The sequence below is a fragment of the Nicotiana tomentosiformis genome, chromosome 11 (genome assembly GCF_000390325.3).
Source record: "Nicotiana tomentosiformis chromosome 11, ASM39032v3, whole genome shotgun sequence".
Classification (NCBI taxonomy): domain Eukaryota; kingdom Viridiplantae; phylum Streptophyta; class Magnoliopsida; order Solanales; family Solanaceae; genus Nicotiana; species Nicotiana tomentosiformis.
This window is the reverse complement of record NC_090822.1, coordinates 31,886,743-31,958,831: the sequence shown is the minus strand read 5'-3', so window position 1 is coordinate 31,958,831 and position 72,089 is coordinate 31,886,743. Positions and strand designations below refer to the sequence as shown.

The 72,089-nt window shown below is 36.0% G+C and overlaps 2 protein-coding genes across 2 annotated transcripts; both read left to right on the top strand.

Moving 5' to 3' along the window:
* The first annotated feature begins 30,307 nt into the window (after nt 1-30,307).
* LOC104120067 (protein SMALL AUXIN UP-REGULATED RNA 51-like) lies at nt 30,308-30,805 on the top strand. Its single transcript, XM_009631749.1, has one exon. The coding sequence runs from the start codon at nt 30,308-30,310 to the stop codon at nt 30,803-30,805; it is 498 nt and encodes a 165-aa protein (XP_009630044.1).
* Nucleotides 30,806-36,461: 5,656 nt separating this feature from the next.
* LOC138901219 (uncharacterized) lies at nt 36,462-38,480 on the top strand. The gene is made up of 3 exons (XM_070188965.1): nt 36,462-36,493; nt 37,099-37,174; nt 37,875-38,480. Exons 1-3 carry the CDS (start codon nt 36,462-36,464, stop codon nt 38,478-38,480), a joined length of 714 nt encoding a protein of 237 aa, XP_070045066.1.
* The last annotated feature ends 33,609 nt before the right edge of the window (nt 38,481-72,089 follow it).

Here is a 72,089-nt window from a genome sequence, read left to right as displayed (position 1 = left end):
TTTCCAATTCAAACGCCAACACATGTGAAGCTCAGTAGAAGGCTTCTACCAAGGTCCTAGAGAGTACTACCATTTTTTTCCTTGTCCTTTCTTTTAAAAGTCATAGCCAAATTCAAACACCAACACATGTGACATGTGAACTTACTGTTTTCTTACTGCTATTTCCTATTGTTATTATTACTCAGACATGTGAACTTACTGTTTTCTTACTACTTTTTGCTATTGTTATTTCTTGCTTATATTTATGTCCACTCCAAAAATAAAATAAAATTGGTCCTTCTACTTTACTTTTGTTGCATGTTCATGGACCGTACATTCTGTAAATCCCTTCTCGAAGCTGCTAATTAATTAAAATGCATTCACACTTAGGGGAAGATCAATTAATTGGATATGTAATATTTATTATATCATTTGTCGTCTTACCAAATTAATTAATGCTTAGCAAGTATTGTACAACATGCATTTAATGAGTGTACTGCGTTATAAACTAATGTAGTACTCTAGTTTGCATTAATTTTCGATGAATCAACTTGATTTTTTCCTTTTTTAAAAAGCCTTTATCGGATTTGGTTATGGTCAAAGTATTGGGAGTTGCTAATCAACATTGACTACATGCAGTAATTCGTTGGAGTGTATTAGGCAAAAATTAATAATTAATCAGAAATATAATATTTGTATAGTATTTTCCTCGCATCTGAGCAATATATGTTTGACATGTGCAGTACCACACGGATTATTGAATGTACTGTTTTTACGATTATTCAACTTCAATGATTACTCTGACAAGTATTAGTTTTCAAGAAAACAACTTGATTTTTTTTAATTAGTTAAATCCTGTAATTTTCGGTGTGCCCCAAGCAATATATGTTTGATAGTTCTGTATCATACGAATCGACGAGTATACTTTGCTATAGAACTATAATATAAATATATTCTGACAATTTTGTTAATACAGCTATAATATTAATATATTCTGACAATTATTTATTTTCAACCACTCAACTAGCTATTCTTGCTTTTTTTTCTTTTAAATATTTATACCATGTGACGAGATTTTCTATAAACAATAAGAACACTTAGGGGGTGCGGAGAAAGGAGAATGAATATTGGCTTTGACGTTTCATATTTATTTTATTTATATTTCTCAGGAGAACGAACACAAACTTGAAATTAAAAGGCTAACGGAAAGTACCGAAAATATTTCAAATTTTTATGTACTCTTTTCCTTTTTCTGATGTTATAGATTCATAACCAACCTTACCAATGATTGGAACTTGAAGTAAAATCTTCAGCTTCGAATTACTATACATTGACATTCATTACTATATTTTTAACTTCTTTAGTGAATTAATTTATGATATTTTTGAAGTGAATTATTTATTAATGACATAAGTTCGATATTAGCCTTGTAACAACATTATAAATAAGAATGACTGCCGAGCACATCGATTGGTAACAATCTCATTTTGGTGCTTCAATCAATCCAGCTAAGTATATAACAAATGTCTTCACAGACATTATTATCATTAAATTATAATTAATTAATATTAGTATACGTACTCACGTGTTGTGCGGATCGTTTCAAATGGAATAAGAGTGGTGAGAAATTATAGAAACGGATGTATATTGCAGACTAAATTTAGCGGCCGCATTAAAAAAAAACACAAATAGAAGAACTTCCATCTTATGCACTCACGTAAAGGTCTTCCCATAAAAGGTCTCAATCCAATAGTTGTGTCACAAGAATTGGTATTACTGTTGCTTTCCTTGTTTCATTTGACTGCCGCCTCATATTCTGAAGCACATAACAGAAGAAGCAAATATCAATGAGAGATGTATAACACTTTCACAACCAAGAAAGGTTTGTATTGAAATTTTGTTGGAAATCTAATTATGGACAATCTGCATAATAAGCATGTTATAAAGTTAACTGCCTAATTTTGACATATATTTCTTGTAATATTGAGATTGCAGAATCTGACAGTTGCTGATGGCAATTGGTTTTACCATATTGTATGTATCTGCAACAGGAACTCATTTGCTTTAATATCTAGACTTTAAAAATTACAACAACAGTGACCAAAAATATTATCTATCATCTTGTTTCATAGACTGTACGTCTCCATAATGCAATATCCTTAGGGTTGATAATTTTCATGGCAAACACGTGCAGGAAGGGAGTTATATTAGTAGCTTCCCAATTTAAAATAAATTAGGTTTTAAACTATGGATACTTAATTATTAGTAACTTCCTAATTTAAGGGACTTATATTAGTAACTTCCCTATTTAAGGGAGTATATTACCTAATGTTTTCACGAGTCAAACTTCATTAAAAATATGAAACTTAATGATTTTTAAATTTAAATTTAAAAAGAGTAACTAATTATTAACTAACGTAATTAATTTTTTCCAAATATATAAATAATAATTAGTTACAAATTGAATATAATAAGCAATGATTATTTACATAAATTACATGGCAAGTATAAGCTATTTCAGGGGCCTTTGTCGTATTAAACGTGTGTTTCAAATAATCACATATAAAATCAGTTATCTTTTATAAATAAAAGAATATGAAATTTTGAATTCACTAATTTTGTAGGAGATTTTTTTAAAAAAAAACAATTTTTTAGTTTCTATTTTATTGGAGCATTGTCCTGAATAGCCAAGTAGCCTATTGTGAAGCTGCCACTTGACTTAATGTGGAGACATCTTTCTCTCCTTTATTAATATATATATATAAGATATATTCTTATTTTAATTTATCACTTAACTATGGTAATTAGTATGATTTTGTGTAAGCGCTCGTTATGAATAACTTTTTACCGTAAGCTAATCAACTCATCTTAGCTTGCATCTCATTCATTAGGTGTAACAAACACATTATATATAGCTTATGCTACTCACATTAGTAGCACCCATTAGTGGCACACACAATGTTTTTATAATCGATGTCAACATTTAAAGAAGTGAATAAAAACAAAAATAAAGCAATGATGTCATATTTAAAAATAATAATTCAATTTTTATTATTCTTACTAGATAGATAGATAGATCAACCAGCAACAGGGCAGTGAGCAACTAACATCTAGCACTCGGATGAGCTCCATATCACTTCGTGCATGGGAGTCTAATGGTTGTTTTTGATATGAAAGAAAATATTTTTTAAAAAATATTTTTTAATTTTTCCATAAATTGTTAGCTTAAATGTTTTAAAAAATATTTTTTTCTTAAACTCATTTTTCTCCAACTAGAGAAAAATATTTATCTTTATACATAAAAAAATGTGAGCAACTTACAATGTAGTTAAGCCAAGTAGCATACTTGAAAATTTTAGGACAAGTATAGTAAGGATCTATATCTTAATTTATATATATGTATCTAATATCTAATATCTAATATATAGCTTATCGAATATATCTTTTATATATATATATATATATATATATATATATATATATATATATATATATATATATATATATATAAAGATAAACTAACTTGCAATACGGTTAAGCGGTTAAGCCAAGTGTCATGCTATTAAAACACTACTTGAAAATTTTAGGATTGTATACGGGTAAAACCGAGCTCATCGCATGACTCGACTTCCCGATGAGCCGAGCGGAGTGGGAAGATGACCGTAACATATCGGAGTCAGAACGAAGAGCCCCTCGTATTAGGGATCAGGCAAACAACTGCCCTCGGGGATATTGGAGCCATATCCTCGAGGTCTGATTTAAGGGTTGAGATTTCGGAGAGCATCACCGAGCAACTGCACACGACTAACAAAGGGTCGTGATATCCGTACCCAACCGGATATCGCAGCGCGAATCTCGGCTCGTATCAGTGATCGGCGTAACGGAAGATTTTTACCTTTTCTAGAACGGCAAAGGGCCAAATATACCTCTCTACTTTCGAAAATGGTCTAAGAATACCCCTCATTATACTATTGAGTTATCGATACCCCTACAGTCATACTTTGGGTTCAAATATACCCCTCATTTAAATGGAGAGACACATGTCATCGTCATGTTGGTCAATTCTAAATATCTTCTAATTAAATAAAAAGACCCATTAATCATACCCGAAAAGTAATTTTTTTATAAAAACTGGAAAAAACTGAAATTATTTTTACTAAAAACTGAAAAAACGAAAATATTTTTTTTTCTTCAGTTTTTACAAAAAAACTGCTTTAGAAAAAATTGAAACATATTTTCTAAAACAAAGTTTTTGAAAAAACTGGAAAAAAAAAAGCTAAAAATTAATTTTCTAAAGCAATATTTTTTGTAAAAACTGAATTGTTTTTTACTAAAAACTGAAAAAAAACAAAAATATTTTTTATTTTATTTTTTACAAAAAAAACTGCTTTAAAAAAAGTTAAAAAATATTTTCTAAAACAAATTTTTGTAAGAACTGAAAGAAAAACTAAAAAGCAAATTTCAAAAACAATGTTTTTATAAAAATTGAAAAAACAAATATTTTCTTTTTTTTTCAGTTTTTAGTTAAAAATATTTCAGTTTTTAATTGTTTTAGAAAATTGCTTTTCAGTTTTTTTTCAGTTTTTACAAAAATATTGTTTTACAAAATATTTTTCAGTGTTTTTAAAGCAGTTTTTTTGTAAAAACTGGAAAAAAAATATTTTCGTTTTTTCAGTTTTTAGTAAAAATATTTTTTTAGTTTTTTTCAGGTTTTACAAGAAAAAAATTATTTTTCGGGTATGGATAATGGGTCTTTTTAATTAATTAGGAGATATTTAGAATTGACCAACATGACGATGTTACGTGTCCCTCTATTTAAATGAGGGGTATATTTGAACCCAAAGTACGACTGCAGGAGTATAGATAACTCAATAGTATAACAAGGGGTATTCTTAGACCATTTTCAAAAATAGAGGGGTATATTTAATTGTACTTAGGGTAAAACTCCCCTACTATATAAATGGGAAAGATTATTATTCATAGATATATTGTAACACGCATATCAAGGTGATATACTCTTATTTTCTCTGTTATTCAAAGTTCTTATTTTTGTTCATCAGTTCTTCATTGTTGTGAGCCCGGGATCGAATGCAGGCATTACATTAAGCCGTTACTGAGTTCGGGATCACTCTCCTTAATTGGTTTGACAATCTATTACACCCTTTATCTGTTTAATCTAACGTTATTCATCATTTGTATTGAATTGATCCGCATATCCTTAAAACCACATATAAATTCAATTGTTATCCGTTTTTTTAGGGTAAATAAGGATAAAGATGATAAGTATTAGGATAAATTTTTTAAATTATATATAAAATGTAAAACTGATAAATAAAGTTTAAACTTTTGATTTTAAATCAAGACCGTTTTAACTGAGATCTGGTGAATACAGCATCTCATATTTATCCTTAGCAATTTCAAAGTTGATATATCATTATTTAAATATATAAATAAAGTTAAATGTAAAGCTAGCCTACGTTTTCTAATATAAAGTGATTATAACTTCTTACCTTTATCATTAGCAATTTTAAATTTGATATATTTAATATTTTAGTTTATAAGTAATATTTTGAGTAAAAAATTAGTATTCAGTGTATATTTAAGTATCTTTAATCTAAATTCAGTGTCGTAAAAAAGGTTTTATATTATCAAATAAATGCTTTGATTAAAATTAATATAATAGTGATATTAATTAAATATTATTTTAATGTCTAATAAGTGAAATTAATGAATTTTGTTATAAATAAAAAAAGTGATGATTAATTACTGAAATCAAAATGAAAGCAAAAGTATTTCTTTTTTTTTTTTTGTTTCATTATGAAAAATAAGCAAAGTCAATGGACATAGAGGAAGTTGAAATAAAATACAAATTGGATCAATTGAGAGAATTTCAAAATCTATATTTATATTATATTTAAAGGAAGGTAGTCGAGTTTGATATTTAGTCAAGTGGCGTATTGAGAAAATACCACTTGGCGAAAATTTATCTATTGGATTCAGATAGTAAGATTTACTCCAGTCATTACTTTAACTTTGTTTAGATTTTAAAAATAAATATTAGTATGGAAAAGTTGATTCATATTTAAAGTAAATAAAAAAATAAGATGCAAAACTAGTCACATAGTAAATAGAATAATTCTATTACCAAAAAAAAGGGATCTTAGTATTGCCTCATATCTAATATTTCTATATATGTTCTTCTTTCAGTAGTTAGTATTAAATTTATAAAATTTAATAGGAAATTGTGTTATTACTCTTCTAATTTTACTATGTAAACATTATTATGAAGGGAACATTTTAAACTATTGTAAATAAATTGTACTTAAGTTAAACTCTATAAATATATATATATATATATATATATATATATATATATATATATATATATATATATATATATATATATATATATATATATATATATATATATATATATATATATAGGAGTTTTGCTTGGTCCGGAAGAGGAGGAATAACACGACATAGATGCTGAAAAGAAGGAAACAAAAAAAAATAACAAGTAAAAGGAAAAGAAAATTCTAGAAATTAGGAAATTTGATCCCAATAATGGAGGCTTTGACTTTTTTTCGTATAGTAATTTAAATGGATTGTTCATTAATATCATCAGGACTTTGCAATGTGTCATATTTTATAACGTCACTTGGCGTAACAATATTGCTCAAAGGTTAATCTTAATCAAATTATCGAAAATGACTTTAAGAAAAAGATAAAATATCAGATAAATGACAAATAGATTACTATGCATTTGGATATGTAACTGAACACACATAAATCATAACCAATCTCTAATTTGTAGTTCCTAGCGCAAATCATGCATCAAATTACCTAATTAGCAATGTTGACACTCAAATTATTTTAACAAATAAATGATTAAAGTTCTATTCATATATAGAAATATGAAAATTGAGAGTAACTCAAAATAATAAGTCATAGTTAGCATTCATAACATCATAGACTGAATATCATTTGAATAGCCAAAATTTACATAATCACTTACTATAGATATTCATATTTTAATTCTATGTCTCTCAAAATTATCAATCCTTTTATTATTTTACTATTTGAAAGTAAATTTATATTTACTCATGAGAAGGATGATTGAAATAACAGTATTTATGGAGTTTGTCGATTATTAACTTATAGAGAGATAAATTGTGTAGTTAGATAATATTTTTAAAAATATTAAGAGTGGGTTGCTCTAGTGGTAAGCACCATCCACTTCCAACCAAAAGGTTGTGAGTTCGAGTCACCCCAAGAGTAATGTGGGGAGTTCTTGGAGGGAGGGAGCCGAGGGTCTATCGGAAACAGCCTCTCAATCCCAGGGTAGGGGTAAGGTTTGCGTACATACTACCCTCCCCAGACCCCACTAGTGGGATTATACTGGGTTGTTGTTGTTGTATCATGATCTTTTAATGGTTTGAAAGATAAAACGTTATATATAGTTGATTTTTATCATATAGTAACTTTAGCACTATTGCATTATGTATTAAAAAAATACTAGAAATTTTATTTTTGTGAGTTTTAATTTTGTTTAGTTTTCTTAAATTTGTAATATATTATATATACTTTTTGTGGTTATTATGCTATATTGCTAATTGATTTTGATGGATTTCGTATATGTGAAATTGTTGACCAATGAAATTTATTTTGATATTCCATCCTTATAGTGACTATTGAGAATGAAAACAAACAATTACATAAATAGACTAAAGAACAACAGTTACGTTTACTTCTCCATTTTTATCTAATGAAATTTATTTTGATAACTTATTTAAAATGATTGACTAATGAAATTGTTTCTGATTTTTTACATAAATAGATTAAGAAAACTACAGACAACTTTATTTCTCTGTTTTTTCATTAAAATATTTTCTTTTGAAAAAGAGTACGTTCCAATTTTGTAAGGATTTGAATTCTTGAAATATAGAATTACGCTTCCCTTTTCTTTTTCTTTTCATCAATTTTCTTTTCTTTTTTCTCATACTGACGTTTTAAGCTCAAGCAAAGACTATCTCTTAGACTGACTTAGGAATAATGGAATGGTTAAAATGTCACAATTTGAATTGCGATGCCATAAGTCTTGGCCGGTCGTCGTTGCTAACTTGCTATCCAGCGAGGTCTACTCTATCATGTTGACTATATGGAAAAAAGATAGTAATTTATGTGATTCGTCAACCAAATTACGATATGATAATACTCTCACAGTTAGTGGGCGTTTATGAACATAAGAATTGTAAAATTCCCAAAAAAAAAAAAGTGAAAAAAATTTTCAAGTGAAAATGTATTTGAAAATTAGAGTTGTGTTTGGATATGAATATAACTTTGGGTTGTTTTTGAAATTTTGTGAATCATCTGAGTGAAAATTTTGAAAAACAACTTTCTAAAGTTTTTCAAAATTTTGAAAAATTTCAAAATTCATTTTCAAGTAAAAATTGAAATTTTTATGGCCAAACACTAATTTCAAAAAAGTGAAAAAAATTCAAAAAAAATAAAAAACTTCATATGTCCAAACGGGCTCTTAGATTGCGGTAATAGTAGATAATGCATAGTAGGAATTTCATTTGGAGTGACATAATTGTTTCTCATTCTAGATGGTTTTGCTCAAACTATGATAAATGGAATTTTCTCCATTTCATTGTTAGTTATTTCTCATAAAATATTTACGTTATTCTCTTGATGCGCATATAATATAAAATGAAACTAATTATCTTAAGTTGTATCTTGCTTCGTTGGGCACTCTAAATCTAATTTCTAATAATATATTTGTGTTATTCTTTTACTAGTATTAGATTTAGTGTATGTGCATTGCACGTGTAATTTAAATTTTTTGTCAAGCATTACATAATTAGTATCTAAAAATTATAAAATTTTTATTGCATACATATCAAGAATTCTTTTGAGTTATACAATAGAAATTAAATTATCTAAAAAGCTTACGTTTTCACATTCTCTGGGAGTTGAGCGAAATAGTGTTTATTTGACTAATTTCTGATTATTATATTTTGTATTTATGACATGATGAACAATAAGTGATATATCTCTCTTATATGATTTAATAATCTATTGGTTTTTTGGTTTCAACAAATGCTTCAATTCCAAATAAGATAATTTAAATGTTGGATTTTTGTAACCAAACCAAAAGCAAAGAAATTTTAGAAAAACTTTACCACTTCATCAATAAAGTTAAAGGTCATATATGAGACTCTCGTTTTTCCATTTAGTTTATTTTCGAAAGAATTTTCTTTTGACTTAATAAATGCCTACCGAATTAACAAAAATTGCACTTACAAAGTTTTACTCTTTCAAACAAATTCTCTCAATAATTAAGTAGTAACTTTTTTATAATACTATATCATGCATAAAATATATATCACGACCCAATTTCACCTATAGGTCGTGATGGCGCCCAACACTACAGCTAGGCAAGCCAACTAATAAGTCAAACGTACATTGATTAAACTTTTATTCCAAGAAAATAATAAAATACCAACTTCTACCAATGTGTGTGTGCCAAGACCTGGTGTCACAAGTGAATGAGCATCTAGTAGATTATACAAAACTCCAAATACTGTCTGAAATGAAATAGACAGAATGTAAATATAAGAAGAGACACTGGTAGCTGCAGAACGGCTCAGAAAGGCAGCTCACCACTATGCCTCGGAATGACGTGGGTATGCGATGATAGGTCCTTCACTAGTACCTGTCTCAAATCATGCACAAAAAGTGCAGCAAGTGTAGTATGAGTACGTAAACAGCGTGTACCCAGTAAGTATCAAGCCTAATCTCGAAGTGGTAGAGATGAGATGGCCGACTTTGACACTCACTATGGGTCAATAATAATAACTGAAATAAAATTAGGATATTTAAATCAGCATGATTTACAGAATTTATAATAATTTATTTAATCAGCGAAAATAATCAAATTCCTTCAAATGTAATAATTCTCAATATATTAATTAAATTCCTTCAATTCAAATAATTTCCAATTTATCAATTAAACCTCATTTACAGGAGTAACAATTAATTTCTTAACAAGCAAGAATAATAATTAATTAAATTCTAAGGATTTTTCAATTTATTAACTAGCTTCACAAGTTGAAATAAATTATTAAAGTATCGTGTAATTATTATTATTAAGCACGATTTCTGCCGAGGACGTACGACCCGATCCAGAGTGTCGTGTACACTGCCGAGGGACGTGCGACGCGATCCATAGATGCATCTATCCTGCCGAGGCGTTCGGCCCCCTCCACAAGAAAGGAGGACATTTTCTTATATGCCTCCGGAAGGAGAGTATATTTATTATAAGATGAATTTGGGAGGAGAATAATTTTTTTTAACAATTAATTGATTTAAACAAAAATTAAGCATATGAAAATTTCATATTTTTCTACTTTTCATAACAATTCACAATATATACACATCAATTATTTTAATTAATAAATAATACAATTTACACAAGTAATTCATGCTTTGAGTCTTAAACTACCCGGACTTTAGCATTAATAGTAGCTACACACGGATTCTCGTCACCTCGTGCATACGTAGCCCCCGAAATTAGCAACAATTATTCAATTTAATTCCTATGGGATAATTTTCCCCTCACAAGATTAGACAAGAGACTTATCTCGTCTTGCTCCAATTTAATCCCCAATTTTGCCTTTTCTACGATTATCCAACTCTGTCTGGCTCGAATCTAGCCAAAATAATTCGATACAATCACTAAAAATTATAGGAAATAAATTCTATAAGGAAATACTACATTTTTAATAAAAATCCCGAAATTAATTAAAACTTCGCCCGCGGGGCCCACATCTCGGAATCCGACAAAAGTTATGAAATCTCACAACCCATTCAATTACGAGTCCAACCATACCAGTTTCACTCAAATCCGACTCCGAATCGTTACCGAAATCTCAAAATTTTGTTTCTATGAGAACTCTAAACTTTTCCAAATTTCAATCTCAAAACACTAATTAAATTGTGAAAACAATGATATATTTATGTTCATAGACCAAATCCAAGTTAGAATCACTTACCCCAATGTCTTTTTCTTGAAAATCTGACAAAAGTCGCCTCTGCTCAAGCTCAAGTTCGTCAAAAATAGCAAATGGGACGAATGTCCTCTTTTTGTAAAACTGCCCAGTAGCCTTCGGAACTGGACCTCGATAGCGGCTTCGATCACAAGCTCGAGCCTGGACCTCGGTCATGGCCTCGATCAGGGCATCGAGGTTGGGGCTTCGATCATAGCCTCAATCATGGCATCGAGCTTGAGCCTTCGATTGTGACCCTCAATCTTGGGTCTCGATCCTGGCCCTCGAGCCTTGCCTTCGATCATGGCCCTCGAGCTGGACCTTCGATCATGGCCCTCGAGCTGGACCTTCGAGCATGGCTTCGATACACAAGCTCGAGCCTGTGCCTCGTCAACCCTGGGCTCGATACCTCGGCTCGATATCTGGCTCGATATCTGGGCTCGATCACAACCCAGAATGTCCAACAGAAGAGGAAAAATTACAACAGCTTTTTAACTCCAATTTTTGATCTGTTAACCATCCGAAACTCACCCGAGGCCCTCGGGACCTCAACCAAATATACCAACAAGTCCTAAAACATCATATGGACTTAGTCGAACCTCTAAATCACATCAAACAACGCTAAAATCATGAATCATACCCCAATTCAAGCTTAATGAAACTAAGAGTTTTCAACTTCTACATTCAATGTCGGAACCTATCAAATCAACTACGATTGACCTCAAATTTTACACACAAGTCAAAAATTATATAACGGAGCTATGAAAATTATCGGAACTAGATTCCAACTCCGGTATCAAAAAGTCAACTCATCGGTCAAACTTCCAAACTTAAATTCTTGTTTTTAGCCATTTCAAGCCTAATTTAACTACGGACTTCTAAATAAAATTCCGAACATGCTCCTAAGTCCAAAATCACCATACGGAGCTGTTGGAATCATCAAAATTCTATTCCGGGGTCATTTTCTCAAAATGTTGACCGAAGTCAAACTTAGCACTTTAAGGCCAACTTAAGGAACCAAGTGTTCCGGTTTCACCTCAAACACTTCCAACTCCCTAACCAACCATCCCTGCAAGTCATAAATCATTACAAGCACCTACTGGAAGTTTTATTTTTAGGGAACGGGGTTTAAAAAGTTAAAATGACCGATTGGGTCACTACATTCTCCACCTCTTAAACAAACGTTCGTCCTCGAACGGATTTAGAATTGTACCTGAAGTGCTGAATAAGTCTGAATATCTGCTCCGCATGTTTTCCTCGGCCTCCCAAGTCGCTTCCTCGACTGGTTGGCCCCTCCACTGGACTTTCACTGCAGAAATCCTCTTGGATCTCAACTGGCAAACCTTATCAACAATGCCAATTGGCTCCTCTTCATAACCCAAGCTATTATCTAGCTGAACTGTGGTGAAGTCTAACATATGTGATAGGTCGGCATGATACTTCCGGAGCATAGATACGTGAAAAATCGGATGAACTCCCGATAGGCTGGGAGGTAATGCGAGCTCATAAGCAACCTCCCCAACTCGTTTCAACACCTCAAATGGGCCTATAAACCTTGGGCTCAACTTGCCCTTCTTCCCAAATCTCATAATTCCCTTCATCGGCAAAACCTTCAAGAGAACTTTTTCACCTACCATAAATGATATATCACGCGCTTTCTGATCTGCTTAATTCTTTTGTCTGGAATGTGCTGTACGAAGTCGCTCCTGAATCAACTTTACCTTTTCCAAGGCTTCCCTTACCAAATCAGTACCATATAACTTAGCCTCACCTAGCTCAAACCATCCGATAGGTGAACGACATCGCCGACCATATAAAGCCTCAAATGGAGCCATCTCGATGCTGGATTGGTAACTGTTATTATAAGCAAACTCGGCCAAAGGCAGGAAACGATCCCACCTGACCTCCAAAGTCGATCACACATGCCTTGAGCATATCCTTCAAAATCTAAATTGTCCTCTATGACTGTCCATCGGTCTGCGGATGAAAGGCTGTGCTGAGCTATACACGGGTCCCCAACTCACTCTGTACTGCTCTCCAAAAATATAAAGTAAACTGAGGGCCTCTATCTGATATGATGGAAATTGGCACACCGTGCAACCGAACTATCTCCTGAATATAAATCTGGGCCAACCTCTGTGAAGTATACGTAGTCACAACAGGAATAAAATGTTCCGACTTGGTCAACCTGTCAACAATCACCCAAACTGCATCAAACTTCCTCAAGGTCCGCGGCAACCCAACTACAAAATCCATAGTAATTCGTTCCCATTTCCACTCTGGTATGGTCATCTGCTGGAGTAGGCTACCTGGCCTCTGGTGCTCATATTTAACTTGCTGGCAATTTAAACACCGAGCTACATACTCAACTATGTCCTTTTTCATTCGTCGCCACTAATAATGTTGCCTCAAGTCACGATACATCTTTATAGCACCTGGATGAATAGAATATCGAGAACTGTGTGCCTCTTCCAGGATCTTTTTCCTCAGTCTATCCACTTTAGGAACACATAGATGATCCTGGAGTCGCAGAACACCATCCACTCTAATAGTAACTTCCTTGGCATCACCTCGTAGTACTGTTTCACGAAGAACCACCAGGTGTGGGTCATCATACTGGCGAGCCTTGATCTGCTCAAATAGTGAAGACTGGGCCACAACACATGCAAGAACTCGGCTGGGCTCTGAAATATCTAGCCTCACAAGTCTGTTAGCCAAGGACTGAATATCCGAGGCTAATAGCCTTTCCTCTGCTGAAATGAAAGCCAAACTACCCATACTCTCCGCCTTTTTGCTCAAGGCATCTGCAACCACATTTGCTTTGCCCGGATGATACAAGATAGTAATATCATAATCTTTTAGTAACTCCAGCCATCTGCGCTGTCTCAAATTTAGGTCCCTCTGCTTGAACAAATGCTGCAAATTGCGATGATCAGTGTAAACTTCACAAGACACCCCATAAAGATAATGACTCCAAATCTTAAGAGCGTGAACAATCGCAGCTAACACCAAATCATGTACCGGATAATTCTTTTCGTGGGGCTTCAGCTGACGTGAAGCATATATAATAACTTGCCCTTCCTGCATCAATACACAACCCAAGCCAACGCGTGAAGCGTCGCAATACACTGTATACATCCCCGAACCGAAAGGCAACACTAACATTGGTGCTGTAGTCAATGATGTCTTGAGCTTCTGAAAGCTCACCTCATAATCATCACACCATCGGAATGGAGCACCCTTCTGGGTTAATTTGGTTAAAGGTGCTGCAATAGATGAAAAACCTTCCACGAACAGACGATAATAACCTGCCAAACCCAAAAAACTCCTGATCTCCGTTGCCGAAGTGGGACGATGCCAATTCTGAACTGCCTCAATCTTTTTGGGATCAACTTTAATACCTTCGCCGGATACAATATGTCCCAAAAATGATACAGACTCAAGCCAGAACTCACATTTAGAGAACTTAGCATATAACTTTTGTTCTCGCAATGTTTGAAGCACTACTCTCATATGCTGCTCGTGCTCCTCCTTACTACGTGAGTAGATCAAAATATCATCAATGAAGACAATGACAAATGAATCAATATATGGCCTGAATACCCTGTTCATCAGATCCATAAATGCTGCCGGGGCATTAGTTAAACCAAACGACATTACCAGAAACTCATAATGACCATATCTAGTACGGAAAGCAGTCTTCGGAACATCCGAATCCCGAATCTTCAACTGATGGTACCCCGACCTCAAGTCGATCTTAGAGAATACCCTAGCACCATGCAACTGGTCAAATAGATCATCAATACGCGGCAATGGGTACTTGTTCTTAATAGTGACTTTGTTCAATTGGCGATAATCAATACACATCTGCATTGTTCCATCCTTTTTTTTCTCAAATAATACTGGTACACCCCAAGGCGATACACTCGGTCTGACAAACCCTTTGGCTAGTAACTCTTCAAGCTGTTCTTTCAATTTTTTCAATTCTTTCAGAGTCATGCGATACGGTGGGATAGATATAGGCTGGGTATCCGAAGCCAAGTCAATACAGAAATCAATATCACGATCAGGTGGCATACCTGGAAGATCTGATGGAAATACATCGGGGAACTCCAGAACTACAGGCACTGAATCAATAGCTGGAATCTCTGCAGTAGTATCCCGAACATAGGCTAGATAAGCCAAACAACCTTTCTCAACCATATGTTGAGCCTTTATAAAAGAAATAACTCGATTAAATGAACAAACAGGCGAACCCTTCCACTCCAGCTTAGGCAATGCTGGAATAGCCAAGGTAACAGTCTTGGCATGACAATCTAGAATAGTATGATATGGAGATAACTAGTCCATACCCAGAATAATTTCAAAATCGGTCATCTCAAGCAATAATAGATCTGCTCTAGTTTCATAACCACAAAATATAATAATACAGGACCGGTAGATCCGGTTCACAACAACAGAATCGCCCACATGAGTGGACACATGAACAGGAGTACTCAAGGACTCACGAGAAACACCCAAGAATGGAGTAAATAGAGATGACACATATGAATACGTAGATCCTGGATCAAATAATACTGAGGCATCTTTGCCACAAACAGAAATAATACCTGTAATCACGGTATCTAAGGCCTCTGCATCTGGTCTAGCCGGAAAAGCATAGAACCGAGCTGGAGCACCAACTGTCTGGCCTCCGCCTGGCTGACCTCCACCTCTAGGACAGTCCCTACCCACCTGTCCTCCGCCTCTCGGTGGTCAGACTACTGGTGGAGCAACTGGTCTGGTAAGCATAGGCTGCTGACCCTGCTGTACTGGTCTACCTCGAAGTCTGGGGCAAAACCTCCACATGTGACTGGGATCCCCGCACTCGTAACAACTCTTCGGTGCGATGGGCTGCTAACTAAGTGTCTGGCCCTGGGGACCTGTATACCCACGGAAAGAACCCTGAATAGCTAGTGGGCGATAAAAACTCTTTGGTATAGCACTGAAATAAGGTCGTACTGGAGCACCTCGAGGAGGTGGTGGTGCTGGATATGGGGGTCTGCTGGACTGCCCCCTCACGAACTGACCTCTGTCCCCGGACGGAGCACCTTTGAACTCTCTAGAGTACCTGAACCGCTTATCTCTCATAATCTGCTCTCTGCTCCGCTGACGTATACCCTCAATCCTCTGGGCTATCTCCACAACTTGTTCATAAGAAGTACCCATCTCAACCTCTCGAGTCATAGTGGCCTGAATACCAGTATGTAAACCGGCTACAAACTTCGCACTCTCTCCGCCTCAGTAGGGAGTCTCATTAGTGCATGGCGAGATAATTCAGAAAACCTCGCCTCATAATTAGTCACTGATATCTGACCCTGCTGGAGCTGCTCAAACTGAAACCGCAACTCTTCCCTCTGGGATGGTGGAATATACCTGTCCAAGAAGATACGGGTGAACCTGTCCCAAGTCATCGGAGGAGAATTTGCTGGTCTGCCAAGAGCATAAGACTGCCACCATCTACGGGCTCTACCCTCTAGCTGAAAAGTAGCGAAATCAACCCCATGGGATTCTAATATCCTCATGTTGTACAGTCTATCCTTGCAACGATCAATGAAATCCTTTGGATCCTCATGTCGCTCACCCCCGAAGATAGGAGGATGTAGTCTAGTCCATCTGTCCAATAGTTTCTGAGGATCGGCGGCTACAACTGGCCTGGGCTCAGGTGTAGCTGCTGCCACTGGCTGGACTCCACCCACGGGTAGTGCACCCTGGGTCTGATATATAGCAGATGCCTGTCCATGAGCCTGCGCGGTAGGGGTCTGTGCTTCCCCGCCCGCCTGAGATGTGGCTGGGTCTGCCGGAAATAAACCGGCCTGAGTCATATTGTCCATGAATCGCAGCATACGACCCATGACATCCTGAAATCCCGGTGCAGATGTGAAGTCCACCGGAGCTGGCTCTGCCACAGGCACCTCACCCTGCTCCTCAATAATGGGATTCTCTGCTGGATTCACTTGCGGCGTAACTGGAATAGTCCTGGGACGTCCTCGCATCTACCACGGCCTGGAGCCCTCCCCAGGCCTCTGTCTCGGCCTCTGGCAACTGGGGGAGTAGCTCTTCCCTGGTCTGGAATCTCATTAGAGCATGTTCTCACCATATGTGAGAGGATAAGAGAAGGATATTTAGTACTACATCAATTGCACGATGGAATATGAAGAAAGGTAGTTTCCTAACACCATATAGCCTCTCGAAGATAAGTACAGACGTCTCCGTACCGATCCGCAAGACTCTATTAGGGCTGCTCATAACTTGTGGGACCTACGTGAACCTAGTGCTCTGATACCATGTTATCACGACCCAATTTCACGTATAAGTCGTGATGGCGCCCAACACTACAGCTAGGCAAGCCAACTAATAAGTCAAACGTACATTGGTTAAACTTTTATTCCAAGAAAATAATAAAATACCAACTTCTACCAATGTGTGTGCGCCAAAACCCGGTGTCACAAGTGCATGAGCATCTAGTAGATTATACAAAACTCCAAATACTATCTGAAATGAAATAGACAGAATATAAATATAAGAAGAGACATTGGTAGCTGCAGAACGGCTCAGAAAGGCAGCTCACCATTATGCCTCGGGATGACGTGGGTATGTAATGATAGGTCCTCCACTAGTACCTGTCTCAGATCCTGCACAAAAAGTGCAGCACGTGTAGTATGAGTACGTAAACAGCGTATACCCAGTAAGTATCAAGCCTAATCTCGAAGTGGTAGAGACGAGATGGCCGACTTTGACACTCACTATGGGTCAATAATAATAATTGAAACAAAACTAGGATATTTAAATCAACATGATTTACAGAATTTACAATAATTTGTTTAATCAGCAGAAATAATCAAATTCCTTCAAATGTAATAATTCTCAATATATTAATTAAATTCCTTCAATTCAAATAATTTTCAATTTATCAATTAAACCTCATTTACAGGAGTAACAATTAATTCCTTAACAAGCAAGAATAATAATTTATTAAATTCCAAGGATTTTTCAATTTATTAACTAGCTTCACAAGTTGAAATAAATTATTAAAGTATCGTGTAATTATTATTATTAAACACGATTTCTGCCGAGGACGTACGACCCGATCCAGAGTGTCGTGTACACTGCCGAGGGACGTGCGGCGTGATCCATAGATGCATCTATCCTGCCGAGGCATTCGGCCTGCTCCACAAGAAAGGAGGATATTTTTTTATGTGCCTCCGGAAGGAGAGTATATTTATTATAAGATGAATTTGGGAGGAGAACAATTTCTTTTAATAATTAATTAATTTAAACAAAAATTAAGCATATGAAAATTTCATATTTTTCTACTTTTCATAACAATTCACAATATATACACATCAATTATTTTAATTAATAAATAATATAATTTACACAAATAATCCATGCTTTGAGTCTCAAACTACCCGGACTTTAGCATTAATAGTAGCTACGCACGAACTCTCGTCACCTCGTGCATACGTAGCCCCCGCAATTAGCAATAATTATTTAATTTAATCCCTATGGGGTAATTTTTCCCTCACAAGATTAGACAAGAGACTTACCTCGTCTTGCTCCAATTTAATCCATAATTTTGCCTTTTCTACGATTATCCAACTCTGTCTGGCTCGAATCTAGCAAAAATAATTCGATACAATCACTAAAAATTATAGAAAATAAATTCTATAAGGAAATACTACATTTTTAATAAAAATTCCGAAATTAATTAAAAATTCGCCCGCGGGGCCCACATCTCGGAATCCGACGAAAGTTATGAAATCTCATAACCCATTCAATTACGAGTCCAACCATATCATTTTCACTCAAATCCGACTCCGAATCGATACCGAAATCTCAAAATTTCGTTTCTATGAGAATTCTAAACTTTTCCAAATTTCAATCTCAAAACACTAATTAAATTGTGAAAATAATGATATATTTATATTCATAGACCAAATACAAGTTAGAATCACTTACCCCAATGTCTTTTCCTTGAAAATCTGACAAAAGTCGCCTCTGCTCAAGCTCAAGTTCGTCAAAAATGGCAAATGGGACGAATGTCCTCCTTTTGTAAAACTGCCCAGTAGCCTTCGGAACTGGACCTCGATCGCGGCTTCGATCACAAGCTCGGCCTGGACCTCGGTCATGGCCTCGATCAGGGCATCGAGGTTGGGGCTTCGATCATAGCCTCAATCATGGCATCGAGCTTGAGCCTTTGATTATGACCCTCGATCTTGGGTCTCGATCCTGGCCCTCGAGCCTTGCCTTCGATCATGGCTCTCGAGCTGGACCTTCGATCATGGCCCTCGAGCTGGACCTTCGATCATGGCTTCGATACACAAGCTCGAGCCTGTGCCTCGTCAACCCTGGGCTCGATATCTGGGCTCGATACCTGGGCTTGATATCTGAGCTCGATCACAACCCAGAATGTCCAACAGAAGAGGAAAAATTGCAGCAGCTTTTTAACTCCAATTTTTGATCTGTTAACCATTCGAAACTCACCCGAGACCCTCGGGACCTCAACCAAATATACCAACAAATCCTAAAACATCATACGAACTTAGTCGAACCTCTAAATCACATCAAACAACGCTAAAACCATGAATCATACCCCAATTCAAGCTTAATAAAACTAAGAGTTTTCAACTTCTACATTCAATGTCGAAACCTATCAAATCAACTCCAATTGACCTCAAATTTTACACACAAGTCATAAATTACATAACGGAGTTATAAAAATTTTCGGAATTGGATTCCGACTCCGGTATCAAAAAGTCAACTCATCGGTCAAACTTCCAAACTTAAATTCTTGTTTTAGCCATTTCAAGCCTAATTTAACTACAAACTTCCAAATAAAATTCCGAACACGCTCCTAAGTCCAAAATTACCATACGGAGCTGTTGGAATCATCAAAATTCTATTCCGGGGTCATTTTCTCAAAATGTTGACCGAAGTCAAACTTAGCACTTTAAGGCCAACTTACGGAACCAAGTATTCCGGTTTCACCTCAAACACTTCCAAATCCCGAACCAACCATCCCCGCAAGTCATAAATCATTACAAGCACCTACGAAAAGTTTTATTTTTAGGGAACGGGGTTCTAAAAATTAAAATGACTGGTTGGGTCATTATAATATATGTATAAATTTGCAGGACAATTTCACTGAATCAAATTCCTCTGTCGGCACTACATAAAACAAACTATGTTTATGCTGTGAACTCTCGTTCTCCCATTCTCATAGATATATAAGAAAAAGTACCTAAAAGCAACAAAAGCTTTAAATTTAAAATATTTTTTTCATATATGAATTAATAAATGTATTTTCAACATAAAATTTATAAAATTATTTTCATTCTAGAATGTACCTAAGTAAAAGTAGGCACATGCAACGGGTATCGACTTTAAGATTATAAGTTTTCTTAAAAAAATATTCACCAAGATAACAAGATGGAAAATTAATGTTTCAAATAGAAAATAATCAAGTACTCAATGGCAGAAAATATTCGCTCTTACATCCCTATGCCGTCAAATTCTTAGCAATATAAGTATGAAGAATTGTAAAAGGAATTCCTCAAATAAATCTTACATTCATAATTGTGCATTTATAAAAGATCTCCATCAAACTCATATTTTTATTCAAATAATATCATATTTGTATGTCAAGAGCATATTCAATGAATTATCAGAGAAATAGTTCTCTTTAAAAAATCTTATCTTTTGCATATTGATCTCCAACCGCAACATTATCCATGTACCTTACTAATCTAATTAACTGGGATTTTTATTGGATAAGCCCTTAGTAAAATCCTCCCTATCAACTACCAAGAAGTTTTCCACTGCAAATAAATAAATAAATAAATATATATATAAATAATATATATATATATATATATATATATATATATATATATATATATATATATATATATATATATATATATATATATATATATATATTTGTATTTTATAATATTATATTAATTTTAAGAATACTATATATAGAAAGAAATCTACTAACATGTGTTACTGGTTGCATGAAAAATTGGAGATAAGTTTACGTTAAGAAATGGATTGACCAATAATTTACCTCAAAGACAAAACAAAATCAAATATAACGTAGAATTCCTCTCCAATTATATACTCAAACAACTCATATAACCGTAAAAAATAAATATAAACTTTTCCTCAAATTTTCAATAACAAAATTAGAATTCCTTTCTCAATTCTTCCCCTGAATAATACCCCAAACATGGCAAGCAAGCTAGATAATTTATAATATTAAAATATAAAACTGAGATTAGTGTGCATCACCTACGAATATGTTTTCTGTGCGCGCTATATGATGAGGTAAGTGGTACCCGAAAAATATCTGAATAAAGCATCACCTACAAAATTTTACAAATCCACTAAACTAATTATAATTAAGCAAAATTCTTTAGTGAAAAATCAAAACAATCTCACAATCAAAAAAATATTAAAGAGAATTAGAAAAAAAGATAAAAAGAAGGTGAACAGATTAGAAGCGTATTTCCATTCTTCACCGATGGAGGAAGTTAAATAGTAAAGAATGATTTTACCTTTAAATGTGGTAGTTGAAAATTCAAAAGTCTTGGATATAAGATTTTGAAACGGTGCCTTTTCTTTATTACTATGAAACTGCAATTAAAATCCTTTTTCGAAACGGGGTCTTTCTCTTACCATATAACTGTAATTGAAGCTTGAATTTTGTAATTATTAGTGAAGGGGCCTGACTTTGATTTCTTAACTGAACCGAGACGTGCGTAATTAAGAGTTTAATGAAGGGGTGTGACTTTGAGTTTTTAACAATTAAAATTGGAGAAAACATCAAAAAAAAGTAGAAAAAAGATAAATGTAATTCCTAACATTAGAGACATGCCACATCACCTTTCTCATTCCCACAATTATATAGGATATATAGATAATTGTCCATACAAAAACATGCAAAAGAAAATTGATAGTACCAGATTTGTTTGGGTGATTTTGTTTTTGGATAATTTGAAACCACCAAATTTGTTAGTGTTTTTGGAAATAATATTTTGACTTTAAACTTTTATTATTCGTTTATATTGGCTTTAAAGTTGAACTTCTTTGTTTGAGAATAGAAGTGGAAAATTCATTAATGGTCTCGTACTCCTAAATATTAGTAGTTCATTTATAAAAGTAAATTAAGAGCATTTAATATCGTTACACAAGTAGATACATATTTCAAGTTAGGAAGAATATAATAACCAAAATTTTAGGTAATTTTAAAGTCCTAAAAGTTAGAGAAATAATTAAATTAAATTATAATTTTATCCAGCATAAAATTTATTTGTAAGGGAAAAAAGACAAACATCATTTCTCTAAGCGTTTTTATGCTTAAGATATAGTATAGATTAGAACTTGGTTGTTACATTAATTATGTAATAATTACTTTTCCTAAATGACTAGCTAAACATTAATATTTTATTAATTATAGTAGAGTCAACTATCCCATGATTTCAATCCGGTTAAAAAAAATTCTCCTGAGCAATTCACGTATTACTTAAAGCAGTAATGTGAAATCTTAAAAGAATGCGATCTACTATACATTAGAATCAACCAAACAATCCCTAACTAGAGTACGATAATCATTAACACCAATATATGCATAGTAGTAATCTCATTTGGAGTGTAATAATTGTTTCTCAATCTAGATGGTTTTGCTCAAACTATGATAAATGGATTTTTCTCCATTTCGTTATTAGTTATTTCTCATAATATATTTGCGATATTCTTTTGCTAGTATTAGAAACCCCACGATATGCATATAATATAAGTTGAACCTAATTAAGTTGTATTTTACTTGTGGGGCAATAATCTAATTTCTCATAGTATATTTGTGTTACTCTTTTACTAGTATTATTATGTAATAATTACTTTTTTATACGACTAAATATTAATATTTTATTAATTATACTAGAATCAAACTATCCCACGATTTTAAACCGGTTAATTTTTTTTTTCTTGAGCAATTTACGTATTACTTAAAATAGTATACGAAACCTTAAGAAAAGGCAATCCACTTATTAGAATACAATCAACCAAACAATCCCTAACTAGTTCACGATTTTGGTAAGGTAATATGTTTGGATGACTATATTGGTCAAATCAAATGAGCACAAGAAAATAACGAGTCCAGAACCTATTTGTGATTCTTTTTGCCAAGTAGAACGGAAATAAGTGTAAAAAAAAAAGGAGTGACTTTTCTATGTATAACGCTCTTTTAAAGAGCGCTATACATTAGCGGACGTTTTGGACGTTAACGTATAGCGCTCTTTAAAAGAGCGCTATACATATAACACCATTAAGAATCGCGTTTTATAGATGTATAGCGCTTTTTTAAAGAACGTTATACCTGTTTTGTGGGCCCACCAATATGTCTCATGCATTTAACTGACATAACAATAATTCTAATGGGTATAGCGCCCTTTAAAGAGCATTATACCTAAAAAAATTCAGCCCCCCGAGCTAGGCATTGCCTTATTTAAAGGTGTTAGGATTTTACAAAAAATCATTCAAAAATATTCCTAACTCCAGTTCAAATTTTTCTTCTTGTTAAATTCTCAAGCATTTTTTCATAATGTCTGAAGAGCAAAAAGTAAGGGTTTCATTATATTGGGGGGGTGAGGTTGTGGTGGCGAATTACTCTGTGAGCTATAGTTTATCTCCACAGTGTCATATTAAGTTGCCACTTACAATGGAGTACGATAGATTGGTATCGTTGTTATGTAATAAAATGAGTGTGAGGAAACGTTCGGTGAACCTTAAAGTAACCGGAAGATATCCGTATTCCGTCACTCCGCAAGGGGTTGCTTGTTACGCTGAGTTTAACATCGATGATGATGAAACTTTGAGGGATTTTTTGATGACTCCGGATGAATACCGGAAATTTCTTGTGATAAAAATATTGAAAATATACGTCAAGGTCGAAGACGTTCGCAATAATGAGTTTGAGCATAATAGGGATAACCCTCAGTCGTCGGGTGGTTATTCTGGAGCAGTTTTTGCCGGACAGGTTCCGGCTAAAAGAGGTTGGCCTCATTTAAACTTATCACCACGAGCGAATGAGGAGCGAGGAAATAATTTCTCTCCTGCATTACATAATCCACAAGACGAGTGGTAAACTTCAATTTTCCTTAGTGTTACGATGTATATTTTTGTTGTATTGAATTTGTATTAACACTCATATATTCCACAGGGGGTACCGGCCAGATATGACTTTTACAAGTTATGAACTCACGCCTAGTTGGAATATGCGTAGTTCTGGTGTGTTGAATCATAGTGGTCCATCCGAGAGTCATCACCAACAGAATAATGTCCATCAAGGAATGTCAACACATTACGACTTGTAAGTGAAGTGATACAACTATATGGAAAGTATTTATTAATTTGAGTAGCTTATTATTTTGTTGTTTATGCAGTAAAAACGAGCAAGTTGAACCACCTGTCCTGACTCAATTGCCCGAAGACGATATATTAAATCGGGATCTGGCAGATGCATAGAGTGAGAAAGAGAACAGTGATTATGACAATAATGCCGATGATTCCGGAGACGACACACCCTTCCCTCGTGAGGATGGTGATGAGGAGGAAGAGAATGAAGGACCTGATTTGACGAGGGAGTATGCTCCAGCCCCCGTTAGACCAAGAGTGTACGAGTCCCAAGTGCCGTTACATTCAAGGAATATTCCCTACCTTGATCATTTACCAAGTATGCCGGATGTGGATGCTCTCACAAGGGATTTTGATGAAATTCGGACAACAATGTGGGATGATTCTAGACCAACGGTGCTGGCAAAGTGCATGCTTTTTCCTGATAAAGCGCGCCTAAGCAGGGCAGCGAAAATGTACAGCGTAAAAGAGTGTCGTGAGATGACGGTATGGGAGTCAAGTCCGGATGTATACAAGGTTGTTTGCCACGATCTCCAAAATCCTGTAGAAGCCCGTAACCCGCAGGCGCTGGACTACACGGGGAAGGAGATCTCTGTCCCTCATAAAATCCCACATGTCGTCCACTCTCCTGGCGCTGAGAGTCTGGGCCAGTAACTCTCCCTCCCATACGTGGGCGGACCTATGATCGCCCTGTAACACTAATAGCTCATCGCATAAAGGTCCGGGATGCATAGGCAGCACGTCCATGTCGTCTACTGTAAGTTATACAACATTAATTGTATGTTTGTTTTGTAAATTAAATAAATATTTTTTATAATTATACAATATTTAATTGGACAAAGTATTCACATATGGGTTCCAGACTCGATATTTGAGGCCAGTAGCACCTAGCTATCCTGAATTCTTGTATGTGTCAATTTTATTATTTTACATGTTAGTTTCATAATTTTGTATGTTTGTTTTGTAAAATAAATAATTATTTTTTATAATTATACAATATTTAATTGGACAAAGTATTCACATATGGGTTCCAGACTCGATATTTGAGGCCCAGTTGCACCAAGCTATCCTGAATTCTTTTATGTGTCAATTTTATTATTTTACATGTTAGTTTCATAAATTTTTATGTTTGTTTTGTAAATTAAATAATTATTTTTTATAATTATACAATATTTAATTAGACAAAGTATTCACATATGGGTTCCAGGCTCGATATTTGAGGCCCAGTAGCACCAAGCTATCCTGAATTCCTGTATGTGTTAGTTTTTTCATTTTACATGTTAGTTTCATAATTTTATATGTTTGTTTTGTAAATTAAATAATTATTTTTTATAATTATACAATATTTAATTGGACAGAGTATTCACTTATGGATTCCAGGCTCGATATTTGAGGCCCAGTAGCACCAAGCTATCCTGAATTCTTGTATGTGTTAGTTTTATTATTTTACTGTCACGACCCGAAATTTCCCACCTTCGGACCGTGATGACGCCTAACATTTCACTTGCTAGGCAAGCCAATGTTATAATAATATTATCCTTTTTAAAATAATTTTTAAATATATTAATAACAAAGAAACAAATGCGGAAGTAAAGTCTGAAATGTAGTGAATAATCCATAAAAATAACGATGTCTAAATACCATCCCAGAATTGATGTCACAAGTGCACGAGCTTGTAGAATAATACAAATAAAGGTCTTAATAAAATAAAGCTGTCTGGAAACAAACACACAGCTAAAGTAAATTAGACGGGGACTTCAGAACTGCGAATGCCATGCAGTTATACCTCAAGTCTCCTCTGAGTAGCTGAAATCCGAGCAAGTCTATGGTACGCCATTGGGATCAACTCCGAAATCTGCACAAGAAGTGCAAAGTGTAGTATTAGTACAACCGACCCCATGTACTAGTAAGTGCTGAGCCTAACCTCGACGAAATAGTGACGAGGCTAAGGCGGTTCACTTACATTAACCTGTACGCAATATTAATAACAACAACAAATAGTAGAAATAAATCAGGTAACTCATTTATAATAATTGAAGCTAACTCAGCAGTCATAATCCATTATTATTTTAACCAATTCTGTTGCAGCATGCAACCCGCTCTCACAATATATTCACATTCAATTCTGTTACAGCGTGCAACCCACTCTCCCAATATATTCCTTTTAATCAAGTCTGTCATATATTTATTTCAATCAAGTATATATATAGACTTTTAAATAAGTCTGTTGCGGCGTGCAATCCGATCCCCCAATATTGACTTTCAAATAAGTCTATTGCGGCGTGCAATCCGATCCCCCAATATTGACTTTTAAATAAGTCTATTACGGCGTGCAATCCGATCCCCCAATATAGATATATTTACTTTCATTTTTCGTTGCGGCGTGCAACCAGTTCCCCCAATATATATAATTTTAAACAGCTCATAATGTAAATATAAATTACTCCAAAAACTACCACGTCCAATGAGAAACTATTAAGTATCAAGGTACACAATAATTATAATTTATTTATGAACAAACAATGGCAATAACAATTTATTTTGAAAATCAGAGAGAAAATAGACAATTTAATATTTAATATGCTAAATGTCAAGTAGCAATTAGTGCACATAATTCAAATAAGCATGTAGTAATTATTACAGGAATTTAAAAATTAATATTTGGCAAAGAATAGGAGAGAAATAATTATTATAACAATTAATACATGTATTAAAATAAATTTAGGATTTTCAAATAATTATGCACACAATTAATTTGCCGACGTATATGCACTCGTCACCTCGCCTATACGTCGTTCATATGCATCTCTCATAACAAATAATTTAAGGGTTCTATTCCCTCAAGTCAAGGTTAACCACGACACTTACTTCGCTTTGTAAATTTCAATCAATTAATCAACCACAACTTTTCCTTTTAAATTTGTCTCCAAAAACTTCAAATCTATTCACAAACAATTCGATACATTCAATACGAATAATAGGAATTAATTCCATATGAATTTACTAATTTTTCGGATAAAAATCCGAAATTTATTAAAATATTAGATAGTGGGACCCACGTCTCAAATTCCGGAAAAACTTGCGAAATCCGAACACCCGTTCCGCTACGAGTTCAACTATACAAAAATTATCCAATTCTGATATCAAATGGATCTTCAAATATTAAATTTTCGTTTTTAGAAGAATTTATAAAAATATAATTTTTCTTCCATAAATTTAGGGATTCATGATATAAATGAGTATGAAATCATGAAATATAATCAATATAGGATAAGGAACACTTACCCCAATGTTTTTCCGTAAAAATCGCCCAAAAATCGCCTTACCCGAGCTCAAAAATAAAAAAGAGTTAAAAATGGGTCGAAACCCCATTTCCAGAACTTAAGTTCTGTTTTTTGGATTTTTACCCTTCGTGAACGCAGTCGGTGCCTCGCGTTCGCGAAGCATAAATTTGTGCTGTCCAATTTTTACTCTTCGCGAACGCGAAGCTTGCCTGGCTTGGTCTTCGCGAACGCGAAGGCAATTGTCCTGGCCAGCCCCTTTCCCTTCGCGAACGCGAGGCTTAGATCGCGACCACGTTCTCTTTGTCGCGAACGCGAAGCACAAAATGTACCAGCCCCAATTTGCTCTTCGTGAATGCGAGACTCCCCTCGCGAACGCGAAGAAGGAAACCAGAAGCAGGTTTCTGCAGTTTTCTCAAGTCCAAAAATGATCCGTTAACCACCCGAAACTAACCCGAGCCCTCGGGGCTCCAAACCAAACATGCACCAAAGTCCTAAAACATCATACGAACTTGCTCGCGCGATCAAATCGCCAAAATAACACCTAGAACTACGAACCGGACACCAAATCAAAGGAAATTTCCAAGAAAACTTTAAATCTTATATTTTTACAACCGGACGTTCGAATCACGTCAAATCAACTCCGATTCTCACCAAATTCGGCATACAAGTCATAAATATTATAATGGACCTATACTGGGTTCCGTAACCAAAATACGTACCCGAGGTCAATAAATCCAACATCTGTAATTTCTTAAAAATCATTAAGCTTTCAATCTTTTAATTTTTCATCAAAATTCCATATCTCGGGCTAGGGACCTCGAAATTCGATTTCAGGCATACGTCAAAGTCCCAAATCACGATACGGACCTACCGGAATTGTCAAAATACTGATCCGGGTCTGTTTGCTCAAAATGTTGACCAAAGTCAACTTAGTTGAGTTTTAAAGCTCTATTTCACATTTTAATTCATTTTTCACATAAAAACTTTTCAAAAAATTATACGGACTGCGCACGCAAGTCGAAGAATGATAAATGGTACTTTTCGAGATCTTAGAATACATAATTACTTATTAAATTTAAAGATAACATTTTGGGTCATCACATTTACATGTTAGTTTCATAAATTAAATAATTAATTTTTATAATTATACAATATTTATTTGGATAGAGTATTCACATATGGGTTCCAGGCTCGATATTTGAGGCCTAGTAGCACCAAGTTATCCTGAATTCTTGTATATGTTAGTATTATTATTTTACATGTTAGTTTCATAATTTTATATGTTTGTTTTGTAAATTAAATAATTAATTTTTTATAATTATACAATATTTATTTGGACAAAGTATTCACATATGGGTTCCAGGCTCGATATATGAGGCCCAGTAGTACCAAGCTATCCTGAATTCCTGTATGTGTTAGTTTTATTATTTTACATGTTAGTTTCATAATTTTATATTTTTTTTGTAAATTAAATAATTATTTTTTATAATTATACAATATTTAATTGGACAGAGTATTCACTTATGGGTTCCAGGCTCGATATTTGAGGCCCAGTAGCACCAAGTTATCTTTAATTCTTATGTGTGTCAATTTTATTATTTTACATGTTAGTTTCATAATTTTATATGTTTGTTTGTAAATTAAATAATTAATTTTTGTATATTGGACATAGTTTGTGTTTGATCTATCAGTATAAGATATACTTAAATAATAGGGATACTACGCTAAAAGGATCTACATTTTACTAAGTTAAAAGGGCACTATATTACTAGTCTTTAAACAAATAAATAATCTAAACTAGATAAAATCAACAAATATATTTTAATCACAAAACATTCACGAAAATACATATAAAACAGTAAAAGTAATTTATTAACATTTTTATTAACAAATAATAATGATTTCTCAATTTTTACATATGGGGTCCACTCGAATTTTTTATCGACAAATTTGGGGGGGGGGGGGTCCTGCTAAAGATTTTTTCAAAAAATGGGGGGTTCTGGGCTCCTGATTTTAATCGTGGGGAAGAAGAGAAGGGGATTGTTTTTATCTATATATAGTGCGGTTATAACAGCGCTATATATATATAGCACTTTTATATACCGCGCTATGCATAGCTGTCTTATCAGTCTAGGCATAACGCAATTTATAAGAGCGTTATATATGTATAACGTTCTTTTAAAGAGCGCTATAGCTTAACGTTCAAAACGTCCGTTAATGTATAGCGCTCTTTAAAAGAGCGTTATACATAAATAAGTCACTTTTTTTTATACTTATTTCCGTCCTACTTGTCAAAAAGAACCACAAATTGAGTTCCGGACTCACAAAACAACTCAGTGGAATTTAGTATGCACTTTTTCCACATACCCCTCCCCCACTAGCCCCCACCACCCCTATACCCCTTGTAGCCACCTCACAAGTCTTTAATTCCCTTTATAATCTCCAACACCTCTTCTTCAAAGTTCCTCTCTCTCTTCACCTCTCAAAATATTTGAAAGAGAAAAAAAAGAGCAAAAGCTTCATTCCTAATCAATGGCTTCCGCCATTAAGAAAGGGAACATGATTACTCAAATCGTAAGGCTAAAACAAGTCGTCAAACGTTGGAAAAACAAGTCCCTTAAGCGCCGCGGTGTCCTCTCGTACTCCTCATCCGATTCAGACGAACCGGCATTATCCGGTTCGGACCGTCGTACGCCCTCAGGATCATTGGCGGTTTACGTGGGGCCAGAACGCCTCCGGTTCGTGATTCCGACCCGGTTCTTGAACCTCCCCGTGTTCATCTCGCTGCTCGACAAGGCAGAGGAGGAATTTGGGTACCAGAGTACGGGTGGGTTAGTTTTGCCTTGTGAAGTCGACTACTTTTCGGAGATTTTAAGGTTACTGGACCGGGATGAGGAGCGGTTCGGTCATTTGGATTTGGATGAGCTTGTTAAACTGATTTCTGAAGAGGGGTTTGAATCTTTAGATCAGTCTTGCAAAGAAGCTGCTTCCCATGGTTTTGCTCCTCTTCTGCAGAATGCTAGGGTTTAAACGGCTTTTTATTTATTCTAACAAATGCCCAGGGCCGGGTTCGGTTTTTTCTTCTTCTTTTTTAATTACTGTAAATGGTGGTGGATTGGTAAATGGGGTCCACAGCTATCTGACCTAGGCAGTTTTCATTTTTGTTTATTTTATTTTTCTTATTTTTCAACCATCCTTGAACCCAGAATTTAATTTCTGAAGCTTTGCTGGGTTCCAATGAGATGTGGGTGAATTTTTTTTTTTAGGTTAGTTAGTGCTATTTTCCCCAAACAATTAATATTTGTTTTGGTGGTGGTGACAGAGAGGCAGATGAGTGTTATTGTATTATTATCATTATTATGACGATGATGAAAAAAAAATAGTTTGAGTTAATGAAATATTCATATTGACTTTAGTATTTGAAAAATTTTGGTGTTGTTCCTAATCTTTTGGTTGGATCTTATTTTTCCGTTGGGATTCTCTGTATTTTCCCTTTATTGTTGTTGGATTTTTACGATCGCTGTTCTGATGAAAATTTTACTGGATTGTTGTTGGTCGTTAGTTGTTGGATCCCATTAGAATCCAGATTTCAAGTGACTTTGAGATTCTGAGTATCTGAATGGTTTTAATCAAATGGTTATGGTAATAAAACGAGTATCCAGTATGCTAATATCAATTTAAGTCTTATGCAATTAATTAAAATATTTAATTATTTAAAATATTCAGAAGCAATTGATGTCATACAAAATAATTGCAATCACTTTTAAAATTGATGTCATGTTTTTTTTTTCCTATTTTTTTTTTTTTTATGGAGGTTTCTAATATTATATAACAAAGAAAGGATTTAATTTTGTTAATTCATTACAAATTTTGTTTTAATAATGACTCTTTCATAACAAGGGAGATTTGTGAAAATAATATTGAAAATATTTATTAGAATATTTTTTTTGTTTAAATTTTAAGTGAGTATGTAGAAGATCGTTCCCTCTAAATAAGCCTCCTGCACCAATTTGTTTTTCTTGTTTTAGGAGAAAAGAAAGCAACAGTGTGACCTCCAAAGGACTTATACTTTGATACATCTTTGATAAAGATATAACACAATGAATGAGATAAAATGTGTCATTTTCTTCTTATCCTATATTATCCTGACGTTTTGATAATGACTGCAAGTCCAATAGAAGTTTAAAGTTATCCAACTTTATTTAAAATCAAACTCCACAAATTACAACCACCTTTTATTTCATCTTAGCAAAGATACTTCTATTTTTATATGATACTTTTTATATAGTTTTAATTATTTGAATTTATTTTAAAATAATTGAAAATTTTAATTTGCTTCTCGTAAATTCCAACTGCCATTTCTTGAGATTTGAGTATAGTCAGAAAATACTTTCTTGCGTCCGATGTTCACCAAATGTATCATCTTGGTACTAACATTAGGTGAAGGTAAGTATTGGCATTGATTTGAGAGGGTGAAAATTTATAAAATATTATAAGCCTTTTATATATGCTCAAAGTTTATGCCTTATACAACCTGTACTCCTTTCAAGTACTATGAAAGTATCACCAGATTTTATGAATCAAAAGTTTGGCAAAGATTCCCAAATAGAAGTAGACAATGTTAACAGGTGATGCCAAAATGCACTTGCAATTCAAAAATGCAAAAAAGAGAATACTCAGTATAGTAATGAAGTTGTTTTTTTCTAACTAAACAATTGTCCACATGCTGTACTTGTATTTTTTCAGTTAAAATTTCCCCAACTGGCTCAAGTGTTTCATGAGATTCCCTTATATTTATCTGGACCTTAATTATTTCTTTGCTCTGTCATGTCATCAACTTAACAGATTGTACTATCCTTACTGATTTTCAACTGTAGATTCACATTGCACTTGTCCTTTTCTTTTATTTATTTATTTATTTATATTATAGGTCGGATTCCACTAAATTCAAATTTATACCGAAAAATCTCACAATAGGGGCGAAGCATTCGCAAAAAAGGGACTTCATACCCAAAATTTGATCCAAGATTTTTTATTAAAGATAAAAATTATTTGTCACTTCGCTACAATTGTTATTAGTAATAATTGTCTTTTGCTTTATTTCAACCTACTGTTTTGTGGGTCCCAGCTGCTAATAATTCGTACAATTACGTTTGGGTGTTTTATCGGGAGTATTTAATTAGCAACATAATGTTACAGGATTCTATAAGAGCTGTCAAATCGAAATGATTTTAACAACCTCGCTTGGCATTATGTTTCAACTTCAATAGTTTAGTTTGGCTTAACATGAAAACTAATTAAGAGATACTCATATCAAAATTTTAAAAAATTCAATATTAGTTGAAAGACTATGTGTCGTCGTGAAATGCTTATTTCATGTCACACCCTCAAATTGGGATGGGACGTAATTGACAATCAAACTGTAGTTATTTGAGGGAACCTGTACTAGCTAATTGAAAGTCTCAACTGAAATCAACATATTAATAAAGGTAAATCAAGTCTTCAATTTTTAAGGTACGAAAACTGAATTATGAGTTAAATATCAAAACGTTTCATAAGCTAAACTCGCAATCAAGTCATGAGTCCCTAACGATTGAAAACTAATTCTAGAGTTTTCGAGACATTCTCCGGGACAAATCGATTATATGGGGTAAAATTGGTTAACGACAGTTGGACAAATAATGGGATAACACATGAAACTGAAGATAAGTAAGTAGCGAGTCAGCAAATAGTGGCACCGGATACAAGCATGTGACCGTTGCTGGGTGATTTCCGAAGGCATGGGAACCGATGACAAAGACTTCGAAGAAAGACATCGGTTGGAAAAGATAACATTCAATGAGCAGCTGTTATAAGGAATCTCTATATTAAAGACCAACCGCTATACAAACATCAATAGGGGTTTTATTCTCATTCAAGAAGAGCTTGATTTGGGGATCTTGTGTCCCTGAATAGAGTTATAAATAGGAAAGTTTCTGTACACAAAAGAAGATCAGCTCTTATTCTATCAAATTGCTCTTTTGCCTTATTCTTAATATAGTTCTTGTTATTGCTATTGGAGAAGCTAAATTCATAGCTATACTTGTATTTCCTTTAAGTTATTTCAAAATCTTGATTTTATTCTTATCTATTTCATATTTCTGGATCAAATTAATTCACGTGTCTATAAACCACGTTAGAAATTCAACTGTATCGTTTTACAGGTAAATAGTTTGGCGCCCACCGTGAGGCATAGACAATTGTGTAATTGGTTTGATCCATTCATCTGTTACTAACAAATTTTGATTTCTTTCTTCGCAAAAGAAAAATTAAATATGGCCGCTAACAATGTCAACAATTCCTATAATATTGGAACACACAACGAACGTGACGATTCGTTCCAACGTGATGATTCAACTAGCGAAACCCGCAATAAAAGAGATAAAGCAAATCTAGTCCGCGAAGGTCAAAATCCTCGGCATGTGAGGAGTCCAACTCCTGATGATGCAGATGACGAACACGTTAAAACGGAAAAAAGTCTAAGAGAGCAACAAAGGAAAATTATACATGTCAAGACAAGACCAGGTGATGACAGAATTAAAGAAGGCGTTATCGGTTGCTTCAAATAATTCTAATGGAGGAGCACATATTCCTCCCAGCGTCTATGCAAATCAAACAGTTCAAAGAACTGGTAACGAGGCTCCAAGGGAGGAGTTAGGTTTTAACGAAGCAGGAGGTACAGGTAGTGGATATGGGAATGACAACAACGCAAATGACCCTTTCAAAATCGAGCTCATAAGATTCATGAGGGAAATGAATGAATGAATGAATGGACCTAAATGCTAAAGAATTCTATGCTCGAATGGATCAGATCTGGGAGCGCTGCCAGTGCTAAAGGGACCGAATTCCAAGAAGTATACGCAGTTCTCATTCAAACCAAGTGCGGCCCAAGAGTTGATTTTGAAAAGGTTTAAGATGCCGAATATTATGAAGTATGATGAGACTTCGGATCCAAAGGAACATAGCACGAACTACACTACGACTGTAAAGGAAAATTACTTGGCCCAACACGAGATCAAATCTGTCTTGTTGAAGAAATTTGGCGAGACCCTCACGAAGGGTTCTTTAACTTGGTATTCTCTTTTACCTGAGTATTCCATTGATTCTCTTAAAATACTTGCAGATTCTTTTATTAAAACTCATGCTGGAGCAAGAAAGATCCAAGCAAGAAAGGCGGATATATTCAGAATAGCCCAAGGAGAATTTGAACTATTGCGAGAGTTCGTAATTCGATTTAAAAGGAAATGATGTTGTTGCCGGCAGTACCAGAGGAGTGGGTAGCAAAAGCATTTACAAAAGGTCTCAACCCGTTGAGCTGTCTCAACCCGTTGAGCTCCGATGCCTCTAGAAATATGAAGGAAAGCTTGTTAGAATTTCAGGCAACCACATGGGCAGATGTCCACAATCACTTTGAGTCAAAGATTAGAATAGAAGATGATCAACTGGGCTCCTCGGTGTCTTCCAAAGGACAATCGAGATCGGAATCAGGAAAGGTTTAAAGTTGATGTTGATGCAAATAAGAGATCTTCCAGAGGTCATTTTCAATTTTACGAAAGGGCCAATGGGTGAGGAAATAAAGGTTTTCAGTCACCGGATAGGTTTGCTTCTGATAGAAGAATGGATCATGGTCGGAGTAGCAGAATTTTGCAGGAGAAAGAAGCATAGGGGTCCCGAGATTCAACGTATCCCCGGTTATCTGACTACAACTTTAACATCAGCTTCGTAGAACTGGTGTCGGTTATAAGGAACATAAATGAGGCTAGGTTCCCTAAATCAATTCGGCCGGATCCTAGACAAAGGGATCCTAATCTATGGTGTGAGTTCCATGGAACACATGATCACAAGACTAGAGACTGTCGACAACTTCATGAAGAGGTGACAACATTGTTGAAGAATGCTCACCTCATGGAATTTTTAAGTGATCGGGCCAAGAATAAATATGGGAAAAATTGAGATGTTGCATAACTATCAAAACCAGCTACGGGTTCACCTCACATGATGATAAGCATGATCTTTGATGGAGACAAAGTAAATGGGGTGACATTTTTGGCAGCAAAGAAGGCGAAGATATAGGTAACTCATGGCAAGAGGATCCGAGAAGTTTTAGAAGATGACATCACCTTTACAGAAGAGGATGCTAATGGACTTCTCCTATCGCACAATGATGCCCTAGTAATTTCTCTTACGATTTTAGATTTCAAAATTAAACGTGTATTGGTTGATCCAGGAAGTTCAGCCAACATCATACAATGGAGAGTTTTGGAGCAAGCAAAGTTAACCACAAACATATTTCCGGCAACAAAGATTTTAGCTGGGTTCAACTTAACAAGTGTTACGACCCGAGGAGAGATATTGCTGCCCATGCATGCCGAAGGTGTAATGAAAACCATTCTATTTGAAGTGGTAGATGGTGAAATTGGGGTAAAATGTGATCCTTGGAAGGACTTGGATACATGAAATGAAGGATGTACCTTCAACATATCATCAACTGTTGAAATTTCCCACGCCGGAAGGGATCAACAGATCAGAGGAGATCAACTAGCTGCAAAAGAGATGAACGCATTTACCTTGTCCAATAGCATGGGCAAAGAGATAAGCAAATAGCAACTACAGGAGCCGGTGCCCTCGTCCACACCAGGTAAAGATAATGGAGAAGAGGATTCATCAGATTCTTATCAGGTACCGAGGTCTTTTCAGGTATCGGAGGAAACAGATGCGACCAAATCTACCACTGAAGAGCTTGAATAAGTGGCCTTGTTTGAGGAGTTCTTAGTAAGAAAATTTCACTTAGGAGCGAGGTTGAGTCTCGAACTCAAGTTAAAAATTCTTGATTTTCTAAAAGCTATGACAAGTATTCTATTAGAAGTGGCTGTCCACAAGCTGAGTTTGGATCCTAACTTCCCTCCAGTAAGGCAGAAGAAACGACCAATTGTAGAGGTCATAAATAGGTTTGTCAAGGAAGAGGTAACCTAGTTACTAAATATAGGTTCAATTCGAGAGGTAAATTACCCCGATAGGATAGCTAACATAGTGATAGTACCTAAAACGAATAATAAATTTAGGATGTATGCAGATTATAAAGATTTAAACAAGGCATGCCCTAAGGACTCTTTTTCGTTACCAAACATTAATCAAATGATTGATGCTACGGCCGGGTATGAGTTAATTAGTTTTATTGATGTATATTCCGGGTATAATCAAATTAAGATGCACCCGGAAGATCATGAAAAAACCTCATTTACCACAATATTTGGTACATATTGCTACAATGTGATGCCTTTCAGGCTTAAGAATACCGGAGCCACTTACCAGAGGCTTGTTAATAAGATGTTTAAGCAACATATTGTTAAGACAATGGAGGTTTGACATGTTGGATAAGTCACTTAATGCAGGAGATCATTTGAGTCATCTCTAAGAAACATTTGACATTCTGAGAAAATACAACATGAAGCTCAACCCGGAGAAATACGCCTTCGGAGTTGGTTCCGGTAAGTTCCTGGGATTTTTGGTCTCTTAGAGAGGAATCTAAGTAAACCCCGATAAGATCAAAGACATCGAGGATATTCCGGACCAATTAACAAGTGTAAAAGAAGTACAAAGGTTGACTGGCAGATTGGCCGCTCTAAGCAGGTTCATCTCAAGGTATTCAGAGAAATGCCATCATTTCTTTTCTCTTTTGAAAAGTAAGAACGATTTCGGGACTACAGAATGCCATCATGCATTGAAAAATCTAAAAATATACCTATCTAGCCCTCTGTTGTAGTCAAAATCAATAGAAGGTGAACAATTATTAATTTATCTAGCGGTCTCGAAAGTAGCGGTAAGTGTTGTTCTGGTCCGAGAGGAAGAAGATACACAATTTCCTATTTATTATGTTAGTAAAATTTTATCAGGAGCGGTGACACATTATCTGCACCTTGAAAAATTGGCCCTAGCTCTCGTAGTCACCTCTTGAAAGCTTAGGCCTTATTTTTAATGTCATCCTGTAGCCGTTGTGACAACCTTTTCCTTGAGGAATGTCCTTCATAAACATGAATTATCGAGTTGATTGGCTAAATAGGCAGTCAGAGTTAGTGAATTCGATATTGAATACAAACCCAGGATTGCGATCAAGCCACAAGGTTTGGCCGACTTTATGGCTGAATTCAGTCTGGGACTGATGCCTTTAGCTGCTAAAGAAGCGGTGCTGGTATCAGTAACTTTATCAGGTGTTTGGACCTTGTTTGTGGATGGAACTTCCATCGTAAAAGGTTCTGGTCTCGGTATAGTATTAATCAGCCCTTCGGGAGAAACCCTAAAACATACAATTAGAACTGTGCTATTAACTAACAATGAAGCAGAGTACGAGGATTTGGTTACAGGACTTGAATTAGCTCGGGGACTAGGCTCCGATGTGATCAAAATAAGGTGCGACTCCCAACTGGTAGTGAACCAGGTGTACGGAATGTTCTATACCAAGGAGGAACACATGCAACAATACTTGAGTAAGGTTCAAGTAGTGCTTTCCCGGTTCATGGAATGGTCGATTATACACATTCCAAGGGAAGAAAATATGGAAACAGATACATTGGCCAATTTGGGATCATCCACAAAAATGAAAGGAACTGATTCTGGTGCTGTCGTTCAATTGCTGCATCCGATTTTGGATGTGGACGGATATTCTTAAGTAAACTCAACCAACCTATTTTGGGATTTGAGAAATAAGTTTATAGAGTATTTAAGACATAGAAAATTACCTGAAGATCTAAAATTATCTTGGTCACTACGAACTAAAGTAGCTCGTTATTGTCTTGTTGACGGTCAACTGTACATGAGATCATTTCAAGGTCCATTGGCTCTGTAATGACCCGACTAGTCGTTTTGAATTTTAGCATTCCGTTCGGTAGTTTAAGGTCTTGAGAAGCTTCATATTATTTATTATGACTTGCGTGTATGGTCGGTTTTGATTTTTGGGCGATTCGGGATTTATTTGAAAGAATGAATCTTGTTTGAGAAGCTTAAGTGGTAAGAGTTGACTGGAGTTTGACTTTTATGTATACGACTCTGGAATGGTGTTTTGATAATTCTAATAGATTTGTATGGTAATTTTGGACTTAGGCGTAGGTCCGGATTTGGATTTGGAGGTCTGTAGGTTGATTTGATGCTTTTTGGCGAAAGTTGAAATGTTGAAGGTTTGTAAGGTTGAGAGATTTAATCGGGAGTTGACTTTGTTGATATCGAGATCGAATTGTTGTTTCGGGTGTTGGTATAGCTCTGTTGTGTCATTTGGGACTTACATGAAAAATTTGAGGTCATTACGAGTTGATTTGATATAATTCGACGCGAGTTGTAGAAGTTGAAAGTTCATTAGGCTTGAATTGAGATGTGATTCATAGTTTTGATGTTGTTTGATGTGATTTGAGGCCTCAAGTAGGTCCGAATTATGTTTTTGGATTGGTTGGTGTATTTGGACGGGGTCCTGGGAGCCTCGTGTGTGTTTCGGATGAGTCTCAGATCATTTCCACGTTTTTGGGCATGCCTAGTTATGATGTTTCGCATCTGCACAAGTGGGAGCGCATGTGTGAGATTTGTGTCACTTCTACGATATTTTGGAATGTTTAGGTGTTCCGCTTCTGCGGGTGATGACAGTAGGTGCGGTACGCATCTGTGGAAAGATGATCGCAGATGCGAGATTAGGGCTCTAGGAGGTCGTTCCTTTTGCGGACATGTTCGCGCTTCCGCGGGGGTGCATATGTGATAGTCCTTCCGCATGTGCGGTTTCTGGTCTGGTAAGTTGAGCCGCAGATGCAGGAATTTTGCTCGCAAAATCTAGAGCGCAGATGCACTATTTTTTCCGCAAATGCAAAAATCCCTGAATAGATTTATATATATCAAGGGTTTAGTTATTTTATCATATTTTGAGTTAGAGAGCTCGGTTTTGGGTGATTTGGAGGGAAGTTTCACGATTTAGATTGGGGTAAGTATTTTTTGACCCGGATTTGGTTATATTTTATGATTCCGTTCTTGTTTTTATTATTTAATTGATGATTTGAATTGGAGAAATTGAGGGTTTTAGTAAAAACCTTTCTAAAACATAACATGATGATTTGAAGACCGATTTGAGGTCGGAATTAGAAGATTTTGGTATGGTTGGACTCGTATCAGAATGAGCATTCGAATTTTGTTAGTTTTTTTTGGGTTCCGAGATACGGGTCTAGGGTTGACTTTTGGGTTTTCATTAAAAATCGAAACATTATTATCTGGAGTTATTTCCTATAGCTTTTATTTATGATATGGTTATTTTGGCTGTTTCACATGGGAAGGGCTTTTTAGAGTATTGATTTTGCTTCTTTGAGGTAAGTATCTTGCCTAACCTTGTGTGGGGGAACTACCCCTTAGGATTTGGGCTGATTGTATTATTTGAATTATATGGAAGGCGTGTATGCGAGGTAACGAGTGTGTATATAGGTTTATGTGTGGTATGTGACTGGTTAGACTCCTAGGCTTCTTCCATGCATTAATTGAAGTTGTCATATCATGTTATATCCTCCATGTTAAGTTTACTCATACATGATTTATTTGAAGTTGTTAGCACATGTTCTATCATTTAGTGTCAAGTTTACTCTTATATGTTTATCTGAAGTTGTTACCTCTTTTATTGTGATATTACCTCTTTTATTGTCTAATTATTCTTATTTGAAGTTGCTATTACATGATATCCTTTCGTTGTCGAGTTATTCTCATGCATTTAGATGTAGTTACTAATTCATGACATCTCTTTCGTTATTAGCTTATGTTATACACTAGAATTTGAAGTTGTCATTTTATGGAAATACCTTCATTATTGAGTTCATTCTTAAGCAATTAATTGAAGTTAGAATTATTGAGGACCATTAACTTGTTTTAGTTGAAGTTATTTTTTAATGGAGTATGTTTCATCTGTTGAGTTATATTCCCGTTTCATTTTATTGCTATTGAGATTCTTGTACACATCGTAGTTGAGCCGTGGGCTATGTATTGTGGTGATATTGGTATTGTTGTTTTGGAAAGATTATGGCCTATGGGCACTTGTGGTACGAGTTGATTTATCATGTTGTTGTGATGTTAACACATGTGGATTTGTTGTGTGGATTGATTATTGCTATGCAGAGCATAAGAGTGGCATCTCACTATTATTGATTGTGCGGAGTGATACAAGTGGCTATTGATATGTTGTCAGGACGGAGTGATACGGGTGGTAATTGTGCTATTGTCTGGGCGGAGTGATACAGGTAGATATCGTATTAAATGTCTGGGCAGAGCGATAAGGGTGGCTATTATAATATTGTCAATATGGAGAGATAAGGGTGACTATGTCAGGGATGATATGTGATGGCCTGGGGGCATGATGTTGATGATATTCGTGTGATGGTGTGATTTTCCTTGTGTGTGTCATGCACCTTACGTGACTTGTTGTCTTGTTTCTAATGAGCTACTCGATGTCTTGATATCACTTGTTGACTTGGGTTGTGATAGTACACTCGCACATGCATACACTGTAGCATGTAATTTTCACCAGTTCAAGAGTATGAAACTTGGCATTCATTGATCATGCACATATATTCTTGTATATCTGCTTTCACTGTGATATTGAGCCTGTGACCACTCCGAACTAGTTGTGATATTGAGCCTGTAACCACATTGGGTGGATTGTGATATGGAACCTGTGACCACACCGAGCGGGTTGTGATAGTGAGCTTGTGACCATGCCGGGAGGATTGAGATATTATCACGTGAGGTGTCCGTGCAGTTGTGATTAAGTGGGCACGGGGTGCCACGAGGATATGATTTATGATTTGGGACTCGTGACTTGGGATTATGAGATGAGGTATCTCGGAGTAATTATGTTGTGAAACTTGTGGTAGAACGGCTTGATTATTCGGTTGTAATTTGCCTTTCCTTAATTAGTTTCACTAGTACTTTAACCATGTCTTGACTACCTTACTGGTTTACCACATGTTTATTCCTTCTTGCTATTTACTGTTTCTTGCTTCCATTATTAGCTTTATACTGATATTCTGCACAGGTTATTATGTCTATTAGATGTCTTGACTTGTATCTCGTCACTACTCCACCGAGGTTAGTCTTGATACTTACTGGTTACCGACTGTGGTGTACTCATACTACACTTCTGTACATTTTGTGCAAATCCAGGTGTCGGAGGCTGTGGACCCTGGCTTTTTTAGCTTCTTTGATCATGAGGATTCAAGGTAGAGCTACTCGATCACCGCAGTCCCTTGGAGTCTTTTTTCTTTGAATTGTACTATTAATTCGCTATCCGAACAGTATTGCATTTTATTTTGAGATATTTCTATATATTCAGCTAGAGTTCATGACTCTGTACTATATAGTCTTGGGAGGATTGTTGTGATTAATGCCGTGTAGGTTTGTATTACCTTTGTTTCAGTATTTATATTAAACTTTGCATTAACAATATCATGTTATTCGGTTTAACTATTGTAAGTAATCGTCTTACCTAGTCTTAGAGACTAGGTGCCATCACGAAGCCTAAGGCGAGATTTTGGATCGTGACATGCTCGGTGTTTAGAGACATCGGAGGCTGATTAAGTGATGGGGGAAGTTCATAAAGGAGTATGCTGGAACCTCTCGGGTGCAGACTCGTTGGTTTTCAAACTAATAAGGCCTGACTACTATTGGCCCCAGATGGATCAAGATGCAAAGATATTTTTACAAATATGTAATAAATGCCAGCGTTATGCACAGTTAGTGCATCAACCGGAGAAACTTTTGCATTCAGTGATCTCACTATGGCCATTTATGAAATAAGGAATGCACATAGTTGGTCCCTTACCACAAGGACCCGGGCAAGTAAGATTTCTCTTGGTTTTAACTGACTATTTCACTAAATAGGATGAAGCAGGTTCCTATAAAAATATAGGAGAACAAGAAATGATGGATTTCATATGGGATCACATCATATGTCGGTTTGGAATACCAAAAGAAATCGCTTGTGATAATGGGCCTCAATTTATCGGTTCTAAAGTTACAAAAGTTTTGGAAGGGTTGAAGATCAAATGGATTACATCTTCTCTGTACCATCCAAGCGCTAACGGACAAGCGGAGTCAACGAACAAGATAATAATTCAAAACCTTAAAAATAAGTTAGAAGATAAAAAAGGCAAATGGCCAGATAAGCTACCGGGTATGTTATGTGCATATCAAACAACGGTAAAATCGAGCATGGGTGAAACACCATTTTTACTTGTCTACGGTGTGGAAGCTTTGAACCTGGTACAGATTGGGGAACCGACCCTAAGGTATTCTCAAGCAAACAGGAGGCAAATAATGAAGTATTACTGTTTAAACTGGATTTGCTTGAAGACATCGGAATCTGGCGTATGTGAGAATGGTGGCACAAAAGCAAAGAATGGAAAGGTATTACAACAGCAGAGAAAATCTTTGATATTTTAAAGTGGGGGACTTGGTTTTAAGAAAGGTAACTCAAAGTACTGGGAGGTTAATGCCGGGAAGCTAGGACCAACGTGGGAAGGACCTTACTGGAATTCACCTATAACCGGTAAAGGTTCATATCAATTGGAAAATAAAGATGGAGTTAAATTGCCAAGAAACTAGAATATGACACACGTCAAAAGGTATTACTGCTGAAGATCCTTGCTGATACTGAAAGTATGTATTGCACGCTTTTTTTCTTTGTCCAGTTTTTATCCCAATTGGGTTTTTCTGGCAAGGTTTTTAATGAGGTATCAATGAAAAGCATACTATGAAGAAAGAGTCATCAGCGATGTCATAATCTCCAGTGTTTGAATTCTCATACTTAGCATACGAACACTGGGGAGGGGGGGACCATTACATACTAAGGCACTAAAAGTGTTACGAACACCGGGGACTGCTAGAACCGGAATCTATGTCTTATTAGAACCGAAGACTGCATGATCAACCACATAAAAATAAGTTTTATAAGAAAATGAATGTTTATGTAAATTTACTTTTAAAGATAGAAGGAATAAATCAAGGTCCTTTTGTATTTATTTTATGAATGATAAGTTAATTTATTTTTTCGCTTGAAAGTTATTTAAAACTTCAAATGCTTGTGCCGGAATGAACAAAAGACGTCTTTTTCAAGAGCACCATAAACATAAGGGCCCTCTCTTATGAAACCCCCAAAGTTAAAGGGTGGATTCCGGAAATATGAATGCCCGGGATCAAAAGTTATCATATGTAAAAAGAATTTTCGATCTTTATCAATTAAATATAAGAGAATTTTTCTTACAGAATATTTAAACAAAAAATATCTTTCATTACTTAAAATGCCAAATTCAATAAAGAAGTTCTGGCATAATTACAAAGGAAAAAAAAATATACATCAGTTATTTTTGCTACCAGAGCCTGAAGGAAGAGAAGAATCTTCGTTCTTCTTCAGATTCCTCTTCGGTTCCCAAATAGTCGGAGTTATTATTTGAAGAGTCAGAAGCAGTGGGTCAAGCAGAGAGGTTCTCTAGATCAGTTATCTCCAATTCATGAGCTTTGGTAATGCAATCATCAATGTTTGCAATGACTTCTTTGGCCTCCTCCAAAGTATTCCTCTTCAAGTGATAAATGGCATAGGTTTTTCCGAAGAGGATAAAATCTTCCTGGTCTTGGAGTTTAGCTCGGAGATTCTCAATTTTTGTTTGGAGCTTATCATTTTTAGCTTTCACAACGTTGATCCTGGAATCAAGTTTAACATTGGTTTTCGCATGAAGTTGGTTCTGCTCCATGACCTTTTTGAGCCTTTCTTCCATTTTTGGTCTTTTATCCTCGGCCACATTATCTTCTTCAATTTTCAAGCATAAGTTTGATTCCAAGTTGTTGATTTGCTCCATAGAATCAGACTTACGCTCGGCTGCTGCAGTTACTAAATAGTGCAGATCAGCCCACTTGGCCTTTGCCTCCTTAAGGTCTTCATGTAATTGGGCGGCTTTTTGTCTATAGGACATTCTATCTTGCTCGGATTACTGCAACCAAGCCTCAAGCTCGCCTATTCGGGCAACATTTGCTTCTGAAAAAAGTAAGCACTCAACAAGTTGGTTCCGCTTGGCCAAAAATTGATTTCTTTCCATAGTAAGTTCCTGTTTATCCAAAACAACCTTTGCAGAGCCTCGAAAGAAATAAGGTTGGCTTAAAAAAGGTTAAATTTAAGGTTATTGAGGCAAAGCATAATAAATAAAAAGAGGATAAAAGAAGGCTAGATTGATACCTGCACCGAACAGTGCATGTTGTTGTTTAAAAAACACTCAACAGAAAGAGAGTCCATCTTTCTCCATTCCTTTTTCGTGGCCAGTGGCTTCAAATAGTTTGAAAGCTCCACCATCTTGGAAAGTACGTGGCACTCATCTTTGAAAGCTCCATTAGGGTTTTTAGTCGGTGATGGGTAAGTGTTCCCCAAATTTCAACAGTCGTATGATCGTGGGGAAAGAACATCTTGTATCTGTTCGGATGGGTCCGGTGGAGAGGTAGCAGCTGGGGTAGAAGGAGATGCGGTTGTAGCTAGATCAGAAGTTGGTAGCAGAGGAACGTTAGAGGTAGAACTCTTTTGACCAGAAGAGACAATGGGCATTCAAAAACGAGATGCAACATTTTTCGGCTAATCCCATTTCCGTGTAGAGTCCTTGAACTTCTTCCTGTTGAGGAGTTTGAAGCTCACCCGACTGAGCATCTGGTTGAGCTGATGAAGATCTTTTTATTATTTGAAGGGAGTCGCTTCATCATTGATTCCTTCATCATCAAAGGCCATTGTGACTGTTCCGGTTGGTGGTTCTTTCAAATTCTTCTCCGGGTCCCAGCCGAGGTGGTACATTTTTTCTTTTATTTTTTGTCTTTGGGCTGGAGACCTGGGAGGAGGCGCCTTCACCGGAAGCAAGAGTGGCTTCCCGAGCTCTCTTCCGGTCGAGGACATTTTGCAATGTTCGTTGGGCTTCCTCTGGGTCGTGGAGAACCTCGAGGGGGGGGGGGGGCAAATGGAATATCCTTTCGAAAGACCTATGTATTGTGGAAAAGAGTCAGTAAATTGAGAAAAATCATATTGAAATATTGAAAGAAGGAATGAAGAAATTTTACTTACACTTTCCACCTAAGTCTGGGGACCATTTCTTTCCAACTTTGAGAGTACAGTGTTGAAATGTCTACAATATTTTGTACCCACTGGGCCAGGTTCTTAACTTGCAGTGGTTCCCGGATGAGTAGATGGAATAAGAAAAATGCAAAGTTAACAAAGGAGGAAAATCTTTTTAAACATGGAAAGGAAAAGATATGTGAATACTTACGAAAAAGGTTCCAAGATTCAGGAATAACAGGTGTTGTTGTCAAGAGGATGTCCCTGGTAGCAATGATAACGAACCGTACCATCCATCCACAATCATTATCGTCATCAACGCAGGTACGAAGGGCATGATGACCTCATTTACTGAGCTTTAACACACCCCCACGAAAGATCTTTGGGGAGTAGAGGTTGATCATGTGCGTGAGAGTTAGGGATTTATCGGTTTCGGAGCATAATAATTGGAGGCATGCCACCATACACTAAATTGATGGACCTACTTGAGTCAAGCATATTTGATATGCTAGAATTCTAAACTGGGTCAATTTCTTTGAAAAAATCCCAGAGTGAAATGAACCCTGATTTGGAGAAGGTGACCCTTTCCATCTTATTAGGGGCGATGGTTTCGATATCTTTCCAATCGCAATCTTTCTTCACGACGGGAATGCTAGCAAGACATATAGAAGAAGGGTATCTCAAAACAGGCAGTGTTTGTCACTTTTGGGATTAATAGGTTCTTTTTGGACTTGATGATCTAATTGGGAGTCAAGTTAAAGAGGAATGATGGTATTAATTGTAGGAGGCTTGGATTCAACATTGATCTCCTTCGTTTTGTTTTTCTTAGGGCCTCCACCGAAGAGAAGATTAGAGTTTCCGATGACTGTGGTGTTAGATGACATGTTGATAAGAAATTTGAGTAGTGAGATTGTACTGAGAAAGGTGAATTTTGTAGTAGGATTCTAAAAACAATTCAGAGAAGAAGAAGGATTTATAAAAGTGAAGGGTAAAAGTGATGAGTAGTGGAGAAGTTTATAAACGATAAAATTTATGGTCATGATTACCTCGAAAACTAGCGACAATATTTGCCGAATCACTGGATAACACGTGTTCGGGTCATTAAATGTGAGAAGACGTGCGTCCTTTTAAGTGTCAGAAACCGTTCAGGAACTTTTCTGCCAAGAAAAGAGGTCTTATCTACTTCCCGATGACACTAAGTTGTGTCACCGGAAAGTAGGGGGACTATCCGTACGGGGTAAAATTGGTTAGCGACAGTAATGACAGGGTGATACGTGGAACTGAAGACAGGTAAGATGTGAGTCAGCAAATAGTTGACACCGGATACTGATGGTAGGCTAGAGATAGGAGTGTTAGGCTACTTTGAACCTATTATTTGCTACACTTTAATTGTATTTGAGCTAAAATATGGATAATTTATACTCATTATGTATTTTTTATTGTGTAAGTTGATATTCCGGGTTAAGACTAGCTTTTAGTGCTAAATTGAATAAAAAAAGAATTTTAAAGTCTGAGTAAAAGTTCGAGAGTTAAGCTGGGATCGAGTTCGAGGGCCGAGTACCGAGTACGTATTTGAATAGTGAAAGAAATAAAAAGAGAAGTAGAAGCGGAGGAACTAATGACATGAAAAGTTAGCGACACTTTGTGTCTGCCAACGTGCTAACAATGTGGCATTTCAAACATATATAACAAGCCACAATTGAGAAGTTCTGATATTCTCAAAAGTATACTTTGTTAGGCAGAAACGAAAACAGCTCTCTGATTTTGTCCATTGGCACGTCGTGCCCGGCGGCGTGCCAATGCAATCTTTAGGTCTGTGCGTAGGAATGGCAATTAGGCAGGGCAGTTGCGAGGCGAGGCAAGGCGGGTTTAAATATATGCTATTTAACATATGTGAGGACGGAACGGGACGGGACGGGTTGAAATAAAAAAAATTAAATCTTATGCGGGTGCAGGTGCGGGTTAGAGCTTAAATCTTTTATAAAATTACAATATTTCAGTGATGTCTTCGGTCTACTTTTGAGATATTAAGCTTCATTGTTCATGTCAAAGTATGTTTGTATGCATTAGAAAGGTTTTCTTCATATCATAATAAATAATCCTAAATTTATTAGCCTAATTCGTATTTTTTTAATAAGTAATTCATAACAAATAATTTACAAGGATTAACAGTGTCTTATTACATGGTGTACTAATCTATAATGGAGTACGAAAGCCGCACAAGTCTTTATGCATACAAAACAGTTTCATGTTTACTTACTAAAGAATTTAATTTCTAGATATCCTTATTATTATAGATTTTGTCTACTTTTAATCCTATGCAATATATTGGAGAAACTAAACAAACAGTTGCATCCAAACTTAAATTCTTAACTGACATGGAGAATTTTAGCCAAAAAAATTAAAAAAGAAACAAAACTAACAAAATAATAAAAATAAAAATAAAACCTGAAGCGGGGAGGGGCGGGTGGATGCGGGTAAATGCGGGTGTGATTGTGATGCGGGTGGATGCAGGTGGAAGTGCTATGCGGGGCGGGGCAGGGCAGGTTAAAATTTTACGGTTTTATGTAGAACCCGCACCACACCCGCACCGCACCGCTTGCCATCCCTATCTGTGCGATCATATTTCAGTCCATTCAGGTTATTTCCGTTTAAGACTATTCCTACACAGTATAAATGTACAGTAAATACGTTTGGGAATTCGACCCGGGAGAATTTTAGAGAGCTACCACGGTTTGAAGACAGAAGAATTCATCAATTCTCTTGCCAACAATCGGTGGAAAAATGAGAGTTTGTATTGTAAAGTTGTCTTTGATGTTTTCTATGTTCTTAAACTTATTTGTGATGACTTTTTCTCCATATCTATGGAGTAGTTCTTCTTTAGAGTTTCGACGCATATGATGTTGTGTGTGTTGTTTGTAGATTTAACTCTAGTTTAATTGTATGAATTCGTTTATGGTGCTTTGAATTGATTGCGAATTTGTTCACCAGTTTATTTAATCAAAAGAGGAATATTTTGGTGATTAATTCTGCATTATTTAGTTTGGTTTAATTTAGTGATTCTTCTAAGTAATCGAGAGAGCTTCTTGAATTGTTGATTAAACCAAGTTAGGAGAATATTCGAGAGACATTTTTCTAAAGACTAGTCCATTAACGTGTTCTTGCATATCTTCACAGTGCTTTATATTAGTTTATTTTGCAGAGTTCAGATTTAATCAAGAGAGGGATCTTGGCCTTACGTTTAAGCTAATTATCGTGTGAATTCGTAAAAATTATTAGAACACTAGAAGTGAATTTAAATAGAGTTAGATCCTGAAGAGTTATCCTATACCTATCTTGTTGATGCCCTCATTTCTCATATTTTTTACAACCAGTTTTAGTTCAACTCTCATTCTCTGTGATCAGGTCTATTTATTAGTAATCTTAATTTAGTAGTTAATTTTAGTAGTAATCACTCCAAATCAAGTGTTGATCATCCTGAATAGCAAATAAGTCAGAAATTACTCGAACATTGTTTAAATCCAATCCATGTGGAGACAATATTTTACTATACTATCTTTGATTAGCGAGCATAAATTTTGTGTGGTGTTTTTGCGCTTGTCAAATTTTTGCGCCGTTGCCGGGATTAGCAATCAATAGTGTTTAAAATAGTTTTTGGTGTTAATCAGGAATTAACTTTTGCTTTTTTTTTTTCTTTCTCTTTTATTTATTTATTTATTTATTAGTTAACTTGTCTTTGAGATTTCTTTTGTAGTACCTGACAAGTGTCAAGGAGAAAACTTAAAGAAAATATTCTTTATATTGAACTCTAATTGCTAGAAATATTAAGCACAACCAGCCTAAGAAAATAATTGTTGAATTAGCAGCTGAACATTATCACAAACCTGCTATTTGTTTTAAGTATAATGGAAATTATCTATGGGTTTACTGTCAAGCAGGTAATTATTCTTCTCATAATTCATCTTTTGAAAAATCTCACTCTGTTTCTAGTCTTTACAGGTATAAGGTTTCATATGGCCGTAATTTTAACTATGGATGGAACAAATACTCTGAATACAACTGAAATAAAAGCAAAGTTAAACAAAGACCTCAAGAGGAGAATGTTAGTTTAGAAGAGCTTATGTATAAGTTCATGAATAGTGTTGAAAAGAGATTTACACAAAATGATGAAGCTATTGAGAACCTAACAACGCAAGTGAGTCAAATAATAATTATGCCTTCTTTTTTTTTTTAAATACGAACTGGAAAGAACTAAGTCCTCTATGATCATCACAGAGTTTATAGCATACTCTGTGATGATATTACAAATGATGATACTTAAAAAAGATAAAATAAAACAAGGTAAAAAATTAAGTCTTGCCCCTCTTTCTTCAACCTTGTGTACTCTTCAATTTGTAGCTCATTGGCTTCTTCTTCCACTGTCTTTAAATATTCTTCAAACCTTATCATTTCATTTTTGATTTATTTGACCTTGCGGAGGTGGTAGGGACACTCGCCTTTTACTTTGCAGTTCTCATTGGTGGTTTTCTAATGACATTGCGTTGTGATAACGAATATATGAAGGAGATACCCCATGAAAATGAGCCTACCCAAGAGGATAAGCATCTACAGAGAGAGCTTTTCAATCTGCAAGAGGGCTCTGATTCAAGTGAAATGATTGAAAATAAGGTTTTGGATGAGTGTGAAGCAATGGAAGAAAAGTTCAAACTATCATCCACCTTTCTACATTTACAACCTTTAGTAGAAAAGAATGAGAAACAAATGGTCTTGGACATACCGCAGGAATATTCACATGATCTTTCTTTTTTATTTTCTTCTGCTAATCTTGATCATGTGAATCTTATTTTTCGGAATAGTTTTGGAAATATACAGGAATAAGTTGAGGATTATCTAACAAGAACAATTTACCGCTCAAGATGAGGCCAAAAAAAAAAGAAAAGAGCAGGTCTTACAAATATCCTCAGATGAAATTGGTCTAATGAGCTACAAAAGAATCCCAAGGAACAAAACCGAGGAATGAATTCAGAATTAGGGATAGAGTTCATAAGTTCACGGAAAAGAAACAAATTCAGGGGAGTTTTCTTTTTTACTTGTATGTCATGGGAACATACCACAATTTAAAGAGTAGGGAGAGGGATGTAAATATGTGTGTATTTCTTTTGTGTGCGCGTGTGTTTTTCGTCATTATTTAGAAAATTTTTAATCTTTCTAACGATGAATTTCCTCGACTGTCTTCTTGAGGGATTTTTGAAGTCGAATGAGAAAAAAATACAAAAATAAATCAAAACAAAATTTGAAAATCCAAAATTATGTCTTTATTTTTTCTTATTTTTTTTCTTAGTTAGTGTAACAACTCTCTCTTGGATTTTCTTTGTGCCACGGTTCTTTTTCAAGGGTTTTTACTTGAACCAGGTGTAGTTAGTTTTTCTTTTAATAGGACTAAAGAATCTTGTGTCGTAATGCTAAGTGGAGATAATTTTTCTTGACTTTGTCATGCCTTGAGAGTAGTGAGTGCCTTAGTTGTGACGCCTACGATCATCTCTTGACTCATGTATAAGTGTCTTAAATTGTTTGATCTTGATTTTGCATAACTGATTTGACTAGAGAGTCAGGATAGATCCGGTCTTGAGAGAGTTATGTGCCAAGGTATGTGTGAGATTTTTGTTGATATTCTGTGCATGTCAGTTGATGTCTAGAACTTGTCCCGCGTGTTTGCAAAGCGAAATATCACTCTTGTTCAGTCTAGGAAGTGATAGAGGCATTCTTTGTTGAGCTAGATATATTCCCTTGACTACCTAACTGTATATATCCTAGTTAGACCTTTTGAGCCTGTAATCCTATTTATTTGGCAAACATACTACAAGCCTGACCCCTTTGTTTGAATTGACTATCTGTTTGAAGCTTTTACCTCTCTTGAGCACTTGAAATCGTTATGAGCTTATTAAAACTAAGTGAAGGTATGATTGGGTTTTGAGTGGAACTTAGAAAAATGGAGAAAGGTGCACTGATTGAAAATTTGTGAGAGCCACTTGTAAGGAATTGGGAGGGGAAAAAAATAAAGTTGCTTGAAGAAAATAAAAATCATAACTTTGAAAAGAAAAAAAAGAGTTTGTGTATGTATTTGTGATGACCCAAAATGTCTGTTCTAAGACCTCAAAAAGTACCATTTATCATTCCTCGACTTGTGTGCGCAGTCCAAAAATTTTCCGAAAAGTTTTCATGTGAAAAATAAATTAAAATGTGAAATAGAGCTTTAAAATTCAAGTGAGTTGACTTTAGTCAATATTTTTAGCAAACGGACCCGGATCAGTATTTTGATAATTTCGGTAGCTCCGTATCATGATTTGGGACTTGGGTGTATGCCCGATATTTAATTTAGAGGTCCCTAACTCAAGTTATGACCATTTAACGGAACTAGCAATTTAAAGGCTAAATATTTCAAGTTTGACCAGGGGGTTGACTTTTTGATATCGGAGCCGAAATCCGATTCTGGAAGTTTGAACTGCTCCGTTATGTCATTTATGACTTGTGTACCAAATTTGAAGTCATTACGGATTCATTTAATATGTTTTGACACGAGATTTGTAAATTAAAAGTTTAAAACTCAAAGTTCGAATCGGGGTGTGAATTATAATTTCAGTGTTATTTGACGTGATTTTAGACCCCCGAGTCTGTCCGTATTATGTTACGGGACTTGTTGGTATATTCGAGCGGGGTCCCGAGTACCCCGAGAGTGAAACGGATTGAAATCAGAACAAGAATTGGACTTAAGCAAAATCTAAAATTTTGAAGAAGCGAGACTTCCATCGCAGATGCTGCCCTTTTGCGCAGAATCGGACGTCGCAGGTGCGACATTCTTGTCCGCAGATGCGAAACCTCGCCTGGTAGCCCCACTTCGCAAATGCGAGCTTTGTCTCGCAAATGCGAGACCGCATGTGCGAAAATATAGCCCGTATATGCGAAAATGCTGGGCAGAATACATAAAATCGGGTCTTAGCCATTTTTACTCATTTTGAGTTTTAAGTCTCGAATTTGGGCGATTTCAAGGGAAATTTTTATGACTTTGAATTGGGTAAGTGTTCTTTATCATAAAGTGATTATATTTCACAAATCCATGTCTATATTCATTATTTATTTCGGATTTAGATGGAAGAAATTGAAATTTTTGTAAAACTTTCTAAAAACGAAAAATTAAGATTTGAAGGTCCATTTGATATTAGAATTGGATAAATTTTGTATGGTTGAACTCGTATCGGAACGGGTGTTCGGATTTCGCGAGTTTTTCCGAGATTTGAGACGTGGGTCTCACTGCCGAATATTTTAATAAATTTCGGATTTTTATCCAGAAAAATTATAAATTCATATGGAATTAATTCCTATGATTCGTATTGAATATATCAAATTATTTGTGAATAGATTTGAAGCTTTCGGAGGCAAATTTAAAAGGAAAAGCTGTGGTTGAATAAGTGATTGGAATTTGCAAAGCGAGGTAAGTGTCGGGGTTAACCTTGACTTGAGGAAATAGAACCCTTAAATTGTTTGTTATGTGAATTGCATGTAAACGACGTATAGGCAAGGTGACGAGTGTCTATACGTCGTCAAATTAATTATTTGTCTGTTTACTTGAAAAATCATAAATTATTTTTAATCATAAATTAATTATTATAATAATTGTTTCTCACTTATTCTTTGCAAATATAAATTCTTGAATTCCTGCATTAATTATTACATGCTATTTGAATTATGTGCCTTAATTGTTATTTGACATTTAGCATATTAAACTACCTATTTTCTCTATGATTTTCATATAAATTGTTATTTGTCATTGTTTGGTTCATAAATAAATTATAATTATTGTGTGCCTTGATGCTTAATAATTTCTTATTGGACGTGGTATTTATTGGAGTAAGTTTTATTATATTTATGAGTTATTTAAAATTATATTGGTGGAACGGGTTGCACGCCGCAACGGAAATGAAAGTGTATATATATATATATATATATATATATATATATATATATATATATATATATATATATATATATATATATTAGGGGATCAGATTGCACGCCGCAATAGACTTATTTAAAAGTTAATATTGGAGGATCGGTTTGCATGCCGCAACAGACTTATTAAAAGTCAATATTGGAGGATCGGGTTGCACGCCGCAACAGACTTATTAAAAAGTCCATATTGGAGGATCGGGTTGCACGCTGCAACAGACTTATTAAAAGTCAATATTGGAGGATCGGGTTGCACGCCGTAACAGACTTATTAAAAGTCAATATTGGAGGATCGGGTTGCTTAAAAGTTAATATTGGAGGATCGGTTTGCACGCCGCAACAGACTTATTAAAAGTCAATATTGGAGGATCGGGTTGCACGCCGCAACAGATTTATTAAAAAGTCTATATTGGAGGATCGGGTTGCACGCCGCAACAGACTTATTAAAAGTCAATATTGGAGGATCGGGTTGCACGCCGTAACAGACTTATTAAAAGTCAATATTGGAGGATTGGGTTGCACACCGCAACAGACTTATTAAAAGTCAATATTGGGGGATCGGGGTGCACGCCGTAACAGACTTGATTAAAATGAATATATTGTGAGAGCGGGTTGCACGCTGCAACAGAATTGAATGTGAATATATTGTGAGAGCGGGTTGCACGCTGCAACTGAATTGATGGAAATGATAATTGGTTATCACTGCTGAGTTGGCTTCGATTATTATAAATGAGTTACTTGATTTATTTCTAGTATTGTTGTTGTTTCTAATATTGCGTACAGGTAATGTAAGTGACCCGCCTTAGCCTCGTCACTACTTCGTCGAGGTTAGGCTCAGCACTTACCAGTACATGGGGTCGGTTGTACTGATACTACATTCTGCACTTCTTGTGCAGATTTTGCAGTTGGTCCCAGCGGCGTACCATACTTTTGCTCGGATTTCAGTCATTCAGAGGAGACTTGAGGTATAACTGCATGGCGTCCGCAGTTCTGAAGTTCCCGTCTATTTTACTTTGGCTGTGTGTTTATTTTCAAACAGCTTTATTTTATTCAGACCTTTATTTGTATTTATTCTAGAAGCTCGTGCACTTGTGACACCAATTCTGGGATAGTATTTAGACACCGTTGTTTGATGGATTATTTCACTATATTTCAAACTTTGCTTCCGCATTTGTTTTCTTGTTATTAATAAATTTAAAATTATTTTTAAAAATGGATAATATTATTCTAACGTTGGCTTGTCTAGCAAGTGAAATATTAGGCGCCATCACGGTCCGAAGGTGAGAATTTCGGGTTGTGACAGTATTAGAAAGAAAAAAATTGATTCCTTACTAGTGGTAGCTCTTATCTTGTTTGTACTTAAAGAAATTGAGGGTTGATGCTATTATTTTGTGAAGGTTGGAGTATGGTTCAACACAAGTGTAGGGTTGAATTGTAAAATTGTAAATGTATTAAATTGCTCATGGAGGTGTAGTCATTATTATTCAAATTATATCCTACCCGTCCCGCAACCTACATTACAATCAAATAAAGTCCTACTTGATCCTTGACTAAATGATCTCAAATTAGTAGAGTATTACACTACGGGCAAACCTATGGCACATTTTCTGTGGCACTTGAATTTTAGTCTTGAGAGTTAGTGAATTATTTCTATCTTGATTTCCTAACTTTTCTTGAATTTATTGTGTGTGAAACTACTCTCTATTATTGTCAGGGCACATGACTTGCGAATGAAAGGTAATGTCTTTGGCTTTGGTGTTAGAGTAAGTGAGCGGGTTTGAAAAATAATTGGTGCTTTTGAGTCGAGCCTTGAGGTTAGGATGTTATGGAATGGTGCTTTGTATGTTTTAAATATTCTTGGCATGATGAGTTAGGAGAGGTACATGAAAAGGTCGTTCATATTTGAAGTTGTCACGCCCCGACCTTGGGGAACGTGACTGGTGCTCAACCGAGATATCTCAGTCAAGCAAACCTACTTGATGATTTCTACCCAGCCTTACCTATGAATAATGCGAAAATAAATATTACGAGTTAGACAACGAAATGGTAACATGTACAACACCAATCTCATTTCTTTTAGAAACTCCATTTACAATTCCCAAAATATATTACACATTCATTTTTTAAAATTGGAAACATGTGTTACAAGTACAATATTTCTAGTTTAACATTTCCAAATCAAAATACAACCCACACTACGTCTACAGAGTCTCTAAGTGGAACGGAAGAGTAGTATGATAGTGCCGGTGACAAGGCCCCGGCTATATCTCAAAATTACAATATATACATGGAGCAAAAGACACAAGATCCCGATAGAAAATTAGGCTCTCTAAGTCAGTTGAGGAGAGGGAGTACCACTATCAATGATCGATGTCGCCTACTGTGGAACCGCGTCCCTCGGCAAAAGGGACGTTGGTACATATGTAATAGTACTAGTATGTAAAGCTAAATACCCTCTCATAGAATAGAGAACCAACATAAAATCAGGGAGGCATGAAATCAACAAGAGCCTCAAATAATATTAAAAGTGCCAAGTTAAGAGCAAGACAAATATTTAAGTGAATATCCATATTTTAAGTGGGGAGATCTTAATTACCGATATAACACCATGCATATGGCATGGAGTCCGATCTCCGCCCGATCGGCTAAGCCGTCTCACCCCAAGGTATAGGGATCGGCATAGAAATACAACACCAGCACCATGTGCGCGTATGGAATCTAATCACTGCCCGATCGGCTAAGTCGTCCCACCACACTGTCGTGTGGTTCGACATGGTCCTTTGCTAGCTATAGTTTCATCCCAATTAAGGGGAATAATCTCAACACATCTAATACGGAAATTTATCCCTCAATTATTAATATACCGGCACGTGTATTTTCTGGTTTAAGTTATTTCAATCCACCCTTCCTCGGTGACTAAACGATCCTCCCAAAAATAAATATAAAAGAATCACATTCGTTTCATTGCCTTTCATACTCGATTTCATTTTATTGGAACTCTTGAACAATGTTGTAAATCATCATTCTTGGCTCGATGGTCGCATTTCATAATTCACACTTTCATTCTTGCATTTGACATGGACTATAATTCATTTAAAGACTCTTATGATACATCCGTATACCACAACTTTAGCTTCATGAATACATAAGGGCTTAAGACATTATAAACATTTACAAATAAAAGCATAATGATTTTAACAAAACTGTGGATTGAATTTATAATCGTTTGATGATTCGATCATATTTAGACTTTTTCCCAAGGAAGAGCATGATATGTATATAGAGCAATTAAGACATAATTAGAGTAATTTAGACATTCAATAAGTCAAGCATTTGATGATAATTTAGCACGATAAGGATGAGAGCTTGGTCAAACCGCGCTTAAAATTCATAAGGAACTCATGGGATCCGATTCTATAAGAAGAGTTTAGCCAACATATCTCGCTTGAGCTTTCCTTAGATTAGTACAACGTTCGGAAACTTCTAGCAACTTCAATCTATTATAGATACGGCAAAATTGAACCATAATTAGGAAGCCGTTCATGGTTTCAGCTCACTCAGGCATTTCATCAAACACTAGGGGTGCAAATTCAAATGTAGGGTCCTATGGTAATGATCCTTCACCCCACAACCAATCCCCACATCAATAGGTTACCATATATATTATACAACCTTCCTACCACCTTCATTGACATATGCATTCATAATTAACCAACTCTTATTCTCATGAACCACATCCCCCATTACCTTTAATCAGCCCAATTCCGAAATTGAAAGCTAGGGATAGAACCTTACCTCTTTAGTAGACAATTTTGCAAGCTTTCTGTAATGACCCGACCGGTCGTTTTTAGCATTTACACTTCACCCGATAGTTTGAGGGCATGAGTAGCTCCGTATGATATATTATTACTTATGTGAATCGTCGATTTTGGTATTCAGGTTAATCAGAACCGATTTGGAAGAATGAATTTCATGATTTAAGCTGTAAGTTGGAAGAGTTGACTAAGTTTGACTTTTTAGTGTTTGACCTCGGATTGGAGATTTTATTTTTTCTTTAGGTACGAATGGTGATTTTGGACTCAGGCGCATAGATTGATTTGTATTTGGATATTTCTAGAAGGTTTCAGCGCTAATTGGCAAAGGTTGAAAATTTAAAAATTTGGAAAGTTCATAAGTTTGATCGGGAGTTGACTATGTGGATATCAGACTCTAATTGTGGTTCCGAGAATTTGAATAGCTTCGTTATGTCATTTGGGACTTGTGTGAAAAAAATGAGTTTATTCCGTGTTGATTTGATATGTTTCGGCGCGAGTTTTGGAAGTTTTCAAAGTTCATTCAAGTTTGAATTAAGGTGTGATTCATCATTTCGACAGTGTTTGATGTAATTTGAGACCTCGAGTAAGTCCGTGTTATGTTACGGGACTTATTAGTATATTCGAACGAGGTCCGGAGTGGCTTGGGTGAGTTTCGGACGGGGTTCCGATTGATTGAAGCCTTGTTGAAGCTGCTGGAATTTTTGGGTTGCTGGTGCAACCGCTTCTATGGAAGCTTGGTCGCAGAAGCGACTCCGCAGAAGTGGATATGGCAGCTAGGCGTGAAGGCTGCATAAGCAGGATTTGTTCTGCACCCACGATATCGCAGAAGCGGAATTTTTTCGCAGATGCGAGGTTCCAGTCGCAAATGCGACGCCGCAGAAGTGGCTAGTTGGATCGCAGGTGCGAGCAGACCTGGGCAGAATCTATACTTGAGGTTTTGGTCATTTTATACACATTTTTGGATTTTGAAGCTCGGTTTGGGCGACTTTGGAGAGCAATATTTCAACACGACTTGGGGTAAGTATTCTTGACTCACTTATGATTATATTTCATGAATTAATCATTGTTTTCGGCATTGGATTATTGATTTATAAAGAGAAATCAGAGAAAATATCTATAGTTTCACAAAACAAATTTTTGAGATTTGAATGTCGATTCCAAGTCGGATTTGAGTGAAACTAGTATGGATGGACTCGTAATTGAATGGGTTATTGGATTTTATAAGTTTTGTCGAGTTCTAAGGCGCGGTCCCGGGTTGGACTTTTGGGTTAATTTTGGGCTTTTGATTAAAGATTCGACCTTTATTGATTGGGTTTGTTTCCTTTGGCATTATTTGATTTATTTGAGTTGGTTTTGGCTAGTTTCGAGCCATTCGAAGGTCGGTACGCGCGGGATAACATTTTTGGAGCATCGTTTGGCTTGCTCGGTATTGGACTTGGCTTGTTCGAGGTAATTAACACTTCTAAACTTGGTGCTAAGGGTATGAATCCCTAAATATACGTGTTACATTTTTTGTGTGAGGTGACGCACATGATAGGTGACGTGCGTGTGGGCGTGCACCGTGTGAATTATGGCTCGGTTAATTATGTGGTAATGTGTAGTTACTTAATCTTGTCTTTATCCATGAAAATTTCTACGTGATAGTGTAATTGAGCTGTGATCCATGTTAGAAACCATATTTAGGCTATATGCTTATTTTGTTGGGGCCCACTGAGGTAATTTCTGTTGTTGAGATATTTGCTTAAATTACAGTTATATACTCAATCATATTTATTCATTTGCATATCATATCTTAGTCTCTATTATCATTTGTTGTCACAACATGTTATCATTATTTGGGCTCATTGGTATGAGATTTGTAAGCCCGAGATACTGGAGAGATTGATGACTGAGTTGGGTCCTAAGGGTGGGATTGTGAGTGATATTGATGGGATCGGGCTGCATGCCGCATCAGGTATTATATATATATATATATATATATATATATATATATATATATATATATATATATATATATATGTGTGTGTGTGTGTGTGTGTGTGTGTGTGTGTGTGTGCTCGTGTGGATCGAGTTGCATACCGCAACATGCCTTATGGATATATGTGGATCGGGTTGCACTCCGCAACAGGCCTTAGGGCTATATGTGGATCGGGCTGCACGCCGCAATAAGTTATATTAGCGATTGGGCAGGATCCGCCCCTATGAAGTGTGCACACCCATAGTCAGCGCATGTTCTATTGATTCATGATGGGATCAGGCTGCACGCCTGAGAGTGTGGGTACATGAGTTCATCACTGTGGTACATTGCATTGACATGTATACTTGGGACACATCCATAGAGATGCGTTCCCTCATGTTACACGGTTTTGTGATATTTATGACATTCACATGCACATTGACATGTAGGCATAGAGATGTACTTTCATCATGCCATCTGATAATAAGACTTCTTAACTGTTGTTGAAAGTTTTGTTTTTTTGGAAAAATCACAATTTTTAAACTTACACATATTTTTTATGTTTTTGGTAAAAGATTTGAGATTTACTGTTATACATGAAAAGCATGCCTATTTTCCGTAACTGTGAACGAGCTGAGCTATTTCTTGTACCATCTTTATTATATTGTTATGAATCGTTATTGGTTATTGGAGTTGGACCCTAACCTTTATCTCAGCTAGTCACTACTTTCAACCTAAGGTTAGGTTTGTTACTTATTGAGTATATGGGGTCAGTTGTACTCAAACTACACTTCTGCATCTTGCGTGCAGATGTTGGATGCTGATGTTGATGCGTACGGCGGGAGCTGAATCTGAAGATGTACATGCGTTCCAGTCATAACTGCCTCTTGATCTTGGTAGTTTTAGTATTTCAGATTTGTTCACGTATATTTCAAACATATGCTGTATTTTATTTTAAACCAGCTTTGTAAATTCTATATCTTAGAAGCTCATGATTTGTACTACCAATCCCTGGGAAGTTGTATATAAATTCAGTTACCTCATATTTGATTCACGTTAGTGTTATTATATTATGTTATTTTGTTAATTGGCTTACCTAGCGGGTTGGGTTAGGTATCATCACGACGGTGTAAATTTTGGATCGTGACACTTTTCTTGTAAATTCTCCACGACTTGAGCAATAAATTAAAGTGGAAGATGTTGGAGCTCCTCCTTCTCTCTCTAGTTCCCCCTCTCTCTTAAAATATCAAAATTTCCCTTAAAAAATGATCCCTTAAGTCTATTTATTAAAATAGGGTCAGGTAAGATAACCTAACAAATTCAACTTGCGGTCTGTAAAGTGGACCGCGAAATGGTCCTCTAAAACTGGGCTGGCCTGGCCCAGTCTGCAGCAGATATGTGATACGTAGATCAGTTATGCGGTCGCATAATGTACCGCCGAATCTCCCTCCGAAAGTTTCTCATGCTGGCTCTGCGATGGAAGCGCGGCCTGCAAAATGGTTATGCGGTGGCATACCGAACCGTGAAATAGTCTCCAAAATTGAGCTTGTTATGTTTCACTCTATGGCTTATCTGCGGCCAGCAAAATAGATCTGCGTTCGCAAAGCTGACCGCATAAGTGCCTTCTTCTGCAAAACGTTTTCCACCAACTCCTCAATGCACTGAAAGTCTAAAAATTCGTACCGCGACAAGCACCACAAAACCTCAAGTTCTTGGAAAAATTTTACGGGGTCTTACAAAAGTGTAGTTTGTATTGCTCCGGACGAGCAATGGTTTAAGTATGGGGTGTAGATGGTAAGCTAGAGATACGAGTTTTTGGCTACTTTGCACTTATTATTTGTTATACTTTAATTGTATTTGAGCTAAAATATGAATAATTTATACCCATTATGTAATTTTTATTGTGTAGGTTGATATTCCGGTCTATGACGAGTTTTTAGAGCTAAATTGAATAAAAAGAGAACTTTATAGTGTGAGTAAAAGTTCGAGCGTTTAGTTGGGACCGAGTTCGGATTTGAATAGTGAAAGAAATAAAAAAGAGAAGTAGAAGCGGAGGAACTAATGGCATGAAAATTTGGCAACACTTTGTGTCTGCCAACGAGCTAACAATGTGGCAATTCAAACATATATAAGAAGCCACAATTGAAAAGTTCTGATATTCTCAAAAGTATACTTTGTTACGCAGAAACGAAAAAAGCTCTCTGATTTTGTCCATTGGCACGTCGTGCGGTGAAATGTTTAGGTCTGTGCGATCCTATTTCGGCCTATTATGGTTATTTCGGTTCAAGACTATTCCTACACGGTAAATACGTTTTTGAAGGGGGATTCGACATGGGAGAATTTTAGAGAGCTACCAACGGTTTGAAAACACAAAATTTCATTAGTTCTCTTGCCAACAATCGGTGCAAAAATAAGAGTTTGTATTGTAAAATTATCTTTGATATTTTTTATGTTTTTAAACTTATTAAATGACTTTCTCAATATCTATGGAGTAGTTCTTCCTCAGGGTTTCGACGGATATGGTGTTTTGAATGTTGTTTGTAGATTTAACTCTAGTTTAGTTGCATGAATATTCGTTTATGGTGCTTTGAATTGATTGCGAATTTATTCACTAGTTTATTTAATCGAAATAGGAATATTTTGGTGATTAATTCTGCATTATTTAGTTTGATTTAATTTAATGATTCTTCTAATTAATCGAGAGAGCTTCTTGAATTATTGATTAAACCAAGTTAAGAGAATATTCGAGAGACGTTTTCCTAAAGACTAGTTAATTAACGTGTACTTGCATATCTTCACAGTGTTTCATATTAGTTTATTTTGCAGAGTTCAGATTTAATCGAGAGAGGAATCTTGACCTTACGTTTAAGCTAATTATACTGTGAATTCGTGAGAATCATTAGAATATTAGAAGTGAATGTAAATAGAGTTAGATCCTGAATAGCTATTCTATACCTATCTTGTCGATACCATCATTTCTCATATTGTTTACAACTAGTTTTAGTTCGACTCTCTTTCTCTGTAATCATGTCTAATTATTAGTAATCTTAATTTAGTAGTTAATTATTGTAGTAATCACTCCAAATCAAGTATTAATCAACTTGAATAACAAATAAGTCAGAAATTACTCGAACATTATTTAAATCCAATTCGTATGGAGACAATATTTTACTATACTATTTTTTATTAGCGAGCATTAATTTTGTGTTGTATTTTGCGCTCGTTAGATACAAGCATGTTACCAGTATTGGGTGAGCTCCGAAGGCATAGAAACTGATGACAAAGACTTCAAAGAAAGTTATCGGTTGAAAAAGACAACATCCAATAAGCAGTCGTTACAAGGAATATCTATATCAAAGACCAACCATTATACAACCATCAATAGGGGTCTTATTCTCGTTCGAGAATAGTTTGATTTGGGGATTTTGTCTCCCGAAATAAAATTATAAATAGGAAAGATTTTGTACATAAAAGAAGATGTGATCTTATTCTATCAAATTGTTCTTTTGCCTTATTCTTAATATAGTTCTTGTTATTGCTATCGGAGAAGCTAAATTCATAGTCAGGCTCGTATTTCCTTTAAGTTATTTCATAATCTTGATTTTATTCTTATCTATTTCATATTTTTGGTCAAATTAATTCATGTGTCTATAAACCACATTATAAATTTAATTGTACCGTTTTACGCGTAAACACCAATTTTCTAAAAATATAGCATAAACTGAAGGAAACAACTAGCACAGGGAAAAGCCAATAGAGCTCACCGATTAGATCTATAAAATTTGTTTCCAGCCACATGCTTCGTCATTTACATCCTCAACACCTGTCACATGACCTAGTAGATCAAACGGGCTAAGCACCACTAATAATGTACCCAGTAAGTCTTGTTGACAATCACCTAAGTAGAGGAACAGAATTATCCTGGCTAAATAATTATAATGACATGCAGGGAAATAATATAAGCAGTCATATTTCATACTGAAATCTAAAAACTGAGAAACAATTCTTAAGGAAATAACTATTTAAAACTTTAAAAGAGTTTATCATAGTATGGCCCTTCATACGTGAAGACTAACAACACACATATATGGGGAGAGTGCCAGCCTATCTCCCGACGAACAATAGAACTTGCAAGTGTGAGATAACCGTCATAAGCTTTTCCTAGCAACACTCATACCTGGGAGGTTGGCCACTTCCCTCGAGCTGAATGAATACGTGTTAACACTTGTAAGTGTGGGGTAGCTAGTCCTGGCGTCCATAACACTCATGCCCGCGGGGAAGGTTGCTTACTTCTCCAATTTCGTATGTGATCACATTATCTAATTCTGTTAGGATCGGAAATTCGGGTAGTGCGGAATTTAGCCAAACAATGGTATAATAACAATAACAAAGATAATGAAAGTTGATAACAACGGTAATTAAAGCATATAAAGAAAATACAAATTTAACGTAGTTCGGTCAAAGTGACCTACGTCCACAAGCGGAGAGGAGCAATTTTACTACACCAATAAGAGCACAAAAGAGAGTACAAAATTAGAGTAAACACTCTAATTAATCCCAAATACCCTAAGAGAATAACCTCACAAGATCACTCAAAAGAAAAGGTTCACACAAGTGCTTCCCAACACTAAACTCTCATACAAAACACTCTTAATAAAAAGGAGGAAAGGAAGAAACAAGAAATGAAGACTCAAGTCTTGTTTGTGTGTCTAAAATGAACTAATTGCCTTCCCTTTTATAGGCTAATGGCCTCTTAGGTGTAAAAGAAGAGATACAACTTGTGCAAATTATGTCCACCACATAATGCAATATTTTTGGGTCCCAAAGAATATTGCCAACAAAGTCTACACTTTGTAAATATGCTTATGCTTATATGAGATGGACTCCATTAGCCAAAATATTAGCCATAATTACAAATTTTCACCTTGCCCTAATTTTGGTTGATATAGTAAATTTGCTCCACCTTCTCCGCAAAAGCCCCAATGGGCATATGTCAAAATTTAATGCCATCAAAATCAGACAAGTTGTCTGATACCGAAACTGTAGTAGGGCCTATAACAGTGGATCCCAATAAAGTATACAACGAACCAGATCTGTGTGCTTTCATGATCACAAGAGCACCATGAGAAACTTTCAGAACTCCACCTTCACCTGTGTACTTGCACCCAAGAGATTCTAGAGTGCCCAAAGAGATGAGATTTTTCTTTAAGTTAGGAACATGTCTAACATCGGTGAGAATTCTCACCACACCATCGTGCATTTTGATCCGAATTGTACCTTTCCCAATAACGTTACAAGTAACATTGTTACCCAATTGGACAACTCCAACTGCAACTGAATCATATGTAGAAAATAAGTCCCTGCTAGGACACATATGATATGAACAACCGAAATCTAAAATTCACTCATTTTCTGATCTGAAACTAGTTTTAGTTGCAAAAAATATAGTTCCCTCAATCTCATCAGTTGCTACACTAGTTTCAGCGGTGTCAGTATTTTTGTGCTCATTTTTTCTTTCTTTATACTTTTCTTTATTTTTTAGTTTATAGCATTCAGAGATTATGTGACCTTTCTTATGACAATAGCGACACTCTAAATTATTGTATCTGGATATGGAGTAGGATTTGCTCCTAACAAACAAGCCAACTTCCGCTTGAGTTCCACTAGCTTCCCCAGTAATATCACTAACTATCTGTTCTTTTGATTTTAAGATAAATTTAATATCCTTATAAGAGATATTATCCTTTGCATAAAGCATAGTATCTCTTATATGCTTAAAAGATGGGGGTAGAGAACAAAGCAGTAATACGGCTTAATCCTCATCTTTAATTTCAATATCTATATTACTCAAATCCATAAGAATTGAATCAAAGGTGTCAAGATGAGAGAGAATAGAGGTACCTTCAACCATACGAATTGTATAAAGCTTCTGCTTCAGGTAAAGTCTATTTTTCACCGTCCTCTTCATATATAAGGTTTTCAATTTTTCCTACATGCCTTTGGCTGTGGTTTCTATAGAAACTTCACGTAAAACCTTATTTGAGAGATTTAAAATGATACCTGCTTTTGCCCTTTTGTCTATGACGGCAAACTCCTCATCCGTCATTTTATCCGGCTTCTTCTCCTTTCCTTGTAACGCCAAGTCTAAGCCATCCTGAATTAGGATAACTTTCATTTTTAATTGCCACATTCCGAAGTTTGCACTTCGGTCAAATTTCTCAACATAGGTCTTTGTTAGAGTCATATTGACTACTGAAACAAATCCGGTTTGATCCGGCTCTGATACCAATTTGTTAGGATCGGGAACTCGGGTAGTGCGGAATTTAGCCAAACAATGGTATAATGACAATAACAAAGACAATGGAAGTTGATAACAACGGCAATTAAAGCATATAAAGAAGATACAAATTTAACGTGGTTCGGTCAAAGTAACCTACGTCCACAAGCGGAGAGGAGCAATTTTACTACACCAATAAGAGCACAAAGAGAGTATAAAATTAGAGTAAACACTTTAATTAATCCCAATTAACCTAAGAGAATAACCTCACAAGATCACTCAAAAGAAAGGGTTCACACAAGTGCTTCCCAACACTAAACTCTCATACAAAACACTCTTAATAAAAAGGAGGAAAGAAAGAAACAAGAAATGAAGACTCAAGTCTTGTTGGTGTGTCTAAAATGAACTAATTGCTTTCCCTTTTATAGGCTAAAAAATCTTGGCCTCTTAGGTGTAAAAGAAGAGATACAACTTGTGCAAATGATGTCCACTACATAATACAATATTTTTGGGTCCCAAAGAATATTGCCAACAAAGTCTACACTTTGCAAAGATGCTTATGCTTATATGAGATGGACTCCATTAGCCAAAATATTGGCCATAATTACAAATTCTGAGCTGAGTTTGAGCAATATATGCAATAGCATACTTATCAAGTTATTAAAACACATAAAAATTTTAATTACTTTTTCGATAATTTGAATTTACAGAATAAGCATATACACCTGATTACTTTCTGAAATACATTCTTAATAATGGACTGTCACCTGCGGGGTAATCTACGGATGTGTGATCCTTATGATGTTGTGTGGAGGCTTTCTTTTCTACCAATGGGTTATAGGTGTTGCGATTTGAGTTTGGATTGGTTGGAAAAGTTGACCTAACTATTATGAGGATGAATACAAGTTTAGTAGATAATTTGAAGTATTATATGGTTTGTGTTACATGGTTTTATGAAGGATTTAGTTGAACCTCACGATGGTATTATGGCAGTAATAGAGTATGGGCATTGTGAATTATCGAGTGTTTTGATCTATGGCTTTGAGCCAAGTGGGGGAGTCTATTATCGACGAGTTGCTGACACAGTTATATGTTGTATTGGTTTCAGTCTGAGGCATACTTGTGGACCGGTTATGACTTGCAGGAACTGGTTTTAAGGATGACTTAAGCAAGGAAATTCTGGATGCATGATGTATTACACTTTATAGGTATATGGAAATCATGGAATAATTTGAATGATTATTCATGAGGGATGTAGTACGCATGGAGTAGGAAGTTACTCGGTTTCTTAGAGGTGTGGATTACTTCTTTGGGTGTAGTCATGTTAAGGGAGAACAGACCGTTTGGCTCATTTGGGTGGTTCATTTGAGAGCCCGAGGTTTTGTAGGTCCATTTGAGGTGTTGAGACGAGTTGGGGAGGGTGCTTATGAGCTTGCTTTTCCTCCCAGTCTATCGGGAGTTCATCCGATTTTCCATGTGTCTCCAGAGGTATCATGACGATAGGTCATATGTGTTAGATTACAACACAGTTCAGCTAGATGAGAGCTTGAGTTATGAAGAGGAACCAGTTGCCATTGTTGACAGGCAGGTTCACCAGTTGAGGTTCAAGAAGATTTCTGCGGTAAAGGTTCAGTGGAGGGGTCAACAAATCAAGGAGGCGACTTGGGAGACCGAGGAGGACATGCGGAGCATATATACACACTTATTCGGCACTCCAGGTACGATTCTAGACCCGTTCGAGGACGAATGTTTGTTTAAGAGGTGGATAATGTAACGAACCGACCGATCGTTTTGCTTTCTAGATCCATGTTCCCTTAAATAAGACTCTCAGTACGTGCTTTTACTGTTTTATGACTTACAGGGATGGTTAGTTCGGGTTTGAAAGGATTCGGGTTGAAATCAGAACACTTAGTTTCTTAATAGTCGCATAAGGTGGCCAAGTTTGACTTGATTCAATATTTTGAGTAAACGACCTCAGAACCGAAATTTGAAGGTTCCAATAGGTTTGTATAACGATTTCGGATCTAGGCGTGTGTTCGGCTCGGGTTTCGGGTAACCAGGAAGTGTTTCGGTGCTCAATGTGGGAAGTTGGTTCATTGAAAGTTTTTCTAGTTCTTTAAATTTGGTTTGGAGTAGACTTTGGTGTTATCGAGGTCCGTTTGGGATTCCGATCCTAGAAATAGTTATGTATGGTGATTTATGACTTTCACACAAAAATTTGACGTCATTCCGAGTTGATTTGTAAGGAATCGTACGCGCGGAAGTATTTTTGGAAGTTTTTGAGTTTCATGTAAAATTCATGCGTTTTGGTATCCAATTGGTGATTTTAGATACCATTTTAGTGTTTCGATCGTGGCGAGTCTGTATATTGTTGTTGGATGCATTAGTGTAATTAGATGGGGTCCCGAGGGGCCTCGGGTGCTAATCGGATCATTTCAGACTTTGGTTGAGGTGCTGAACCTGCTGTTGTGCTGGTGTCATTGCACCTGCAGAGGGTTTAGCCACAGGTGCGGACATGCAGGTGCGAGAGGAGTGACTGTAGAAGTGACCTGGAGTAGGCTGCGCAGTGATCGGAGATGCGAGGTTTTTCCGCATCTGTGAGCTCGCAGATGCGGACGAGGCCAGGAAGGCCTGGGGTCGCAGGAGCGGATGTCCATCCGCAAGCGCGAATGTGCAGGTGCGGGCAGTTTCCACAGAAGCGGATGCGTAGGCGCGCATGATTCTTCGCAGATGTGGACTTGCCCAACCTTAGTGAGAACCGCACCTGCGATGGAATTTCCACAGGTGCGGCGTCGCAGGTGCGACCCTAGGTCCGCAGAAGCGGAAATCGCTGGGCAATGAAGGCTTTTAATCTGAGATTTAGGCTTTTTACCTCACACTTTCATTTGGTCTTGGGCGATTTTGAGAGCACTTTTGAGGGGGAATCGCATCTACGATACAAGGTAAGTAAACTCCACCCATTTTTAATTTAAATATGCGGATTTTTGGTAGATTAAACATGGAAAATTTGTGAAACTAGTGGGATTTTGTGAAGAACCTAGGTTTTTGGTAAATTTGGGATTTGATCACGAAATTGGTGGTAAAAATTGGAACAAATTTTATATTTGAGTCGGGAGGTCATGGGTAACTTTTATATTCAAATATTTTCGGAATCCGGGCACGTGGGCCCAGGGGTGAATTTCATGAATCTTCCAAATTGGGTTGGGTAACTAATATAAAAGCTAAATTATGAACTTTCGAGTATATATTTACTAGTTTATACTACTTTTGATTAGTTTCAGAGCCTCGACATCGTTTGAGGAGTTCTAGTGAGGTTGGAGAGCCGGATTGAGGACTTGGAATCGAGGTAAGTCTCTTGCCTAACCCTGTAAGAGGGAACTCATCCCTTTAGGTGTATTTTGTTGTGTACTACTTGTGTGGGGATCTAGGTACGCACTAGGTGACGAGAGTCCGTGCGTAGCTATATTCCATGATATGTCCGGGTAGTCTTAGATCCACATCATGTCTTAATTGTACCATTGTGTTTATTATGCATATTAACTGTTTTTGGAGTAGAGTTGAGCCTAGGGATTTTAAAGTTGCAAATTTTAAATTTAGATTTCTTATTTTTGGGAAGAATTGAGGAAATACATAATAACTCTGAGAAATCCATGTCCTCTCGCGTCGCAAGTACTTTCGCGAACGAGGTATACTTCTATACTCTCATGGGAGCTGACCGTTCGCCTCGGCAGTATAATAGATGCATCTATGATTCATGCCGTTCAACCCTCGGCAGTGCATACAGTATTTTGGATTGGGCCGTACGACCTCGGCATAAATCATGCTTGATAATACTCGGAGCCCGATTACACTTGATATTATTTTATGGCTTGAGAAGTTATAATGTATTTAATGACCGAAATTGCTTTGGAACTAGTAAGTGTTAGATGGAGACTCTGGAATTTACTATCAGTTAAAGAATCATTTATTCACTACTTTCTATTGTGTTATTATTATTATTCACATATTCCATGCCTATTTAGGATTTCTGTATTTTGTTTGCTGGCCCATAATAAGTATCGATGTCGACCCCTCGTCTCTACTTCTTCGAGGTTAGACTGGATACTTACTGGGTATATGTTGTTTATGTACTCACGATACACTTCTGCACTAATCGTGCATGATCTGAGGCAGGTGCATCTGGTGTCCATTCAGGCGCGCACCCCTGTTATCTGGAGGCTTAGTGATGAGATGCTCTCTGAGTCCGTTCTGGAGCATCCGCAGTGTTACGACCCAATTTTAATTATAGGTCATGATGGCGCTCAACACTTACAGCTAGGCAAGCCAACTAATAAATTAAGCTTACATTGATAAAATTTAAAACCAAGAAAATATAAACCTAAGCTCTACCAATGTGTGTGTGCCAAGACCTGGTGTCACAAGTGAATGAGCATCTAGTAGATTATACAAAACTCCAAATACTGTCTGAAATGAAATAGGTAGAATGTAAATATAAGAAGAGACACTGGTAGCTGCAGAACGGCTCAGAAAGGCAGCTCACCACTATGCCTCGGGATGACGTGGGTATGTGATGATAGGTCCTCCACTAGTACCTGTCTCAAATCCTGCACAAAAAGTGCAGCAAGTGTAGTATGAGTACGTAAACAACGTGTACCCAGTAAGTATTAAGCCTAATCTCGAATTGGTAGAGACAAGATGGCCGACTTTGGCACTCACTATGGGTCAATAATAATAACTAAAATAAAACTAGGATATTTAAATCAACATGATTTACAGAATTTACAATAATTTATTTAATCAGCGGAAATAATCAAATTCCTTCAAATGTAACAATTCTCAATATATTAATTAAATTCCTTCAATTCAAATAATTTTCAATTTATCAATTAAATCTCATTTACACGAGTAACAATTAATTCCTTAACAAGCAAGAATAATAATTCATTAAATTTTAAAGATTTTTCAATTTATTAATTAGCTTCACAAGCTGAAATAAATTGTTAAAGTATCGTGTAATTATTATTATTAAGCACGATTTCTGCCGAGGACGTACGGCCCGATCCAGAGTGTCGTGTACACTGCCGAGGGACGTGCGGCGCGATCCATTGATGCATCTATCCTGCCGAGGCGTTCGGCCCGCTCCACAAGAAAGGAGGACATTTTCTTATGTGCCTCCGGAAGGAGAGTATATTTATTATAAGATTAATTCGGGAGGAGAACAATTTTTTTTAACAATTAATTGATTTAAACAGAAAATCAAGCCTATGAGATTTTCATCCTTTAATATCTTTATCTAACAATTCACAATATATTCATATATATCAATTAATATTAATTAATCAAAGAATACTATTTACACAAGTAATGCATGCTTTGAGTCCTAAACTACCCGGACTTTAGCATTAATAGTAGCTACGCACGTACCCTCGTCACCTCGTGCATACGTAGCCCCTACAATTAGCAATAATTATTTAATCTTAATCACCTATGAGGTAATTTCCCCCTCACAAGATTAGACAAGAGACTTACCTCGTCTTGCTCCAATTTAATCCACTATAAGGCCTTTTCCACGATTATCCAACTCTGTCTGGCTCGAATCTAGCCAAAATAATTCGATGCAATCACTAAAAATTATAGGAATCAATTCTATAAGAAAATACTATATTTTTAATAAAAATCTCGAAATTAATTAAAAATTCGTCCGTGGGGTTCACGTCTTGGAATCCGGAAAAAGTTACGAAATCCGACAACTCATTCAATTACGAGTCCAACCATACCAGTTTCACTCAAATCCGACTCCGAATCGATACCGAAATCTCAAAAATTCGTTTCTATGAGATTTCTAAAAATTTCCCAAATTTAAATCTCAAAACACTAATTTATGGTGAAAACAATGATATACTTGTATATGTAGACCAAATCCGAGTTAGAATCACTTACCCCAATATTTTTCCCTTGAAAACCTGTCAAAAGTCGCCTCTGCACAAACTCAAGTTCGTCAAAAATGGCAAAAGGGACGAATGTCCTCTGTTTTTATAACTTGCAGCTCTATCCAGTTCGATCAGGGGAGCTCGATCTCGGGAGCTTGATTTTTTTGGGAGATCGATCATGGGAGCTCGATCTTGGGAGCT

Bases quoted from the DNA above. Each gene is read 5' to 3' on its own strand.
- LOC104120067 (XM_009631749.1), top strand. From the start codon at position 30,308: ATGGCTTCCGCCATTAAGAAAGGGAACATGATTACTCAAATCGTAAGG.
- LOC138901219 (XM_070188965.1), top strand. From the start codon at position 36,462: ATGGAGAAGAGGATTCATCAGATTCTTATCAG. The intron at 36,494-37,098 runs GTACCGAGGTCT...GATGCCTTTCAG, and splicing joins ATTCATCAGATTCTTATCAG to GCTTAAGAATACCGGAGCCA. The intron at 37,175-37,874 runs GTTTGACATGTT...TTGGCTAAATAG, and splicing joins ATATTGTTAAGACAATGGAG to GCAGTCAGAGTTAGTGAATT.